The 72089-nt window shown below is 37.0% G+C and overlaps 1 protein-coding gene across 1 annotated transcript; it reads left to right on the top strand.

The window, feature by feature from the left end:
* Positions 1 to 15471: 15471 nt before the first annotated feature.
* On the top strand, positions 15472 to 58668 carry XIRP2 (xin actin binding repeat containing 2). Its single transcript, XM_056349100.1, has 10 exons — positions 15472 to 15609; positions 34627 to 34780; positions 40135 to 40295; positions 43116 to 43247; positions 44882 to 44983; positions 49461 to 49568; positions 49889 to 49961; positions 50632 to 50765; positions 56058 to 56191; positions 57150 to 58668. The coding sequence occupies exons 1-10, from the start codon at positions 15472 to 15474 to the stop codon at positions 58144 to 58146; spliced, it is 2133 nt and encodes a 710-aa protein (XP_056205075.1). The 3' UTR covers positions 58147 to 58668.
* Positions 58669 to 72089: the final 13421 nt, after the last annotated feature.

Below are 72089 nucleotides of genomic sequence, written 5' to 3'. Positions count from 1 at the left end.
TAGACAAATGCCAAATCAGTCTCCATCCCAGTCTGTCTGGATAACGTACACTAAAACCCAAACAATCCTCACAGAACAAGCCTTCTGCACAGCTGAGACCTATGTGAGGAATGATGTTGTCAAAGCGGCATCGTCCCTGTGTGCTGGGGCTCCCCTCCCGCCCGGGTGGGTAGGCACAGCGGGCCTTGCCAGCCAATCAGAAGAGACGTGGGTTGTAGCGGGGAACAAAATGGCCACCCACTGCCACAAAATGGCTGACCCATGTGTCAGCAAGGGAAGGGCCTTCCAGATCTAATAAACTCTGGGTAAGCTGGTAGGGATTTTTTCATTTAAAAATCTGCAGCTCATTGACTGCCACTTTGGACTATGCCCCTAATAGGGCAAAGATTGGCCACACAAATTCAGGACTAGGAGTACATAACAAAAATCACCACATTCACCTGAAAATACTGCATATTAACGCCTTAGCTCACTTTCTCTTTTAAAAGCTTTACTCCTGTTACATAAGCCAGACTTTTATTTAAAAGTTCTTCAGATAAATGCTCTGGTGTATTCTCCCTGCCATAAGGTAGCTATACATCTCAGCTTGTGAACAACTTGGGCAACATGATGCCTCAAGGAAAGACATACAAACAGAATTATAAATCTTTCCTTATTAGTATTTTTCCTATTAGACTCCTTGTTGGAAAAGTGTTATTAAATTAAACTTAGCAGAGAAACCAAGGAAATGATTTCTAAGTATTCTGTAGTAAGTTTGTGGGAATCCCAACATTATTTTATTTTTCCAACAAATAAAATAGGGCCTGTAGCAATAAATAAATAAAACAGGCACTGTGGTAGCATCTCCCTAGCACAACTGACAAGTTTTAGGAGACACGCTTCAAGTGCGGCTGCCCCAGAGCAATACTGCCGCTGCTCTGTATTGTTTGGGAAGGCAAGGAAAGGCCAGAAGAGAAGTTCCAAGATAAGTTTAGCATTACAAATCTCAATCCTGATATTAAATGCTTCTTGGATGATTTTTAAGGTTTGTTTTGAATACCAAAATTAATGCCAATGTCTGAAATTACATCCCCATGCACTCTAAACCACAGTCCTCTAATTTTGAAAGAATTCTGAATCCTGGCAGGAACACTGGGTCCACTGTGGTTGTTAACACACTGCAGAAAACTTATCAATTTAATGTAAAATATTTTTCCTCCATGAAAGCAAACACAGAGCAGGAGTTACAGGAAAAATACCATGGATTGGCAGGAAAAAATACCAAGAAGCAGACTGGGAACCTTTGCATGCAAAAATTAGTTCGCTCATCCAAGCTGTTTTAACTCAAACCTATACAGTCACTGCACTGAGTCATGCACCAGACAATTTTTCTGTTCAGAAGTGGAGACAAAGTATCAAGAGTAATGTAGGCTTTTTACTTCTCCCCCACCCCCTGCCCCCCCCCAAAAAGGGGACACACATACCAAAATATTGGAGAGATTTCAAAAAAGAACAGGAAAAAATCATTAAAGACTCAGAAAGGAACTAATTTCTACAAAATGTAAAATACCTAGCAGTTTGTAGTCTAGGTAATGGATGAGAAGATAAATAGCTGACAGTTGACATGTACTGGACAGATTTAAGCAACAATGATAATGTACTTAGAAGCTGCAGTATAAGAATTAAGAAAATATATTTGAAAATATAAGATTTAAATTGGATGCATAACTGTGAGGTGGGAAGTCATGGAAAATCTATGAGACTGTGGATATTATTTCATGATCAGAATAGGCCCACTATTCCCTCTACCCCCAATCCCCAAAGAAACATTCATTCTATGCAAGCAGACCAGAGAGCACTATTATGTCTACCACCTCCTGTTATCACTGTCCTGTTGTAGAGGCTGGGGAGGCTCCTCTGCCAGGGCTCACAGGCACATACTTTTTCTCCCTTCCCAGCACCTCACTTATCTTGTGGTGATACACAATTAATTTCTTGAGTGAGCTCACAAAAGTCAATTTGCCGTCACTTTGATTAGTAATCACAAAAAAATGTGTCATCTTAAACTCAGGAGGTAAGAAGTCTTTGTCCTGCTGTATTAAAAGACAGAATACAGAATTTATGATTGCCTTTCTTGACAAGAAGAACACATCAGGCTTAACTGAGGGAAGAGTATAAGCAGCTACTCAAGTTATAAATTAAACTAATTCAGAAACAATATCCTACATCACTGCATATACCGGAAAAGGTCCTCTGTTAAAGCAATGGCAGCATAACAACTACACTGGGACTAATGATGAAACTATTCAACGAGGAAGGTGAAAGGTGGGAAAATGCCTCACTGAGACAGGAAAGTGAAACTGCAGTGGCATTTCAGTTCTCAAATCTCTTCCCACAGCAATATTCATGGAAAAACATAGAAGAGAGAAAAAATAATAGTGTCCCCACCATCATCTAGAAGGTGCACACCAAAACCTTGTCTCTTCCAGTCAGGTAGCTTCAGTAATGAAGCAAATCAAACTAGATGCCTTTGTGACCAAGGAAACATTCCTCTGAAGGGGGAGGGTGGTGGGGTTTCTCTGTTTCTAAATAAAAGCCAGTTACCATTAAACATTGTTGGAAGCAGCACTACGGCATCACGTGGATAAGGTAAAATTTGTGATTGTTTGGCATAAAGAGTCAGGGATGGAGACAAAGCAAAGACAAGTTAGGTACCCACACATTTAGCCACAAGAATGTGGGTAAATCAGTTCAAGGCTCACAAGAGTAGTCTCTAGGCAAAACCCAAGAAACAAAAAACCCCAACCCCTTGTTAAAATTTCTTACTCATGTTAGTACTTCAAGTTGCACACGAAGAGTCAACCTGCTTGTAAATGACATTTTCAATAAAAACCATTGAAAGTCTCTATGAAAGATTATCCTAACAAGCATTCATACTGAATCAGCTTGAGATTTTAGATGTACATTCCCAAACTGCAGTTGCAGTGTGAGCAATATGACTCCCCAACATCTAAATGAAAAGAATTGTTTGTTTCAGATAGATATAAAAGAAAGGATTTAATTGATTTTACAGTTTTCATGGTCACATTTAACAACCAGAGCAAACCAATAAAGAGGACAATCTCGTCAACCATTCTGTCCTTATTATATGATCTAATCCCTCTTTCTGCTGAGACAAGAAATGAAAACAGTGCACTAGAAGGCCTCCACAAACTGTTCAAAGCAAGCTGAAAATATTTAATTTCTTCTTTTTTTTTTTTTTTTTTTTATTTGTAAGCTTATGTATCTGGGCGCAACACAGATTAAGAAAGAGGTATAAATAAAAATGCAAGTTACATTTTATTTCACAGTGCTACTCTTTACCACTTAACCTATATTTTATTCACAAAAGTGGAAGTTTATGGGAAGAGAGAAAGCTAAATAAAACTCACCAGCAACAACAACAGAACAAATTAATGATTTGTATGTGTTTTACTCAGCATTGCTTGATGTATGCTTTTCATTGACTCTAAATGTCAGGATTTTAACTCTGGTTCCAGCAGCTCACCACTGTAGGGCTGTAAAGTCCTACTGAACAAGGATTCTTCAGAGCTGATTTAGCTATGGCTTTTTCTGTTCAGTTATGGGATGTCATGTTCATGCTTTAGTAGAACTCCTCCAGGTTAAAAATTACTCATATTATTGTTATCTTCATTAATTATGCTATTTGAAATGCCTTTATTCCTTCAATTTTTCCTTCTAAAAGCCCCGTTACAAGTGCTTGTTACTCTGACCTGTAGCACTTGTCATAATCACTCCCTAAAAACTTCTTGCCAAGCTTCTTTCACAAGATTCATAAATTTCCTACAACCTACCGACTCTGTGCACATAATTGCAAACTAAGCAGTACAATACGGATGCATCTGAACACAAATATAACAATCTGAAAAAGAGTATTGTGTTTCACTTTGGCTTAGTTTTGACTTCATGCGCTTCATAAAAAACATCTGGAAAGACGATGCCTCCTTCCCCCCACCATGACCCAGCTGCTTACTCAGAAATAAATCTGAGAAAGTATCAAGAAATGCTCTGTTCTCACTTCAGAGTTTTAGACCGTATTCACACTCTCTCTTTCCAGGAAAAAAAGCAATTTATTTCTGTTACTGTTAGTAATGAAATCTCTTCCACAGTCAGGGTGAGAAGTGTAGTCCAAAGACAAGAAGATGAAGGAAGCAAGCAGTCAAGCTCAGTTCTTGATGCAGAGGAAAAGAGATTTGTTTATATGAGATACTAAATGCTGTCATCTCCTTCTGATAGTGCTCTTGCAAACCCAATGGAGACAAAGCACAGAAAGAGGTTCCTTGCAGAACACTCTGACAGCAGGTAAAGGCAGCCTGCAGTGCTGTTTCCAGTAGTAGACCATAGGAACTGCATTCACAAGACTGAAAAAGTAGTAAAGCAGTAGACCAAAGCTGTTTCAGACTACTTTAAAATGTAAAAGGTGTCAGCAATCCCGAATACTTAAATCTTTTAAATAACAGCTGTTTTTCTAAGTCTGTCTGTGCCAATCCTGAGGCTACAAACCTGTCCCTTGACTAAAGTATGTTAATTCTTGCCTCTAGTCTGTATGGTAAGGCTTATCTTTGTTAAGCTTATTACTTCGGAAAAGGGCTGTAGTTTTCTGACTTATCTAGTAGAAGAGGAAATAAGTTATCTGAACTTTCTCAGCAGCTTCTCTTTCCAAATGCCCTTTAATGTCTTACTCTTTAAAGTAAATTTTATTTAGAAGATCCACTGCTAAGTGCAAAGCAACTCTACTGGCTCTGCAGTTATGTGTTGACAATAATAATTTCAAAGATACATATAAGGAAAACCCCACAATTTACTGTATCTGAAAACTATGTATGTTCACGTGCATTTGAATGGAGTAATAAAAAGGAAAAGAAAAACATCTCAACAGTTGATATGTTTTCCTCAAGTCTCTGCACACCCAAAAGAATCTTTGCACTTGGGAAAATAGGTGGATGCAAGGAGTGTTTAGAGTTCAGAAGGTTTTAGAGAATGCAACTGTCCCTTTTAACTTCAGAGCACACTTTCATTCAATCTTGTTCTTAAATTTTACAGATTTTTTAAAAATCTAAACCTGAAACTTAACAACTCCATAACTGTTCCCAGAAGTCCCACTACCAAAGCTATTTTTCTTCTCTAAAAGAAGAAAGAAATATTTTGCTTAAGTCTTTCTGTGTGGAGGGTGAGTTTGAGGGTGGGGTTTTTTTGCCTTACTGCTCTTCACAGTAGGGAAATTACATCTTTCTGCAGTATCAGTTATAGACGAGTATACTGATGTCAGACTGTTCTCACATACAAGATATAGGATTTTTATTCATTCTACTTAATGTAGTATCAGCATTTTCAAAACTGTAACAACTTATTTATTATGCTTTCTTATTAACATACCTGCTCCCAATTAATCATCTAGCACCTGTAAATCAGGGTTGAACCAATCTGAATTTTGGATATGTACTGATTATAATGCACAGAAAGTGTAGGAATCTTATATAAATCCTCAAAAATAGATATTGAAGAAGTCTGGAAAATTACAGTGCAACCAGAAGAATCTCAACTTTGACAGAAGTATTTTTCAGTATAAATATATCATCTCAGGTCCATTTTTATATAGATTCATTATTTGTTAGATCCTCTAGTGTATGGACCAGTGAATCTTTGAGGTACATAAGCAAGAATATGTCAAACAGAGAAGAGAATTTCTGTCTTTCTTAACTCACTTCCATTTGTCTTTCTCCTTAACCTTTTGCAATCACTTGAAAACAGAGACGTGCAGACATTTACAGCAATATCCTGTTCTATGAGGTCCCATAGTAAGTATATCTAACAGCACAGGTTCAACCATACGTGTCTCACATTTTATTTACTTCCCTATTTTAGTGGTTTCTGTAAGGCCTGTTGCTTACACACTGAAATAATGTCACCTATTTGAGCCTCTTGGGCATAAGACTTCATTGAAAATAACATGTCTAACTCCAGTGCTCCTACTGATTTGTGGAAGAACAAAAACAGAAGAAAAAAGAAAAATAAAGTATCGCCTATGCCCATCTTTTTTTTTTTTTTTAATCCTTTCCTACACAGTAGTCCCAGTGGGAGATTCTTGTACTTAGGAGAGAGCAAAGGCAGACCCCAATCACTGCTATGAACACTCTCAAGCCTTCTCATTCTCTCCTTAAATCCCCAGCGAAGAGACAAAAAGACTATTTAGGTGTAAAACAGGAAAAATTAATAAATTTGTATATATTATTTCAGAATATACCATTCTGAAGATTTCCATACCAAGATTTTACCTTCTCACCATAGGTCAGAAGTTATGTCCTCATGTTTAACTGTAGTGGCAGCAAAAGTGGATCAGATTATGTACCTTTTACATAAATCAACACTAAGATATCTATATCTCACTCCTAATACAAGCGTGGTCATCAATGAATATGCCTTCTCTGTATCATTAATTTTTTGGTTAATGTGAGTCTTAGGTACATTTTGCTATGTGTATTCACTATCCTAGTCAGGTTATAAATCTTTTCTCTGTGCACCAAATATCTCAAAGTACTGTTTCAGCCTTTCAGCACTTGCCTTCTTCGTTGACTTTTGTCTTTAAGGTCTGTCTTCATACTAATGCTTCATTCAGTTCATTTTTCTACTGCTTAGATTTCATCCTATGCATCTTGGACTAGCCTGTCTTAGTCTTTGTACTCAGCTTTTGTGAATTGCTTAGGTCAGCTCAGGGTCTGTCCATGTGCTTGGGTTGATCTTTGCTTCCCTCAGCAAAGTGGGACCTATCTCACCTCTGCTTCATACACAGTATCAAATTTGAAATCACTCAATCATTTTCAAATTGTTTCATACTGTTAAAATGGACATCCAAGGCTACATACGCCAAGTGTCTGGACTGTTTCTAGCATGCAGGACTCTATAACACACTGAAGTTCCCACATGCTGTTGCCCTCTCAAATGCTTTTTCCTGCCTGTATGCACATAGGCCATAAGAAAATATTTACAATAGCACAAAAGAATGACCCTTTTGTACCACATCACAGTAAAAGAAAGACAAATTTGATATTGCCCAGAAAGCAAGTACTGAACTACAGGGAGAACAAATGCAAGATGCCTATACTTTCAGGAGGCATTCCTATGTTCATAATAATAATGTGATGTAATAATAATAAATATTCATATATTCCTAGTAATCATAACTGCTCCACTGAAACCTTTGTTTTCCTGTATGCATATGAAAAACACTACCTATTAGAAGAACAGAAATAATTTAAACAATATACTTCAATAATACTGTCTTTGATGTGGAAAACTTGACCAGAGGTCCATCTGATGATTGTCTCAGAAAGATGGTAGGCATAACTGAAATAGTCTTGTTTCATGATCCCTCAGTATGAAGCTCCTTGCTGGCTTAGATGCAGCAGGATAATGCAAAAATCCATCATGCTGAAAAAAAATGTGATATGGCATTTCACCAGTCATTCTTGAGGGAGGTAAAAAGTAAGATTAAGGGACCCTAAATATTTGTCTCTATAATGGAGGGTGAGTGAGTAAGCACGGTGATCTTTGCTCTCTAGGGTTAGAGGGGTGACCATCCGCTGTCATCAGCTGTTTTTTTAATAGATGCCACTGTCCCCTGAAATCACATAAGGGTTATTTTAGGTGAATTATACTAATGGAATTATTATTAACATAGTCATAACATTCTTACCAACAAGCTAGCCAGATGCAATTTTTCTATTTGAAAATAACTGACCAATTAAAGAGTTATCCAATTTGAGTGAATCACACCATGGTCCTGGGAATTTCACCCAGACTGCTGCTTTCTGTGCTGCTTCATATATTCCTGCCCGGATGAAGCCATAACAGTTAGGTATGGCTGCAATTCAGAGCTCCTAGAACACCGGCTAAAGCGACAAGGTTATAATAGCCTTAATACATTTCACTGGCTCTATGTAGAAAAGAAGCAGAATCCTATTCTGAAATACATCTAACTCACTGAAAAATATTTAAACTCAAGCAACAGGTCTCTGATTAAAACTCAACATTAAAACCTTTTTTTCCCCATGCCCTCCCCCTGCAATGTATTCCCAAGGACATTTAGTAGCTGTCAGCTATATACAAATACAGAACAGATGGTACCCTAATGTAGACAGATAATGTGCATCTCTGGATCACCTTTTAACACATCCATGAGCACTATGCTGCTTCATTAAATCCAGTTATGTCATTATAATTACAAACTTCTGACTTCTTTTCCCGATTCTCTCTCTCTAGGAGCAAAGAGGTCTATGTAGGATTTCTCTCTGAACTAGGGGGGGGGGGGGGGGGGCAGGGGGAACAGTATTTTGTAGGTATTTAAAATTACTTTGTTATTTTGCATGTTTCATTGCCTGCAGTTTTTAAAGTAAGACTTCATCTCATTTTTATGAGTTACAAAACATGTGGCACAAGCAGATACTAGAGCATACCCTTATTGTACCCTGTACATAGCCAGAGTCCTTTGAACTTTCTATTGGACAAGATTTAAAAGTCCAAAAATTTGATTCTGAAAGTCAGAAAAGCCTCCGTTATACTACAGAAAGAGGTTCTAAGAGGACTAGTTGGTTGTGCTGACTTGTATATGCTCGCCCATGGAGACGGGGGTCCAGAAACCCTGGAATTTGGCTGTATTTGCCCACAGTTGGTGATGGTCAGGTCAGAAGGCAGCACCTGTGGACTACAGTCTTCACCTGCTGACATACAATCATGGCAGATGTGGACTGAGGACTCTCTCAAAGTGAAATGAAAAATCAGCACATTAAGAATAGACACAGCTGTATATGGGGAGGGGAGCGAAGCAGGTAGGACTAGAGGACCTACAGAGGTCCCTGCCAAATTATTCTACAACTCTAAACCGGGGTACAAAAGGTTTGTAAACTTTCACTTTTGCTGTTCTTGTATCTGGTGCCAGAAACGCTGAGTCTTGCTTAAAGGAATTTTGAAGCAACAGTCAGAATTGAATAAAGGGCTAAATACTTGAAGTACAATTTAATATATTTATGGTTTGTAATACAAATGCTGGAGTGTCATAACCATCCAATTTTCCTAGCACTTAAGATTAGCTGAAAGAGGACCTTTTGAGTGAAGTATATATACCTGTAAGTATTTGCATCTGACTTTCCACAAACACATAATAGGGGATGGAAATGCACAGCTTGCCATCAGTAGGAATTGATGCTTCTCAGCATTTATCAAACAATTACCATTCTGTATTAAAAGGTAAAGAGATATCAGTGTTGCCTTTATAAGATGCTGGCTCATGCATCAGATTCTAAGTTTGAGGGGTTTTTAAACTGAGCGGGAGTATCTTCCCCAATTGACAAGTTACCTGCACTTAACAAGTTTTAAGACTTAAAATTATTCATTTTATATTTATTTCCTTCTTTGAATTAATTTGTTCTAGCCAATAAACAGTATAGATTGGAATGCTAGCACTCAACCCATGCTACGGTAATTCCCTTGATGGGAAAAACAGCTAGAAAGGTCAAAAGCTTCTAGAGATTAATCTAAACAATTTGATTACAGATTTGGGGCAGGGAGAGAGGGAAAAAAAACCCAAAAGTAATGGCCCCATAACATAGCACACGAAAACAGAATGAAGGGGAGAGGAAGCTCTTTGAAAATCCCTCTATCTTTTTTTCCCCTTTATGATTTATAATATGCACTTTTGGTCCACAGTGAAACCCTTGAAAAGCAATTATGTTTATTACTTAGAAAACCAGCTGCATTGGAATGTGGTATCATTACATGCTCTGAATGCTACTGAATGTACATAGTCCTTTCTTATCCATTTAACTTATGACTTATCAATTGTTCTTCTTCTCTAAACCTTTCTTAAATACTGAAGAAACAAACTATTGTTTACTGGAAGGTGCTTTGTTTCCTGCCAAAGAGCACTGAAACAAAAGCTGTTGCCTCCAGCCTTTGCCACTGCTAAGCAGTGTAAGGTGAGCACATGCAGCACAGCCAGAGGTATGGCAGAAAGCATACTTTACCTCCATGCCTCACTAAATAATACATTGGCAAGGCAACCACATAAGAGATTTGGTGTCTTGTAACTACTATCAGACGTGTGTCTATCAAGCTTCATGTTCGTTAGTCAAATGAGACCAATGAATTAGAGAATGTTTAAATTTGTCTTCCTTTAAACAGGCACACAATGAGTGCAGCAGAGTCACAACCGGAAAACTCAACTGAGAAGAACACAGTGGTAAGATAAGCTCAGTACAAATATGCAATTTAATGCTTGGTTGTTTTTTGGGGTGTTTTTTGTTTTGTTTTGGTTTTTTATTTTTTTAATAGGCTGTCTAGTGCGGGGCCTGATACTGCTCATGTAATAAATGAGAATGAGGGGATAAAAGGAAAGAAGAAAATAAGCATGTCTTTCCTCAAGTACCATGAATATGAATAATGCGCTTTCTAGTTCTCTCTTATTAGATGAGAAAATGTGTTGATTTTGCTGGTAAGATACAAGAATTAGTGTTCCTGTGTGTTTTACCTCAAAATACTGGAGCCTCTTTACATTTACTAGAGTAGGGGTCTGCCATAATTTAGAGTTGAAACAATATTTCTTAAACTCTTATTATTCAGCTATGAATAATTGTGTTAGGATAAAGGTTGGCATGTTAAATGACAGTCCAAGTTAATTATTTCTCAAAATATGACTAGGAATTTGGAAGTGTTTTACATTTTGTAGTAATCAAGAATATTCTAGCTCTTTTCATAAACTTGTCTGAGCTGCTTTTGTTAAGAAGCATCTGAAATGTAAACGAAGAAATGTTACAGATACTTGAGGCTCTGCTTACCTGCAGGAGAAACTGCAAGCTTTTCAAGCAACAGCGTCAGAAGTGTGCACCTAGCATCATGTGCACATTTAAAGAGTCCTTAGAGAAAAAGATTATTTAGTAAAGTGGCCAGTGTATATAACAGTTGGACTAGATGATATTTGTAGATCCCTTCCAACTGAACTATTTTATTCTATTATTCACTTCATTTAGAGGAGAACTTAGGCAGTTACTGGTCCTCTCTTTCATCTCCCTGCCTCCCTTCCCAGCATTGCCATAAACAAAGGGGTCACCTTCTTTTTCTTCTGTAGCCGCCTCTGGATCCTGGGGGTTGTTCTTCAGTGGTTTGGAAAACACATTAGGTTGAATGATATACAGTCTTCATTTGCAACATGTTGGTCCTTCTCTCATATTTTATCCCATGATAGCATATAGATCCTCATGCCAGGTATTCCTGAAGGTGCAGATTAACTGGAACCAGTCAACCAGGGTGGGACAGAAATTCAGCTATCAGAAGCAAGAGCTAGATGAAGTAGCATGGGACATCATGGAAAGGACTTCTCAAATCCTGTCCTCAAAAGATTTTTGTTTTGGGTTCTGGTTTTGGGCTTGGCTGTTGGGTGGGTTTTTTTGGGGTTGTTGGGGTTGGTTTTTTTTTTTTTTTTTTTTTTTTTTTTTTTTTTTGGGGGGGGGAGCTTTTTAAATTTTATTCAGAAGGAAATCTAGCTCAATATGCAATGGCAAATGGCAGCTATCTGACAACAGCCTTTCCATTGTCAGGAGAAGACCCAGTACAATATGCATGATTATACCATCCCATGGGGATACAGCTAAATGAAGACAGCAACACTATTCACAAATAGTTCTACAAATGAACTGTATCTTTTTTCTATTTCTATTTACTGGTTTGTTAGTGAACAAATGAAAGAGTTTACATGTAAGAAACATTTAAGATAGCAAAAACATGATGAAAATGCAGGTAGCCATTTTGGCAAAGGAATACACAGCAGAACTGATACAGTTTTTCTCAACTGCTTTTTTAATTACTTGCTTGAATATATTCACCTAACAATTGAATAAACAGTCTGCAAACAGTAGAAAAGGGCTTATCTCATTTACAATGGAAGAAGAAAAATCCCATTTAAATGATCCTACTGTGAAGACAGATTTATCAACAACTTCAGATTTAAAAAGCAAACCAGCCAACCAACTTAAAATTTACAGGGTATCTGCAATTCGTGAGTTTACAAAATCTACAGGTCTTCCTATAGCTTTTTGCTCAGGAAAAGTATACATTTATCAGATTTATTACATGCAATGAAGAATTACTGCAGGCCTCTCACAAAATCAGTAGGACAGAGATCCAAAAGATCCCAGAGAAGAAACATGAAAAAAGTAAAACCTACAGTCTGATTGCAATGCTTGAATGCTTTACTATCACTGACCTCATAAAACATATACATTTATGCAAAAGATTTATAGGTAGCATTAACACAGACCTACTTCTGAAGGATATATAGCATTTTAGGTAATTCCTTCACAAAAATTCCACCATCAGTTTCTGCCAGAATGATCGCTCACTAGCTATCAGTTTGATACTACAATCTTCCTCTCTCCAACACATCACTTTTGGCCACAGAAGCACACTTGACCCTCCGAAACCAAGGAAAATGAGAGGGCAATGCTCCCTGCAGTTTTAACCCAGTTGAAACCTTTATCCTATCCCACTGATATTTTTCTTTTAAATATGTTACGTTATATTTTTAATGTGCTGTTATTTGACTGTTACAAGCAGGGGGGTAGTACAATGGGACTGAAAACATGAGTGTAACAGATTAAGCTCTGTCTTGCTACAAGTCACATACATGGGCAGGCTCTATTCTGCAGCTTTTGGGAAGAGGATAGTCACAGACCCACAGAGGTGAATTTGCTGGCAATTTCAGCAAATTGAATAGCGTAATAACTGTTTATTGTCTCTACGAGAGAATAAATCAAGATAAGATTGGGAGAGAAATTAATAGGCCAGAGGACAAATACAACCAGAGAGCTGAAAGCTAAAAATGGCAAACACAAAAGAAAAAAACCCAAAGATACTTGATAAATACAACAATATCTGTTCTCTCCTTCACTTATAGATGATAATTTACAGATGGCCTGTAAAAGCTAAAAACTACAGTCAGCAGAGCTAGTATGAAATGGTAATAGAGATTTTGGTCAAAGTACAAATCTGTGCTTATTTTATTTATTTTCTTCCTACATTTTCATAAATGCAAAGGCTCTACAAAGCTCAGCAAACAATTAAAGTAACTGAAAATTTTAGCTATTCAGCATTCATCAATTATTTTACCTGAAATAAATTCCCATTAATATTCTACAGTGATTTAAACTACCATAAACAGGTAGGGAAGGAAATTAGAAAACCAGAGATCAGTTTCAGAGGGAGTAATAAAATGTGAAAACCTCAAACGATCTCTAGGACACACCAGATTCTGGTTTGGGGTTTTTGTCCCACCCACCCCACCCCAGAGTTTCAGAGAGAGACTTTCATTAAAATATACCTTTAGGAAGCTGCTTAAAGTCAGGTTTAGAGTACGTTCAAATTTGTTCCTGACATAAATGCAGATGTTACAATGAAATCTCTCTTTCAGGGCAGGAGGGAAGTGCAGCAAATCACCAGCTTTAGAAACCATTGAATCTCTGCACAATTTCACCTATACAGGCCAATTCATGCATGAGAACAAGGCAAATGTGTTTTTCTGTTGTCTAGCACCCATAGGTCCCACACTAGGCAAGAGAAGCTACTCTACCATTCTTAGTTAAATCTATTTTGAGAGCTGTGAAGAAGAAGGAGGTGAACTCCAGACTATTCTTGAATGACAGCATAACACCTACTCTGAAAACCACTGGAACCAGCAAAAGGACCAAAAGCAACGAAGCAAAATTTATGAGAACTGCATAAGCACACTCACCTGAACTAGGAAAAGCCTGCTTCTCAATGCAAAGTCAATCCTTATATGCAGCATAAATCAGGAGTATTTCTAACACACAGCTATGAGTGAGGTTGAACATTCTTGCAGCTGGTGAATTTAACAGCTCTTCTTCATTGTGAGTTAAAAGTCAGACCCATTTAGGATCTTGGATGGAACCAGATAGCTTAAAACAACAGGTACATATGACAGGGGAAGGAACGGTGTTACTCTTTTGCTTGCATCAGTCAAGGGGAACTAACAGGACGTTAGCCATAGCACCGAGTACTGCCAAAAAGCTAAAGGACAGACAAGATGGGGCAATTTCTTGTTGGAAAAAAAGGTAAAAGCTGTGGGCCAAGAAACCCCTGTTTTGTTCCAGGAAGGCAGACCTGGAGTTTCCCTTTAAAAATGTTATTGGGGTGCATCAAACACCCAGTACTTTTCCCATGAGTTTTCCTCTGAAGCAAAACATTGCAGACTATTCTAATTCTGCTTAAAAATTGACACTAAAAATAATGCAAGCCCAACTCCCAACAATACAGATTTAAGATCAATAAAATGTAAGCATGCTAAAGGACAGTTAAACACATAATAAACTCTTGGCAAGAATGGAGGGGCTAATTAATTGAGTTTTAAGCTAGTAGCTAGCTCTCAGTTCCTGTTAACATTTCCTTACTAGCTTAAATGCACTTTCTTTCTACTCAAACTTATTTTGAATGAGAGATGAAAACTTACATATGAGTATTTACTACAGGGCAAAAACTCTCAAAAACAAACCTCTTGGGAGCTGATTGCAGCAACCGGTGCAAAATGATAGAATAGCAAGTTTCCTTCCCAAGCGTACTGTAAGAAAGATGGAATAAGCCTTTGTGAGAACACAGTCAACTGATCAGAAAGACTTGATATCAACACTTAGTAATTTACCTGCCAGAAGAGTTACAGTGCAATTAGGAGCACTGTACTGGGATACATTTCCAGACTATCCAAGTACTCTCACAGCTAATGCAGTAGCCCTCCTGTCTCCTGGCTGCATTAAAATGCTGTATCTCACTCTAGAATACTGACAGCTGTATCAAATCTAAAAGAAACCAGCAGTCACCTGTCATAACACCTTTCAGTGCAGCACACACTGATTACGAGGCAGTCATTCATTAGCCCCACTTTGTTTGAAATTCTCCCTAATTGTGTGCTTGCTGCTTTTTCATTCCTTATAGCAATTCTGCTGGCAAGCTTAAAAATGAAATATCTGAACACCACCCTTAATTCAATCTTCATTAACATCCTGCTGTATGAACACACTAAACCCTTTCACTGACTCTTACTGGCTCTGGTCTTACTGAATCTCACTTTCCATTAGGAAGTGGCTTCTGTACCAGCTGCCAGCCCATGCCCTGGCCTGTCCCACAATCTGTGAGGGTCCCCCTAGCCACCATGTGGTGACCTCTGCCAGCAAGGTGCCACCTGGCCCTAACCCCAAGTATATGTTACATTGGCAGGGCACACTGGAGCTGGCATACTTGCCCCTGCAGAAGGGCTCTGTGGAGCTCCTCAAGCAAAGATGGGAGTCCACCAATGCTACAAGAGCTGGCCTGACACTCCAATACTCGCCAGCCCCACAGTCCCTGGTGCTGGAAAAGGTCAGCTGGAGCAGCACCATGGAGAAAGTGCCAGCCGACAGCAGGAGGGCAGGTGTGTTCAAAGAGGAGACCCTAGGTGGTCCTCAGCAGATCGAGCACTTCCCCAGCACTGTGGAGGAGCTGCGGAGCCACTTTGAGGCCCTGGGTGGCAAGAAGGTAAGTGCCTGGGCTGGGTGGACACCTGGAAGGAATGGAGACAGGCTGCAGGGTGGTTTCCCCAGCCTCATACCTCACTGTGGATGGGCAGTGTTGGCCACAGGTCCTGCAGAGGTCCTGTGGACAGTTTGGATCAGTATATTGATACTAAATGTTGTATAGCTTTCCTTATTCCATAATGTTATCGGTCTGGATCATTTTAATGGTTGCTGACTGCCACTATCTGTCAGTAAATTGGTGCGTGATTGTGCTTGGCCAGTGCTTTTGGGGTGGGGTGTGGAGGTTGCGAAAAAAACAAGATATTATGGCCTGAGAGAAGAAATCCCAAATGAAACTATTTAAAAACACTCTAAAACTTTCTGAAGCAATTGCTTCTTATTTGTAGAACAGTTTTGACATGCCTTCAACTGAGAAACCTGCTGTCACTTCACCCATTGGCTTTCACTGGCATAACATGACAGGCCTGGACAAATTCCAACCTTTATTTGTCACCAGATTTTTGTCTGAGAAATATCTGTGATTTCTTGTAATTATCTGGGCAGAAGCTAGACTTCTTTTTAAAAGTGCTTCAGAGACATATAGGGTACTGGAAAGTTTATTAGTAATCTTAATTAGGGCAATTTCATTTGGCTTTGTGGCTAAAAAGTCTGCTGCATGAAAACGAAAATGTCCATGCATGTTTTTGTTTCTGATGGGAAAATTTTATACCTTTCACATTGTAATTCCTCACATCTTGTTCAATTATCAGCTTAAAAAAAAACCAAACCCATAAATAAATAAATAAAAAATCCTCTTTGAGTAATTTTTGCCCCATCTCAATCAAAGATATACTAAAACTCAATGTCACAACTCTGTGTTCTACCACCTTCTACCTGCTGCAGGATAATCCTGCCAATCCATGTAGTCAGTCATTTACCCATTTAACTTTAATGCCCAGAGTGATTTAAACATGGTTTTCTGGTCCAGAAACTACAGTTCAGAATAATGTATGCTGACCATCATATAATTCATACACAAAAATCCTACTGTTAAAAGATATTAGAAAGCTTTTTTATGTGAAGAGTAAAATAAAAATTCATGTGATTCATGAAAAAATCTTTTCATTGGCTTTAGACACATAACACAAAATGTGCAGGTACCAATAAAATAAAGGTTAAAACTTTATGGGATTATTGAGCACTTTATAAGACCATATAAAGGAGTCATAGAGTGCTGCTAAGTGGCATACTTAAATGATTTTGAGGTAGAGACCTTTTTGGTTGGTCTAACTTGGTCATTTTTTAATAATAGCAAAATAAATGTTTTTTCCTATGAAGCAGTACCTTCATTGTTGCAGACATCATTCTTGTAGGAGCAAATTGGTTCTTTTTTAATCTTATTGATACGAAGAGCTCCTTATGGAGTGAGAAAGAATATTTTTTTGGACTTAAACAGCATTCTTCACTTGACAGGATTGGAGACCTTTATTTAAACAATAACTACCAACAATGTAAAATAGCTCCTTACTCCCAGCCTCAGAACTGTTACACCTTTTAAATATTACTCTGTTAGGGTTTCTTTGCAAAACTTGCTACTGCCTCACCTGCAAATGCTTTGAATTCACATGCAGGTTATAATCTGATTGTTAGTATTATTATTTCACTGATATACCTCATAAAAATTATTTCCAACTGTATCTCTTTTTGCTAGGTGTTCCTTCAAGTGAAAATGTATCATTTCTGATACAAAAGGGAAGCAAAGGCTCAGTAAAAGGGGCCAGAGGGAAGAATCAAGGACATGTTACTTACCTCTTCCTTAGCATTTATTTGCCAAGAGCGCTACATATGAGATGTGTTTGATTATAGCTCTAGTTAAAATCATTTTTTTTCCTCTGCCCAGCCAGAAGTGAAAAAAAGAGGTATACTCTCTATAGAGCCCGCCTTCTTATTAAGTCACTGAAACTCATGCAGAAATTGCAACCATTAAGATCAGTATCTTGCAAAGAATGTAGAAAAGCAGATGGTGCAGATAAACTGGGAAGTGACAAGGGGTGGAAAAGCTTGAGGAACAGGACCTTTTTTCAGAATTCAAGTGGAAAAGCTTGAATTCTGTTATCCTGTTCAGGTAACTGTCTTAGGAAATAAGATTTATATTGCCTTTGAGGATTTATTTCCCCAGCATTGTAAAACATCTTGAGGTTTCCAAGATACAATCAATATGAAATATAGAAAAATGGAATCTGCATCATAGAAGACTTTCATAATGTAGGCATTATTCAACACTTTTACTTAAAAAGAAAAATCTGAAAGTGGACCTATACAAAATGGAGACATTCAAACCACAAGTTTCTGATGCTGAACAGGTATGGATACTTAAACTCAGATCATTCACTTAGAAATCTTGGCAACACAAACCAAAAGCAGAACTGACAAGGTTTAAAAAAAATTTGCGAGCTCCATAGGCATAGGGGTTGTGTGAAAGGACAGATTATTTCAATAACATGAAAAGCTGGAGCCAAACCCATGCTGGTACTAACAACGGCATCAACATCTATGTCCAAGACCTAATGAGACAAAAAATATGTAGGAATTACTGATTCCCTCACTGGTAACAATGACTAAGCATGAGAAAAAAAATAAAATAAAATCAGATGAGATAAAGCAATCTCAGGCTTTCCATGTATAAAGCTTGGACTCTGTATCATACTATAAATTAAAGTACTGAAGGTATTTAAATGTGCAAAGCATTTCATGTGTATCTGGTTAATGATAAAGACCCTAGATATTAGAGGTGACAAAGGCATTTATTAAGATTAATGAATGTTAAGTATTTTAGTAGCTCTATATTACACCATGAGATAGGATACTTGTCATGAAAAACAACAGCAATTTAGTATGCTTTCAGAAGATACATTTTGACTATAGTTCTATCAAGTAATGAATGATACAAGAAAATACTTATATCACAATATAATGCAAAGCTATGCAAAAGTTTTAGCAAACTGATTGCTTAATATTCATTCTCTCTCAGCCATAGTGCATTTCCATGGGCAGGAGTAGTGAAGAATGCAGAATGAGCTGATGCATTTCCTTCACAGTTTTACAGTGGTTTCACCCAGAAGTGGTAGAGGAGGTTAGAACAAAGTTAGAAATGGCTATATGTAAAACTAATTCAAAGACATAGAAATCACAGTGGAATTTTTAAAATTTAAACAAAATGCCTTTTAAGGCTCAGTGCCAGCTAATTATATTACAGTTACCTTATGCATAAATGAACGTGCTCATTAGCCTTATGTTCAGAAAAGGGTTGCCAACTGTTGTAACCCTGCTTAAATGGACTATCTCTTGACTAATCAGACTTTCAAGACCAGAGCCCATCTTATCACATTATTCCATAGGAAAAAGAGATTTTATTCTAAGGCGGCAAAATACCACTGCTTAAAAATTCTAAAGCCTCTAATTTAGGTTGCATTTCCATTGCAGTGCTCTTATTTCTATATGTATAAAATCAATAGAGGAAAATCAGGGCAAACAAATAATGTTAAACCATGAAGTGACTTCTAAACAATTAAATCAATCATATATAGAATATTCTGCTAGTTCAAAAGTGAAAGACATTGTTACAGGCAGCTGCAAATATATTTAGACCTTCGGTATATTTTTCTTCCTGGTGGCTACATGGTGAACTATGACCAAACCCATTTATTTGAATGGAATCAACACTTCATATTGCAATAAGAGACTACAAAAAAAAGTAGAGTCAGGTACCAAGTTTAATAATTTTGAAGCTAAATCACTTGGTAAAGTCAAATTACTTTCATCTCAGTTTATCCAAGTGAAACTTGGATGTGTTTCCTTCTTAGAAGTATTAATAAGTTAATAATTAAGCCTGTTGCTGGAGCCATTTAATGGAAGTCTATAGTATCAGACCTGCCCGTATCTTTCCATTATTTAAAAATAAACTGATGTTCCATTCTGCTAAAAGGAAAAGTATTTTCCCCTTTCCTATAGGAAAAAACTGTTTCTTAGGAAGTCATAATACAGTGAAATATCAATTTATTGTACTGACATCGCTCCCATGAAACAAATACTTCAGTTTATTAGCACTCAAAGGCATTGGAATGTTAAAGCAAGTAAGGCCTGTGTTTGCTGGAAAGTGATTATTATGTATGTTTTTCTTAAAATCTGTTAAAGCATCCCAACTGAAAAAGTAATTTCATGCTTACTTTCAGAGAAACATATTCAAAGCACTCATTAAAACCATTTCATTTAAATAATCTAGTATATGTTCATTAAACTGTGTCCTTTGCAGAAAACATATGAACTGCTGCCAGAAAGAAAATGAAGGGAACAGATGTTTAATGTAAAAAGGTTAGACCTTCATTAAAATTATTTAAACAAGCAGCATCTCTTTTCCCTTAACACTCTCAGAAATGTTTATATTAATTTAGCAAAGCTACGTAATATAGAAAAGAACAGAAACCCCATCACAACTGTAGGTCAGTTTTGTACCCTGTTATCACTTGCATCATTTGTATTTTTGTTATGGATGAATGAAAGCAAATAGTGAGGAGTGCATGTGATGGCCAAACGATTACCCTTGCTGAAAAACTTGATATTGAAGGGAGTGCTGTATGGTCAGCCTTCTGGATTTTGGCTTCATCTCTTACTTAGCTCATTTTCTTTTTATGAAAAAATGCATTCCTCCCCTTTGTTTTCATGAACTTTTTTCTAACAGCAAAAGATTCCACAACTAGGAAAGGCCACATCATCGATGGGACTTGAATTGTAGATCATAAAGAACAGGTTTTGGTAAAAAATAATGTTATTTTTTTCCCCTTAAAGGAAAACTTTTCTTCTGTGCTTTTACTTTCTCAGTAAATATATCAGATCTCTTCAAATACCTTACAAATCACAATCCTCCTCCGACTTTGGTTATTCCTGTGTAACTCACCTCTGAACTGGATTGGCTTTTCACAGTATGGAAGATGTATTAAATTTTTGCCTTTCTAGAAACTGGACATGTCGACAGAGTTCTCACCAATCTCCACATTTTATGCCAGGGAAAGCAGCTGTTCCAACGGTGGGAACGGAGCATTGTAAAGCTCCTTTGTTCACAAACGGTCCCATGAACTAGTGCAGTGCAGTGTGCATACACACACACACGCATATATATAAAAGTCTTCTATAAAGTACTGCTGTTCCTTCCTGTTTAATCAGTGAGTTGGCAGTGATTCACATTCCATCCCAGCCTATCAACTGCAGTTCTTCAGTTCCTCTGAGATGTTTTCTCTGTGTTAATAACATATTTATACTTTCATTGTATATAAACTCAGAAGTAACTATGTTGTGGAGAGCACACCTGCCTTCCTCAAGGTGTTATGTAAAACTGGATTTGAAACCAGCACAAATGATTCACATTTGTGACAATTCAACATTTCAGAGGTTCTTCTCCACTACGCCACTGTTAACTAGTTTCTCTAGCGGCCCACACCACTAATTTAGCTAGTTGCTTAATTATTAAGCAACTATGCTTAGACCAAATAGTTGAATGCTTTCCAAACAACAAGTTATAATATTTCCCTTTAACAGACCCTTGTGAAGGGTTTCCTTTGTGTGGAAAGCGAAGGAAACAATCTGTAAAAGAACCTCACCCTAAAAGGGTAGAATCATCCACTTCTCACAGGGAGATGTTCATGTTTGAGCTACAGCAACTAGGAAGCTTGCTAGAAAAAAAGTAGGACGGATCAGTTGGAAAATTGAAACTTCTGTGTCACTAGTCCCTTATGAGAGATTAAATTTGTGTTTAATCTTATTTACATGTAAAGTACTGTTGAGCAGGCTACATTTTTATAAGGAACAGGATGGGATGGACTATGCCCTCCACTAAACTTTCCAAATGAAGTCTTCTTTGCACTGAGATTCCATAGATACACTTTTTGCTTCACAGTGTTCTTGTTACTTACTGCTTAATCAGAATCCATGAAGATTCATCATGTATCATGTACTGCGCATGAGGGTAGCTTATTTTTAGGATCACTTGTCCTCAACAAATCGCAACAATTTCAGGTTTGGGTCTCATTTTTGTCTATTTTCTGGCTCTATTCCCTATGTTCTTTCTGCCCCACTCTTAAAAAGACTTCTTTCCTGTTTTGTTGGCTGTTTAATTTTTAATTTCAAGAGGCACTTTTCATCTATTATGATGAGTCTTTTGTGGAGTAGAGTTAGCTAATAGAAAAAAATATTTTGACAGTGCATCAAACACTACTTCTTAGGATGACTGAGTTTCATAGAAAGGCAGTCTAAAAATCTGAACATTCTTTCTGGAACAGGGAAGCATTTAAATAGAAGCATTAAAAAAACCCAAAGCACATTTGCTCTACAAGATTACATCCAAAATATTAAATATCTTTCTATACTGTTGAACGCAACCATGCTTCCATCATTATATGGTAACGTATCCCCAAAACGTTGCATACACATACAGCAGTTTAACAGGTGTTGTAAAAGTCTAGCAAGTGAGAAAACTGCATAGCCAAAAAGACTTTTTTAGTGATACAGGGCTTCTGGCAGTTTGTGAGATATTTTCAGGACATCTACCTGTATCACTGCAGATAGGACATTGTTTTGCCTTTAGTTCTTTCAGTAAAGACCAGTGAAGCTAAAGAGAAATATTATTTTATGCTGTGCTGACTAAAATTCAAACAACTGAGCCTGTAATTTGGAAATGGAGTAAATGGAGGAGAATCTCATTCACTTCAGGAAAACTGAAAGAACTAAAAGCATCACATAGGATTTTGCCTTCAATATGCTAATACTGTAATATAAGGTTACTTGGGGTATAATAGAAGTGTCTATGTATGAATCTATATGCAACGTTGAAAATGGCACCAATGAAAGAACACTAGGGTGTATGGAAAGAAATACAATGTTGTCTTATTTTGCTCTCACTCCTTGTTTTTTGGGGAGGATTTAGGGGAGTGTAGGTTGGTTGATTTGTGGTTTATTTTTTACTTTTCACAGTGCACAGTAAGCGGTAGTGATTACAAGAAGAAAGTAGATTTTGAAAGAACCTGACTAATTTCATTTTTTGGAACTGTTAATTTTATTCTGAACAGTTAGGAGATTTGATATTTTTAATATTTCTTTAGGGTCTGATTTAGCAGAAATTACCTTCTTGCAAGTTCAGGATTATAGCAGATTGACTAGTCTTTGGTTTAAGACCCCAGCAGGCAGAGAAAAGGAGAGGAGCTCTGCCTTCCATATGCAGATGCTATCTCTAATCCGACTGTGTGCTGTTAAGCAACCACACCAAGAGAATGGAGAAATGGGGAAAACAACCCTTGGGCCTTTCTTAGGAAAGGGACACACACACAAAAGAAATCATGAAAGGTTTCTTCTTTAAAGATAACACTTAGAAATCACCCAGAAATTGGGCATTGTAGAAATAATCTTTAACATTTTAAAATCTGCAGAGGTCAATCAACTAAAACCTTTTAATTTGGAGAGAAGTTGAAGGTGATGTCCATTGAGTTTTGTACAGTTGGATCTTGAGGGTAAAGAACTTTGTTTTCTGGGTCATCAAAAAAATTACCTTTTCTCTTTCCAGACACATAAGCCAGTAAATACCTCACTTTAACAAAGCCTATTTTTGTTGTATGGTTTCCAACCTATTAGCCAGCGGCATCAGAGCTTGATAACCTCTGTGGTAAACTGACCATAAAGCACTTGGAAAGGCACAGCTCCTTTCCATGGTCAGTGGCCAGAAAACAAGGTTTGGAAAAGTATTTTATTTATAGTGTGTTATTTAACTTCATCTCCACATTTAATTTAACTTTAGTTTGCAATAGTTTATAGACAATACTTCTTATCCTAAGTAACTTACATATTTGTCACTTGTGGCAGAAAGCAACAACTCTTAAAATATTTTCACTGCCATTCTGTCTGCTGGTATTTGGAACAGTTTACCTGGCTACGGTACCTTAATCAATTCTTGAAGCATGAAAGTGATGTGGAAAGGTGGGAAGTAAGTACTTCCATTACTAGCATGTCTTGGGAAACAGCACTTGGAGGGAAACATAACATCTGGGTTAAGTTGATTAGGAAGGAAATAAGCTTGTGACATAAAGTCCAAGAAATCCACAGGTGGTGGTGTGCAGGGGAGAACAGATCCATAAATTAAATAGCAGTGAACTTACTGTTGTACAGTAAATGTGCAATATGTCAAATGAACAATTTCATGTTTACCACCAAATAAGCACCTGCACCGAAGCAGACTCACAATTACTATTTCAATAAGCTATTAAATATGTAGAATAAAATCCCCAGTATGTCTATTCCTGTTATCTTTTCTCCAACCTGTACAACGTTTGTGAGAACAAGCTGGTAACATTGCTGTTATTCTGACAGTATCTAGTGGAAAAAGAAATGGACTTAACATGTTCTCTGAAGTTGTTGTCACAAGGTTGAGGTGAGTGGGTCAAAAATAACCATACTCAAGAGTTTCATGCTACTGTTCTGAATCTTCATGAAAGCAGGACAATCTCTGGGTTTTCAGAAAGAATTACAGCACTGAATATTTTCCACCTTTGTATGTCCAAGGCACAAGTAGTTCCAGTGTATGTGTAAATGGCAATGTGAGCTGTTATAGTACGGAAGGTATAAATGACCTGCCAAACACAACTTACTACATCAGCTGTCTTACTAGAAGAGAGTTTTTCGGCAACCTTTTCACAAACAAGCTGTCTCATTTGTGCTTCCCTTCATGCTTCTTTAGCTCTGTGTCTTCCCGCTTTTGTCAACTCTTCTTTTTCCTCTGCTGTCTCTTTCAAAAAAATAATCTGTAAAGATGGGATCTTTTTTTTCGATGTTTGCAGACTAGATTTGAGGTACCATGATATGTTAACAAAGCTGAGCAATCTCTAGGCATTTAGCAAATGAGAAAGAAAAACAAAAATATCATCGCCCTAGTTTAACCCTGTTTCTTTTTTCTCTCTTCTGTGTCATGGTGTGATGGTATGTTTGTTTGAACCATAAGACTTGATTAATAAGATTGGAATAGTAGATGTTGCTCAGGATTAGTCAGTTCATGAACCTTGAATAGCCAGGAACGTTCAAGTTATGCATTGTCTTTCTCTGAAGCTGTTTACTTGAAGTTCTGTCACAGATAATAAATATCACTGCTGGACCATGGGTATGAAAATGGTCTAGTAATGCTAATTTTGAGAATCTCCCTAGTTATGACCACTCTCAGTCCCCATCATTTACCATAATTTACAGCTTATCTTGAATTCTCAATACCCTCTTTATCCACTCGTTAATCTTCCATTGCAGAGCTTGTTTCATTTTCTCTTATTACTAATTTTCAAACATCAGCCTAGTATCTGAACAAAGAAAATTCTGTTTCTTAAAAATATGGAATGCTGATAATACATAATTTTACTAGCTTTTATAGATAGCAATATTGTACAGAAAAAAACTAATTTAAAAACACGCAATGTTAGATAAAAAAGCCTTTGCTTAAGATAATTTTTTGACACCATATAAGCATTGCGTTAAAAAAAACCAACCACACACAAAAAAAATCAGTGAGGTAAATCTTAATTTAGCTCACTGAGAACAAGTTTACAAGGAATTTTAAATTCAGGAGTATTGTAGACTTCACCAAATGTTCCCAGCATGTATGTCTCCGGTGATGTGCAGAGGAAATTATGTAGGATATGCCCTTTATTATCACAGAATAAATGAGAAATTATGGGCACTTGAACGCATATGCTTACTGTCGTTTTAGAAGCATTATCAGATTGCTAATTCTAAAAAAACCCACCACCATTTGTTAAAGTTTTTTTAATTAATATGTTTAATGGAAAGAAACACATTCAAGACTTTAAAATGTGTCAACTAGTCGGAGCTCTCACTAAGGGAAAGATTGTCTTTAGTTAGACTAAGCCTGTGCATTTTCCTTTTTGCTCTTGACTACAACAGAGGGATCTGCCTCAGTTTCTTGAAGAACTGAAGGAAAATGCTTCTGTCCTTTATCAGTGGACTCTGGGAACTAGCATGCTCAGTATTACTGGAAAATTATCAAGTCTTAGAAGCCAGGCGGTGTTCTGGAAGGAAGCGAAGTGGAGGATCAAGGGAGAAGATTGGTGTACATGAGAATATGCAGCTAAAATAGAGTGTCTACTAAGAACTAGAAATATTAGTCATTTTGTGAGTCATTTGCTTCCCCACTCTGCTAGTACTTTTGTTTCTGCTTTGTTATTTTTGTTTTGTTTCACACCACAACATACTTCTAATAATTTCCAGCTATTTAAAATAATTACAAAAATCATGAAATAGAAAGTGACAACAGAATGCAAATGTCTGCAGCAATACGAGACAAAATGATTATATTAGGAAAAACCACTTCCAAAATCATTGTTTTGTTTTGCTTAAAGGCAGACACATACACTGAGATATTTTAAGAACATTAAGAGGTCTAAACTGATATGCCTCTGAATCTAAGCAAATTTCAGCACCAAAGTATGCAAAAAAAAGCATATATTGTCAGTGAAATTTCAAGAAAGAAAAACCCAAACCCACACACGCTCTCATGAACCCCCAAATAACTAACTTTTTTTCCAGTCCTATACCTGCTATTAAAAGCAGCACTGATGGTAATAATGGTTCTTAAACTTCCCCTGTAAGGGTGAAAACACTGTGAGTTATAAAATTACATCCCTAAATACGCAATGTAAGAGGAAAAAAAAAGATAATAAAGAACAAGAGCTGATATGGGAATTTAGTATACAGGAGTATACAATTACAGTGCAAAGAGGGTACTAGCTTTATTGTGGAAGCTTTAAATAAAAATATATTGCACTAAAAAAAGAGTAGGATTATTTACAAAGTTGGTGTTTTTTTAAAAAATATATGTTGTGGTAAAAAAATAGAAAGGACAAGTCATCATATTGGATTGAAATGTTTGATATATGTAAATAAAAAAGTAAAAAAAGCAAGAGGAGATAGAAGAAGAAAGCTACTGTGTTTAATTTTTGCTATGTTTCAAATCTTAATTTGTGCCTTCTATGTGGTGAAATCGCATTTTATGCTGCCACAGGTCATGATTTTGGAATAAGATCTCTAACATTATTCTTGGTTACTAATCACACTGGTTTAGAAACAGTTTCCGGGACTTGACCAAAGCCTGAAAATTGTGGCCTGTTAATGCTGGCTACAAACCTATGCTGCCTGTACCCTCTCTAGTCTTTTGTTGCTCCTCTTTCTAATATATTTTACATTAAACACAGCTGTCTCAGATCTGGACTTCTTATTCTGCACGTCTTGCTGGTAATGTGTTGCCAGTGATTATGTCTAGACTTCTAGTACCAACTTAGTGTAAATTATTTGATTTATATGTGATTTTTTCCAATTTGCTTTAAAAAGCTGTAGTAAGATTTACTTCTACCAAGTTTTTTATTTTGTAGTTTTCATAAATTTTAACTTGATTTAGCTTTTTCCAGATTTTGTAGCTGGCCTACTTTAAATTATGTTGCTCCATCACTGTAGTATCGCACACTTGAAAAAAAGCTCATTAAAACATGTTTGCTCACTGTCAAATTATTTAACTGTGGCCTCAGTTTCCTTATGTGTTTCTAAAACACAAATATTTTGTCCTCCAAAAATGCCAGTACAGATGAACAGATTGCACCGTATTGGTTTAGGAAGAGAAGATTCTGCAGCTACCCTATGTCCTGTAGTTGTCTATTTAATCTATTGTCCAGTTGCCAGTTTAGCACAAATATTCATTATCACGCTGTGAAAACTGCTATTACATTTCAAATCAACATAATACAATGAGCTGCATACAAGTGGTATTCCTTCCACGAAACAGACTCTGAACAGCTCAATAATATAATGCACTCCAAACACTGTTAAACAATTAAAAGAATTTCCCTTACTAGCTGAAAGAATTAGGCTGCTCCTTTTAAAGTAGCCAGACCAGGGACCCTGTCTCAATTTTGCTATGGTGATAAATGGCAAATCAGTGGGAGTTTTGGTAACTCCCAAAATAAAAAAAAAAAAGTGTGAAATTTATAGGCATTTCAAGGCAGAATTCAGCTCCTCAGTGTTTTTTCTTCATGTAGAGCCTCATTCTGAAATATTGTCATGGTCTAATCCCAGCCAGCGACTAAGCAGTACATGCTCACTCTTCCCCTGGTGGGATGGGGAGAAAATCAGAGAGGAAAAGAGAGAAAACTTGTGGGTCAACACAAAGACGGTTTAATAGGTAAAGCAAAAGCTGCGCACGCAAGCAAAGCAGAAGGAGGAATTAATTCACCACTTCCCGTGGGCAGGCAGGTGTTCAGCCATGTCCGGGAACGCTGGGCTCCATCACGCGTAATGGTTACTTCGGGAGAGAAATGCCATTGCTCCAAACATCCCCCCCTTCCTCCTTCTTCCCTCAGCTTTACATGTCAAGCATGACATCACATGGTATGGAATATCCCTTTGGTCAGTTGGGGTCAGCTGTCCCGGCTGTGTCCCCTCCCAACCTTTTGTGCACCCCCAGCCTATTTGCTGGTGGGGTGAGGAGCAGAAAAGACCTTGACAGTAAGTGCTGCTCAGCGATGGTGAAAACATCCCTGTATTATCAACACTGTTTCCAGTACAAGTCCAAAACGTAGCCCCATGCTAGCTAATAGGAAGAAAATTAATTCTACCCCAGCCAAAACCAGCACAGATGGCAATTCTGTAAATAGATCGTTTCCACAGGTTAACAACCAACCTCTTTTCAGGGCCTCTGTTCCACGTATAATGCAGTTATTGTATACCCTTCCTCCAAATGAAAATACCGTCTTATTTTAAAACTGTCTGTTACAGCTGAAAAGGATAAGCATCTCTGGAGCTGGTCTGGGGATAAAATGAATGAGCAGGTTCCAGGCAGCCATAGCAGTTTTTTTAACGCCTCTTGAGAAATTCTGTCTTAGTGAAGTGGCGCATTGCAGAGAATCAACTGAGAATCGTGGCTCTGTCTCAACAGTTTACTTGGTGGCTTCATAGAGTTTATGCAGCAGGTGTTATTAACACTGCTCTGTAATAGTCACTTTAGGGGGTTTGTCATCAATCTTAATAATGTCATCAACATTCCAGCAGATGGTAGACACGATTCCATGCACTCTCTGCTTCGAAACTGCACCAGAAAGGATTTCCATCATATTTTTAATTACAAATGAGAAATATATCAGAAACAGTCTTGTCTCATGCTGGCATTTCCAAAGGCTTTTCCAGGTGGGCCAGGACTGTGTTGCTTTATCTTTTATTTTTTCATATTTCACTCAGATTGAGTGATTCACAGCAGATACTATCAGCTTGTTCTGCACTAGCATTAACATCAAATCATTCCTGTGTACTCTCCAGCAAAGCAGTCTCTTGTTTTGAATTGGAATTTGAGATGCCAGCTCTTTGTATGCAATAGTAAAAATTAGAAGCCAGTCCAGCAAAGTGCTTAGACAGTAAGTATAACTTGAATTGCTATTGACAACAATTATTTGAATAGCAACCCTCAAGCATTTAAAATTACAATCACAATAAAATGCATTGTTGGATCAAGATTTTTCATGTAACTTTTTTTAAAGTAACAGATTTGATTTCTAAATGCTTCTTTTACTGCTCTACTCATTTACTACCTTGTCATCTATTTATGGATTTATTATTTTCCTTTCAACTTACGCTTCTACCCTTTCTCTTTAGGCCTATTCCTTCTACCCCTCTTAGTCATTCCTTACACATGCATTCTTTTAGTGGAGACCATATATAAGATGAAAGTTAGGTGGTAGCTAGCTTTTCTTTTGGTACCACACGTAACAAAGGTAGTTAACACATGATGGGATGGGGATGAGTGCATTTTCTGAATACACATAAAGATGTCCTTTAAAAATTAATTATTTTGAACATTAATAGTAGCTTTTGGCAATCTATTCAATATACCGACTGCAAACTCCTCTTCCAATCCAAAGTAATTCAATATACACAGAAAAGGTAGTAGTAATTGGTAAATAGTTTTCCTCTATTTAAAACTTTATATGTTCTGGCTTACTGACTTTTAGATTAGAGCAGGAGTGGATAATAAGTGGAAAATCCACTATCTAAATGAAGCATAGTCACTTAGTAGACCACTGAAATTGGAATCTTTATCATTGGCATTTCTAAATGTAATGACTGCATATTCCTTGAAATTTGGCACTCCAGTGCTTTATTCTTTTCATCATGTCTGAAGTATGAGATCAGAACATAAAAATAGCTTCCTGTGTCACCTTTTCCTGAGAAGCACATTCAAAAATAGAATACCAGAACTAGTACGTAAAACATAACTACATGATAGAAAGTTAAATATAGAGATATTTCAACAAATTTTGTCCAATGAGAAGTGTAATAAATACTGTTTAAACAGGGTGCTCCACACAACAGTATGTCCCAGCTGAATACCTGCTCCCACCAAGAACACATATAGTTACTAAAGCTTGATGTGAATTGAACCCTGCATTCATCAGGCAGAAAAAAAAATATTTTTCTTTTAGTCTTCATTTGGCACCTTTTGTAAGAGTTGCATATATTAGCTTCTAATTAAGCACCTCTTGGCACTAACTCAGTGCTTTTTCGATAAGTGGCATTTATGTTAATTCTATCCTTATTAAGCAGATGTCTTTGCCATTCACTGTCATTAGGTTATCTGGGTAGATACCCCAAAAAAACAGTATGCAAATTAAATTTATCCTGCTTAAAATGAGTTTATGATAATTGCAACACTTTCCAATAACTTTTTCACAGTAAGAATTATCATTTTCTAAGAATAAATCTGAGCTCTAGCACTTCGGCTGGAGCAATAGTGCAAGAAAATCATCCGTCAGAAGCCCCACTAAGGCAGGGATGCTGTTTGCAAAAAGGGGCTAGGACAGCTGGAGACTCACGTTGGAGGCACTACGACAGTGAAAGGGAGGAACAGAAGAGAATGCACATGGTCATAGAATTGGTTTGTTTAGAGCATAAAATTCTGCACAGTGCTAAGCATGCAGTTCCTCTGCCCAAGACCATCATCACTGTATATGGGAACAGCACATCCTCACAGAGACCATCAAACAGACCATCCACCTATATAGGGATTCACCATATCAGGGATTTAAAGAACACTGATTACTGTGGAACATTGTGATAAAAGCTAAAACCAGCCACAAAAATAAGGAGACCCAAATTAGAAACAACTAAAAGAATTAATATGTTTAAAACTAGATCTACTACAGCGTAAGTATATTTTGTGGACAAACATATTAGCAGTCCCCCAAAATACCTGTGTAATTATAGTGGAAAATCTAGTTATTCTTTTTTGGGTATATTATTACAGGCAGCAGTACATAGAAATCAAAAGGCAAATTAACAAAGAGATTTGGAACAATGAAACACCAGTCTCAAAGTACTTACTATGAAGCAACAGTAAACTGCATTCAGTCACCTATAACAAAATGCTTCACACGACAAGGGTGACAAAATAATATCATGGTGTAAAACTGAAAAGAGTATTCCTAGTATGGGTAATTGACATTGTTTACTGAAATCTCCAAGTTACAAAAGTACAAAATAAAAATCCCATTGCAGTCTTGAAAAATGGGAATAATGCTTACCATAAGACAACACCTGAGATTTAGACAAACGTTCAGGTGGAAAAATCAAACACTAAAGACAAGTGGTAATATGTTTAAGCAATTTTTAAGTATTATCCCAGTTTTCTAGTTTTACTTGACACACGCTTTTTCTGATCATGGGAAGATAAGTTGACTGAAAATACCTTCTGCCAAAGCTGCCACCATCTCAGAAATCTGTACATAAAAGAAAAAAAAAAAATCTCCTAAGTAGGGCCAATATTCCTGTAATTGATATTAAAAATGGTCCAGACAGATAATAGGATTTTTTAAAAAATCCTATTAAAATAAACATCCAAAATACTAACTTACATAAATTTTATAGGTAAAGGACTTGTTATGGCAGAGATAAAAATCTGAAAACATGTTACAGAAATATGCTACAAGTTAACAAAATTAAGAGCGTTAAGAAAAATGCAAATCAAGTTTATATTGGTCCCTAGCTTGCAAGAATAAGAAACAATTAATTCAAGGGGATTAGCTTTTATTGGTAACTACAGAAAACCGTAGTCAGAATAAAAAACGAAACAGCTAGATGAGTTTGTCCTCAAAGATGCCAACAATAGTTGAAGACACAGTATATTTTGAATTTTCTATCTTATTCTAATACTGTATAATTTGTAACATCATTTAAAGTGATTCTATGGTGTTGACTGCTGAAAGCGCACACAGTGCTGCAGCAATATGATCCCGAGGCTGTTCTCGTGTATGCCAGGTACTGGCTGGCTGCAGAACTGGAGAAGTAGGAGAAAGACGTTCAGGCTGATCTAACAACATGCAGAGCTGCATTTTTTTAAATTTCTCTTCTCCCTCCCGCATCCTTCATTTCTCCTCTGCATTGCCATTTCTGCATCACATTGTCTGTACCAGATTTCAGACATAATGGTCAGCTCTTCAGCTGTTTTAAACCAAAATATCAGAATTAATCCTGGGTTGTAATTGTAACTGGTAACAAACTCTGAAAAATGGTACAAAATGAATACCAGCTTGAAGCCATAGCCCTTCCCACACAAAATACCCTATTCATTTCAGCCACCTGCTGTCTCCCGATACCCTTGGCACAGAAGTATCTCATCCCTCTCAGCACACCTCCACTCTGGCCAAGCTCTCTACCCTACCTGCGCTGCAGCTGTGCCCAGCTGCACTGTCATGCCTGCATTGAAACCCAGCCTGGCCACAGAACTTATCTTATTAGAACTGTAGCACCATGTACTTTCTGAATGGGATGTACAACCTGAAAGTATCCAACAGACCAGTGAGGAGGAGTACAAGGAAGTGTCATGGAGCAGAAAGACAGCTGCTTTCTTGACTCCAGAAATCTTTCTCTTGATATGACCCTGCAAAAATACTTTTCGTGATAGCCAAGGAAAACAGGCAATCAGAGAATAATTCAAATTAGTTTTAAACCAAGTATCCCCTGTAAACCTGACAAATAAAAGGCAACAAACCCTACAGTATTGGTTAAGATCCCCTATACCACCTTTAAATGTAGCCACATTTAGGTTTTCCAGTGTGTTGACTGTACCTCCTGGCCTATCTGCTAAAATCCACTATATTCAAGATTACCTTTCAAGTTCAATTCCATATAAGCAGTAGCAGCAGTGCTCTTTTGGAAGAGGGGCCGGGGGGAGACTGACTGTTGTGACAAGCTAACTGATGATTGGTGATACCATAGGAATTTTTTCTCAACAAAAAGGGGTTTACAATACTCATGGTAATAAAACATCTTTAGCTTCTATGGTCTAATCACTTACTTGTTTCAATGCTGATACATCATGTAAAAAAAATCTTTCAGCTAATCTCAAGCGAAAGCTACCATAACTCATAGAAGTAGACAGATTGTTACAAAATAATGAGTTTCCACAAGAGATAACCTATTGTATATGTACTGGAAGGAATATTCTTGCAAAGAATCACTACAGGTCAAGAAATGAAGTACAACACATATTTAAGATAAAAGCTAACAGCAGCTATGAGAAAAGCGTAAATTTATTAAAGATGGGTGAAGCACGATTGTGCTTGATTACTAATGATGCACTCAGAAGTGTATTTTCAATGCTTGTTCACCATTAGTTTCATAAAATTCAAGATGAATGTATTAATTGATTATATGTTACTTTGAAAGTGACTTTTACAATTATTTTTTTTTGCTAAGAGTTCTATTTGAGGATTCATTAAGTTTCATTGCATTAAAAAATAATATTTTAAAAAAAAAATAGTTACTGGAAAATACTCTCCAATCTAGGATAATCAATTCAGAGGTCAAATTTTGCTGCTTCTTACTCACCATGCATAATATCTGAATTTAAAAGCAGTTAGGAGTTACTTCAGCAGGATCATACAAGGTTATCATTATAGTGGTATACAGTAATAATGCTGTCTGCAAACAATGAAAAGGAAGTAGTCTAATGAAGGCAGTACACTTTGAAAGTGTATATCATTTAAGCAATTAAGGGCTCTGGCAAATAAGTTCTGCAAAATCTTGCTGGAGAGATTTATGCAGTCACCAGACAAACCACCTACCCACACTCTTTTTTACAAGGACAGTGAAGTGGACATGCAGTGGACCTTTCATGTTATTGTCTTGCAAAAAAAAGCATATTTTTGCTACTTCAGCTGTTTTAGTTATTTACTTAATATAAGACCTGTAGTTGAGATTTTACAGCCGTTGTGTCCAACTCCATACTGAGTAGCATATTGCATGGAAGGAAGGAGAAGCACCCCAAAATACCAGCTTTGACACATTAAAGTCTTGCTTAGCAATAATTTACTCATTTTTTTATTCAAAGGGCTGAGGCCACAGTGTGAGGAATTGATACTAATGATATTATGTAAACTATCTGTATGGAACATTGACCCGCTGTTGTGATAAGTTAAATTCAGTTGATAGGTCATGGAAGATTTGAAAATTGAATCTCTGAAATACAAATGTCCATGTGCATCTGGTCTCCAAACCATCATTTGTTGGTTTTACATACCATATTACATACCATGTACATATTCTTACATACCAATAAATGAAATTAATAGAATTCCCTCTATCCACTTTTCTATGTACAGTGTTTAAGTGAGCAACTGGTGTCTTTTATTGCCACCACCCTTCTCTTGTGGAAGAAACCATGTGCAAGAAATGGCAAGACAAACCTTCCAAGGATCACTGTCTGCTGAATGATAAACTGGACGGCACACGTGAATCTGCAGCCTCCTACAGAAATTCCCCCTATGGCACTCTGGAGATCACCTCCTGCAAAAAAGCACCCCACTTCAATTTGCTTCCTCTTCATACCCTCTCCTCCCCCCAAAACCCACATCTGAATTCTGCCAATAGTTTTTAACACACATCACTTGATGTCTTCTAACAGGAAACAGAAAGTGAGAGAAGTTCTATTTCATCAACATCGAAGAGTCACCCTGGGAGCCATTCTGCCATTTCTCTGAAGGAGTCTAGTGTAAAAAGAGGGAGAGCAATCTTTGAAAAAATGTCATCAGAAAATGGCTACAGCAGCAGCTCTGAAGGTTAGCATTTCCATGTGGATATGATGTCCCACTTTAAGGCAGCGGCCTCCAAAACTTTTTGATCATGCACCCCTATCATTAAAACTTTTTGAGCATGCACTCGGAATGTTTCTATATGTATTTATTTACAAATGGTATACACGTATTACTCTACTAATACATTATGTACATTAAGCAACAGACCCACAAAAAGATATTAAAGAAGGATGGCTGCAATAAATTTTTAAAAATCCTTTAAAAAGTGTTTATTTACAAAAAATATTTCCTTCCTATATCCCATAGGACTGTCTTGCACAGCCCCTAGGGTGAACATATCCCACTTTGGAGACCACTGCTTGACAGTGTCAGAGAGTGTTTTGGGTTTTTTTAACAAAGAACGAACATGCATGACAAAATTTTCTAATAGAAAAATCCTTACTGACTTCTGAATGTCTAGGACTTTACTGTATGTAAAACAACAGATTACCCAAATAAATAAAATAAATAGCCTAGAAAGACTTGTCCCCTCTGCCAATAAAATTAATAAGCCATCTACGTAGTATCAACCAATTACTGACCACTCTTTTTCTGATCAGAAAATGTTTAGCCTTCGTGTTTAACAATTCCAGACTCTAGCAGATTAAAGGGAAAAGGAAATTTCAGTGCACAAGACCTCTTCTGGCTAATGCTGCTAAGTTTATTATGCTCATTGTTCAAACTAAATACCTGATCTTTTATCCAGTTTAACTTTCAGCCATTGGTTATCTTTTTTTCCCCTTTTTCCCTACCAAATTAAAGAAATCTTTAACACCTGCTCATTTCTTCTTGGAAGGATGATTATACGGTATGACCATATCATCCCATAACTTTCTCTTCCATCAACTAAATACAGCTGCAGTTCTCCCTGTGGGAGTATTTTTATTTTTTGTGGCTCTTCTGTACATCTCAACGTTTTCATGTATCTTTTCTATAATATGGTTGTAAGGATCTTTTTTCTTCCCTTCTCCTTTTAGACTCTCCTAGTTACAAAGCCTTTCTTTTTCCTAACAAGAGAATGGAATTGTCCATTCCGTACCAGCTTTGCCTCTGAGTCTAAATTGGGCACAGTATGTTTCAGATTCATTTTTTAGTCCACCAGGAATAACAAAGAATATGAACTGTGTAAAAATGCACAGTCAACAATTCATGCCTCTTACAAATGAAGCTTTTTCTAAAAATGTGACAGACCCATAGGGGATTATGTTTTTCTAGGCTCCTGTGAGAGCCATAATACCCCATTTTGCATTCTGACAGTCTTATGAGAAGTAAATTCCCTATAGAGTCATTTGAGTATTTGAAAGCACTGGTGAAAACTCTTAAACTTCTAATACCTGAAGTTAGGCATGGAAATCTGCAACTCTGCACCTGAATAAATATTCCTGTCCTGAAGAATAGGAGATAATGCTGATCCATAGATTATTTCTCCCATCACCTTGAGATTTCAGTTTTCTATAACCAATGACAATATATGTCAAATTGCTTCAATTTTTCAGCAATAACAATACCCTCAAACCACTAAAGTGCTATGGAACTTTTTGCTAAATGTTTCAGTTATGCCAAAATCTTATTTTCCTAGAAGAAGTATCAAGCAAAATTTACAGCCAGCTCTATGACTGAGTACCAACAGCTTCTATTGCCTCCACTGAAAAACAGTGAAAGCAATGCTCATACTGTTCAATGCTGTTCAACCTATTGTGAAAACTGGAGAAGCCCATAAGGGATAGCTAATTTAGTCATATAATTGGAAAAAATGGCAGAAAGCCAGAATTTTCCAGTCCTGTTAAGCACAGATTTGTCAAGCTCTGTATACATTACAGAATTAACGTAACTTATCATTAAAAAAGAAATAAATTATCTGAAATATATACTATTTTATGAGTCACATATGACAAACAGGTTTTTGTTGGCATACCTTACTTTGATAAACATAAGGCTCTTCTTACAAAATATTTCTTCACAAGCACACATTTACTCCTGAAAGAATCAGAAGGTATTACACCTTTAAGTTCGCTTGAATAAGAAGCTTAGAAAAACTGAATAAGCAAAAGTTTAGAGTATATAATCTCTCATACTACCACAAAAAGTTTCATATTATGTCATAAAACTAGTTTCTAAAGAGAGGACATTTCCTGCTTTAGAGCTAACAAGAGAATACTTTCTATTACCTTTGCTCCCCAGGTGGCTAATAATATGTATCTATTAAAATGTTTTTTAAAACAGTCCATTAAATTCATTGGCCCCAAATCAGCAAGGAATTAAAATCACATCTAACTTCAGGCACATGAGTAGACCCACTGCACTTACTGAAACTATTCACATGCTTATGACTAGATAGAATCCAAGAATTCCTTGTTAAAGCAGAACGATACCAAGAAGGTTTTTAAAGGCCTAAGCTTTCTTTAGAAGTAAAGCAATGGCCTATAAACATCATGCTGGTAGCGATCTGTTATATAATTCAATAGCCGGTTATAAAATTCTGCCTTTAAAAATAAACTGATGTTGTTTGGCTATGGTAGACTATCCCTCTGTGTTGCCAAAGCGTACTTGCAACCTCTCCATTGTTTCGGCTAGATTTGGTTTAATGTACAGACTTCTTACTTGAACATCAATTTTTTCTCTCTTCTGAATTCTGCCTTCTCTGAAAACTCTTTTCCTCTTCTAGATGACTTTCACTGACTCTTACTGCTGCTCTTCTTTCTTGAACCATACAATTTTTTTGCCTATTGTGATTACATGCAATATGCAAATTCCTGCATGGGATAAACATAATAAAAATGAAAAATATCCTCATTTAAGTTATGAGTAAGGTCAGGTAAAAATACTAAGAAACTGAGACCATGCTTCCATGCCTGTCTGCATCTACACCTGATTTTTACCGAAGAGTAGTTGCTTGTTATGTCTGGACCTTGAACATCTGTGCAGGCCAAACAGTTTTACGGTGAACAGGCAGAAAGGCCAGATGTGCCTGGGAATTCTTCCCTGCTGGTGGAATACCCCTTCCCTGGCACTCTATTCTGTTCCAGGTAAACAGACAGCTTTTTGGAAAATCTCTTGTGTTGCTACATTTTATAATGATAAAGGGAAAAAATGGGTACTGTAAAAACAAATGTGCATTTTTTTTTTATCTGTATCTTTTGTGTTCTCAGCCACTGGCTTAGTAAAACAATACAATAATCACAAGTGAACCAACTTAGGTAAGAAGAAATGTGATTGACTGGGCACATGATTTTGTAATGCATATATGTATAACTATGTATTACAGCTAGACTTCTGGAACAAGAAGTTGACTCTGGCAAATGCTATACAGGTCCCAGGTCCTACAAGAGCCCCAAAGTTCCACCCTATACAAGTGGAAATAATCAAAAACAGTTGTGCCCATCTGCTTGCTCCAGGAAACGATTCGGTGGAGCTGGTCTCCATGGGGTGGTGTATTTAAGGAAACTGGGAAATTTGTCTTAAAAATCAGCAAAAAAAAAAAAAATCCTATGAGAGGATTTTGAAGACTTTTTTTCTTTCTAAAAAGATGACCAATTCTGTAAACGGTGTTGGTTTGCACTGAATGACAGAAAAGGTAGGTGCACTCTAGTATATCCTTGGTGTTTTAAATGTACATTATGAGATGGCTGACACTGCACAAAGAGAAGTTACTAATTTCTTAGCAAAATTATGGCAAACGAGTTCATATGCTTAATTTAATAAGTCTGCAAATTATCAGCAAGATGAAAAAGCATAAATTAATTGAAATAGCATATTTATGTTTACTGTGTACACAAAACTCCACCCCAGCCCTGTGCTGCAACAAAGTGACAAAGCATGCTCAAAACAAGGAAGACAGGGCATCAGCAGTGCCAGAATATAGAAGAATACAAATAAAACACTAATGGCTAGCAAAAAGCACACATCTGAAGGTTCCTCTTTGACTTTCCTTTCATGTTTGGAAAGGGATTTTAAGATTTTTAGTTTGGGTACCTACTGGCTTGAATTAAATACATAGAGCAGGAGGATGTATCTACACAGTTTCTTCCTGCCCTCTTCTTTCCCTTTTTAAGTCAGTAGTTCCTCAATTTCAAGAAATTCCAAGATATATCATGCTTGGGGTGGGGGATAGCATCGTTTTTGGTGGGACTTCTTTGAGGTAATTTGATTCAGCTACAGACTGTGTCTGTAATTTCAGAAAATACAATTGTTAAAGTAACAAAAAAAAAAGCAATGCAGGACAGAATAAATCTGTTGAAACTTATTATACAAGGACAAGGAGAAATATAGATGGATTTAGGGAAGAGCAGGGTGCTCTGATATCTGCAGTACAAGCACAAGGATTGAAAAATTAGGTTCTGGTGGCTTTACTGAAAAAATACCTTCTTGAAGTCTTCAAATTCCCTCCCCTGCCAAAAAGGAAGTAATTGTCCTGGTTACAGAAATCCAGTGTCATTCAACCCAATTTTCCATACACTGTAGAGAAACCTTGGCAGGACAAGAGGAACTTCCAGCCTGTGGGATTATATGAAATCCCTTCTGCCTCTGATCACAGACAAGAGAGATCCTCACAACATAGGTTTTTTCCCCTTGTCTGAAAGAAGAAGGAAAAATAACGTTATGCTAGATTTAAGGCACTTTTCTGGGTATATGGAATGCTTCTAATACAGTCATATGAATGTAGAAAGCAGCAACAAAAAACCTTCTTCATGCTAGTAACTCAGTGCTGCTCTTTCACGAGTACTCTGAACTGTTGTCTCCACATTCACTGTGGCTGAATTGCAGATCCTTATAGATAAGTCTATAACCTTCACACCCTGAAATAAGGTTAAAATGTAGTTAGTAATTTGGATAATTTTCAATAAGCTTTTAGTAGTACTAACCTGACTAAAAACATATTCTAATGCATTATCAGTAAACAACTTAAATCTACAATCAATTCAGAATGGACTCTGCTAGGCAAATTAATACTGTAATGTATAAAGTTAATTAGAACATAATATATCTATTTATAATGTTATTTGTAGTACTTAAAATTACTTTTTTACAGTATAAAATAATGCAAATGTAACACTATTGAGAAAAATAGATTATGCTTGCTGTTAAAATTGTGTGGGTTTTTGTTTTGGTTTGGTTTTGTGGGTTTTTTTAAAGCTGTTTTATTATTTCCCCAAGGAATTTCCCCCAGTTTCAAAAACTTCACCGTAATTTTTCTGTACTCAAGAAGCTCTAAGTTAAAAATAAGATACAGTTGCTAAAAAGTTGATAATGCTGCTCCTTTCTAGTACTGCTTTTCTTTCAAGGTTTGGAAAAAAGGTACCTGTTTCCTTCTTAGAAAATATGTCTGTTTGTAATTGCAGTGGGTTCCCGTAACAGAGTACGAGGACGACCTAAAGAGAGCACTCCCAGGGCTGATAACACACCTCTGGATTGCCAGGAGACTGTCTCCTTGAAAGAAAGAATGGCTATGTACAAGGCTGCTGTGTCTGAGAAGGGAGGGACAACTAACTCCTTTGCTCGTGTAAGATATCAATGGCTCCTTATCTTTTTAGCTCTGTGTGTTTGCTTTGCACAGTGACATATTCTGCATTCTTTGTTTACACAAGCTGACTGATGGACCACTATGGGGATCAAAATTTGAAACGTAAATTACTAAATCTACTTAGCAAGCATATTGATGCATCGGTCTCCGTCTCTACTGAAAGAGGTTTTTGATGCTATATACTTTTGGTCATTTAAACAATTCCCTTTAATTCACTGGAAGGACTGTTCTTTTTATTCCACTGTTGCATGAATTGCATTTATTAGGGCCATAGGCTTGAGACAGATTAGGAACAGTTATTCTTTCAGCTCATAATGACAAAACTCAGCGGTTTCTACATTACTAAAAATATTACCAAATAATAAAATCATATTCAAAAGCACATTAAGTTTAGACCTCTTGCTGTTCAAACTAAAGAATTCAAAATTGTTGCATTTTAAAAGAGCAGCTCTATGAGACAAGGTGTATGAAAAAAGCATGGTTTTATAATAAAATTATTTTAAAATGGGCATTATATGAAAAAATATCCAGAAAAAAACTTTTTCATTTTGTTTTACTCATCTCTCTACACTTCCATCAATAGGGATTAGGTATTTTACAGCAAAATTTAATATTAATACAGAGTAGTACATAAAGTATTTGGCTAACAGAATTCATAATCTAGTGAAATAGAGCAAGACATCTTCACCACACATTTAATTATCAGTCAGGAATAACTGAAAATCAGGTCTTCAGATCTCAGCCAGGAAAACCTGCCTCAGTTCTGCAGAAATACTACGGGGTAAAAAGTGTATTTTTACCATACCTTAAAATCCTACTTAGAAGTTTTAGCTCAACCCCCTTGTATCAGGAAACAGAGGCACTATACCGGCTTGCTACAATGTTAGAATGACAATGGTCTTTGTTTATACTAAATTTTCAGCACGTGGGAAGAACACCTTTTCCTTACTGTAAACCAGGCCAGAGTAGTTTCTGTCAATCAGAGAGCATATCTGGCTAAAGAAGGGCTACACTTCAGCACCCACCAGCCAGCATCTTTGTCCATAGCCAAGAAGAGCTGCAGAAGGATTCCCAGTCTTACCTACACGTTGGTCTTGGGAGCAGTGGTCTGTAGCAGCTGAAAGGACCTTCTGGGTGCTTGGATAGCCCAGAAGCCACATAGTGAAAACAGCCACCACCCACTCCCACCAGAGTCCAGGTGTTTCCCAACCACCAAATTCCTGTCTGCTGACTTCCTTATTTCCTAATTTCTTGTGTGTATTTGTAGCACGTTCCTGCAGTTCACCTGGCTAAGAAGGTTCCAATTCCCTACTCTTGCAATTGAAAACATTGCTGAAGTTAGCCCTCTCTTTAAAAAATAGTGCCTGAAGCCTGACCCAACCTGTGTTAAGCACATAGGAACTACTTTACTTACACTGTAACTCATCACAGTTCCTTGCTGAAATAGAAGGTTGCCTGAAAAAGGAACCGTATTATGTGTTCCATTAAAGGGAATTAATAAGTTTACTTAAATTACCCATAACTGCATTTACCCCCTCTAAATATCTCCAAATGGCTGGCAAGGTGTGCCTGAAATGTGAATTCACCGAAATAATTACTTTTCACATTCACACAATCATGTACATATAGAAGCATGCCGCCTTCATCACAAGGGGAAAAAAAAATATCTGGTTTTATGATCTCCTTACTTACGCATCAGGTGTAAGCACTAAACCTAAATGTACTTAGTAACCTTCATTACAAAGCTATTGTTAATTACTGGGTGGTTTATTTTCTGCATATTGATTAGTAAGTTCAAATGCTGAAAGCTTCATTCTAGTACCATCTAAGAGGTAACACATAAAGGATGGAACTAGGACAGGGAGCCTGAGGGTAGAGGCACTTTTGTGACTTTTGGCATCATCGTTAGTGAAGAAAGATCACCAGACAAAGGCCTGCTTGAAGCTCTCTGCGTGTTTATCAACAATACCTATTGAAAAAATACAAAGAGGGCCAGGTGGCAACTCTGAATGCAACCAAACTCCGAATAGACAAGGCAACAGCAGAGAAGAAAAGTGGCTGCTACTAACAAGCAAGCAGATGGGACCTACTCCTTTTGGTGCTAAAGATTCAGGCCAAACATGCACGCTTTTCAAATACACACCACGTTTAGTTCTTCAAATCACAATGTACGGCTCCTCTGCAGTGCTCTATGAACTTGTCAGAAACAGTATTTATGATTGTCTGAGTCATTCCTGCAAAGACAGAGTATTACATAGCTGAAAATACATGCATGATCCCTAAAACTACAGAAGAAACCATTGAGTCTTCAGACAACTAGTTTAGGCAGAGATGAATATGTAGCTACACCAGCAGGTTCTATTTCACACAGGAGCATTTAGCAGCTGGTGTTAAATAAATTATAGACTGCAAAATTCCAAAAGAACTTCATCATTTGCAGGTCCTAATTTTTGGTTGACAAGTCCTAAAATGGGCCAATGAGATTCAATAGTTAATGTCATCAGTATATGTATGTTTTGTACTTGGATGACAACACCTGAAAAATAATTGCCTTATTACTGCATCTGTTCTGAATGCTAATGTAAATTCGTGTGTACAGTTAAAATAAGTAGGGTTTACAGATTACATCAGTGGAAGTTGCCTTTAAGAGGCTACAGACATAATGAAGTATTTCCAGATTTTCCATTTCAAATATGTAAGCATTGTAGTATACCGTTATTAACACTTTTTAAAAATCAGCTCATGGAAGTATGTTCTTGGTGCAAGTGGAAAACAACTGGCCTTATTTTATCACTCTAGATTTCAGAGAAAACCAAGTTCTGTACTGTGCCTGGTGGCCTGGCAGCAGTGAGGAAACAATTTGAGAAAGTGAGGAAGACCTCTTCACAAAAGATCTTTGCTCAGTACCAACACCAGCACAAATCCATACAGGTAACAACAGCATTTTTAATACTAACAAACAAGGTATGCCCTGCAAGATAGCTTGAGGAAAAAATACAATTTTTTGCTTTACTGAAGAGTTTTCATTATGACTACGACATTTCCCTGGTGTTCATACTCATAGAATTTTCTGTTTGAGATATACTACAGAAATCATATATATTTCTTTTGCAAACACTCAATATAGGCAATACTAGACTTGCAGCAAATGGATAAGTAAAGCAGATTACTATCGTAGTGGTATTTTATACTGAACCTTGTCTATAAGACTGTAATTCATTATCAAGCATCATGGTCATATTTTGCATTTATTGCACTTGATGTGATGTTGTGCCACTCTCTTTCAAAAGGAGTTTCCTGCTTTCCATTGACTTAAATCTAATAACTTCCCCTAAACAGATCAAAAATTGCACAGAACCACCCAGATGCTACATAAAAGTAGAACAAAGCAGCAGCTAAGTGTTATTTTAGATAAAAGGTCTTTACATTTTATTACTTCATTAGCATATACCATGAAAAATTGTTGTAGGAGATAATGATTTTGGACTATGTGAAATCCCCTATAATAAAACACATTGCACAATCTGTCCTATGCACTCTGAGAAACAGTAATGGCACAGTAAATTGCTTTACCATGCTGCACTTCTTGAAGCGATTTGTAAGCAATATTGCTCTCCACCTTTGTAGAACAAAACACATCAACATTCTGCCATAGGTTCATTTCCATGTTAAATAAGCATCATATCTACCGGTCATCTCTCATTTCTTACACATTAATACCAATATCAATAATCTGCACAGACAACAAGCAAAACTCCAGTTTTGGAGAAGGGGAGAAGACACAGTTTGCTGCAGATGTATTAAAGTGTTTTTAGCTAAGCAGAGAAGTCCCATTGCTGATGTTCAACTATCATACTGGAGCATAATCCTTGGTAATAGGAAGCGTTTTGCACATGCTTGTCTGATGACGTTTATCTGGATGAAGAAATGCAGACCCATGTACAGAAATTATGTGACTTTTTCTCTTACTCAGAACAAAATTTCATTTCTGTTATGTGAAGATTCATTTTCCTTGGCCTAACAGTGACAACTCATTCTCCACAAAGCCAATATGATGGTTCCATTTCTTCAAAAACAATGTGACCTCTAAGCATACTTATTCATGTATTTGTCCTCTGTGGCTAGTTGAGGAGGCTCTCTCAAATCATCAGTAGAAATAGTCACGTTCATAGGAAATAAAATCACTCAGAACTATATGGAATCTTTAAATCTAGGTTAAATAACTTACTGCCAGACCATAAAATCCCCTTTCTACCTAACGTAACTGCACTCTCATGGAAAATGGGATTATACACTTAGGTAGCTGAAAGATTATTCACGATCACTGAATCAATCCTGAGGCAAAACAGAGAAAGCATGTAGTTTGAAGACAGATCTCCAGATCTGGATAAATTCAAACTATTAGTCCAAGCTAAAATAAGGAAGCAATTAACTTTTTAAACAATAATCTAAATAACTGAACATGTTACTTTATATTCAATTATTGTATAAGGAGTAGATGGCTTTTCATTCAAAACATTTACACCAAATATGGAAATAATAATTTATCTTTCTATTTTTCTCAGGCAGCAGCCATCACTCAGAGTTGTCTCCATGGTAAGGGAGATTGGTTCCTTGTGAAAGGTGACATATTACCAGTAGGATGCACAAAACTCTTGTCTGGAACGGTGAGCAGCAATGAAAACTGATCACAGAATTGTCATGTGCTCCGAGTTTGTTTTGAGATCTGGTCTTTAATTAGACCACTGGCATCATGAGCACCTTCTATTGTCAGCCACCAAGCTGAGAAAAGGTCGTGATCTTCAGTGTTATTATTCTGCAAATGCCAGCCTAGAGTGGTCTGCTACACCAGCTCAGCTAGCTAGCTGCTCAGACAAAGTCTCACTCTCCAGTATCAGAAATGAGCCATATCGAGTGAGTGAGCTGAACCTCCTGCACAGGAAGGATGAGTGGAATATATTGAAAGTATCTGATATTCACTCAACCATACAGTACCCTCTGTCAGGAATGACACCAGTATAACTACACCTCCTCCATTGAGGGTCATTCCAGACAAATTTTCTAAGATAGCTAGTGTAGCAATTGCCAGTTTTCCAGCAATTGCAGAGGATAAGATTGAATAATAGGACAATGTTAGTGAATGGTGAAACCTTACCTTTTTATGAAAATCTTCCACGTTGTGCCCAAAACACCCTAAGTATATACATACAACCAAGCAAGACTGACAAACCATAAAGTGCAGATAAGTGAAGTTCTTGTAAAAAATTTCCGCAAGACCTCACAGTACTGATGTGCAGATGACAAGAACATAAATAGGTTTAAAAAGCATAGCTTTGACGAGGAAATGAAGATTCACACCAAGTAAATCGTCAGTCATTCCATTGTTACCAACTTTGTAACTGAAGCTTTAGGATCACAATTTACTTCCACTTCTGCCTAAAGGGAACTGTAAGTTTGTACATACTGATCATTTAGAAGTGTGTTCTAAATCTGCCAGTACACAAACGATATTATATTAGCCAACTTCCCACAAAGCTTATATGATGACCATAACGTACAGCTCAAATATAAGCAATATGCTTCAAATGTGAGTGAATAAAAGGCTTTCCTGTCTTGGACAAGCTTTTGGGCCATTTGGTCCCCTTGAACAATACATACATACATATACAGAATTGTACACGTTTTATGTACGTATGCATATAATATAGCACACATATTCTGAGCCTCAAAGCAACTTTATTTTTGAAAGGGAAAGTATGTTTTGTCTGTTGTCAGAACAGAAGGAAACTGCAAAAATGTCAACACAAAAAAGCAAACCTTGTTCTAAAATACACAGAACGGTTACTGAAAATTCAAATCTTGGCACATTTTGCAATAAGAATTCTATCTAAATTATTGCAGCGCAGAGGCACTAAAATTGATGTGTGGGCCGCTAACATATAAAGTGCGTGTAGCAATTACAGTTCTCTTCAGTAACAGAATCTGAATGCCTACATAAAAATGCACTCCTCTAACAAAATGTGTACATACTTACTCTCAGATTTACATCTCTATTTTTAAAATAATGTTGGGTTTGGTTAGAATGACTTACTACCCAGTGACACAAGAGAACACTATAGTCCTCTGTATTAAGTACCATACAGATATGCATGGGAAGGCCAGCAGCCCCTATAAACGGTGACTTGAAACAAATGGAAGAGAATGGAGGACGAGGTAAATCTGGAGGGGAAAAAAGTATGAAATTACCATAAGAAACCATTTGTGAGCTAGCAGCATGCCAACAATCATCCAGCTGACAGTGTTTTCTGAAGCTCACTTATGATACAGCACAGGATAAACAAAAAGTAATCGAAAGGTGATTCTTGGGCTACAGGAAACACAACAGTATTAGTTGTCTTTTCAGTCTCGACATCAAAAATCACTCTGAGCATTCTGTCTGTCCTCCTTTGCTGTACAGCTGGAGGGGAGCTGTTTCCTCCTGACACCACAATGCAGGATGTGGTTGATTAAACAACCTTGCTTGATTCAATAATGCACAGTAGGGTAGGCATCGTGTATTCCACAGAAACAAATAAAGGGATCAAGTTCCCACAAACATAACTCTTAACAAGTATTAAATCTAGATCATAATCTCCAGCCACAGTCCTGCATTGGAGGCATGACTTACCCTGCTTAATAAAATAAAAACCATCTTAATCCATGCAGACCATCAAATCATTCTACAGAATATTCTCCAGAATCTATGGGGTGTACAAAACATGCCACAGACTCTAATGGGGTAATCCTACCTACAGGATATCCTATCCTACATCCAGCAGTTAGCCATTGCAAAGGATGGAAGAATCCACAGGTCTTCCTGCTCTCCACTTGTTTGGAATAATAAACAAGTAGTATTTTACCCTCTGTCGCTGGAATTTCAATTAGCCATCTTGACAGACACACAAAAATATAAGAACCTCCAAGTCCCTCTTCCTCCCTGCATGCCCAGAGCAAGGCCATGTAATTATATTGTCAAAATCTGGCCCATAATGTTTAGGGTGCATTTTAGACAGCCATAGCTGTCACATTAAACGATTATAATCTTCTGCAATATGGCAACTACTTCATAAGCAGTACCAAAGTTACAGCAATAAAGCAGTAGTGACATTCAGATTAGATTTGCTTCCTGACTACATTAAGCCTAATTATATTCCTTTTTAATACCCCACACCATTCAAAGGACACATAATGACTATCATGAACATATTTCGTGTCTCTTGAATGAGCTTTTCCAGTAATGAGAGCTTGACTTACATATCTAAAACATGCACATTAGAACAGAAAAGCATATCTTAGATGAAAAAAGCATATATATGCATAAATATATTGAAAAGTATATCCATATAAAATGAGAAGGCATATTATACATACACCTACACATAGTCATTAAACAGAGAATAGATGGGAAAATTTGCACTTCATTTTCTTTGAACTGCCTCTCTTCAGCTTGGTGTGGGGTTAGCTCTACATCTTTTCACGTTGTGCGGCTCCCTTACAACTGTCACATGCACAGGACCCGAGAGCGTAATCCATACTCTGACTTGCTCTCCTCAAGCCTCGCCTCACTTTGACAATTCAAACTTTGCAGTAGGTGTGATTAATTTTGATACTGGTAACACACTAAAACCGTTTACTAGGCCAGTAATCAGAAAAGTTACTCTACTTTTTGTTCCTGTGTTTTTAAAACATCTTATAGTTGAAACAGTTGATTTGGCAGCACAAAGGTGGAAGAGAATTCCTACAGCCCATGAAGGGGATGCATACTGTCTCTCTGCCATAGAACCTAAGAGTCCTTGCTGCCTACTGTATGGCAGAAATCATGGCCAGGCAGTGGGCGCTCCCCTAAATTGATTCAGTAGAAATGTTGGTGGAGATGCAAGTAGTGTAAGCATTCCTTAGTTCGAGGGTAGAATAAATCCCATAAATATATGCTATGTCATGGGATGACGGAGGGAGAGAGCTAATTTCTTGCCCTACAATTAGCTGGATTTCAAGGAGGTGACAGCATTTGATATGAAGGAAGCTTACAGCTCTACAGCACTAGATGTATAGCAGCAACCTCAGAAACACAGTGTTGCCTCCACTCACATTCACATTACGTTGAACACTTGGAAAGCTCTTGCTGGAGGGATCAGAAGCTATTTTCATTTGAAAGCTTATTATCAGTGGAAAGTAATAGGCAAGCTTTCTTCTCACAAAGGAAAAGAAAACTTAATTTGATATGAGTGAAATTATTTATTAGATGTCTCTGTGTACATGCTAGTGTGCAAGAGAGAGGAAGCACAGAACTGCTCTCAATGATATCAATCCTTAGGATTTTTTTCTTCTAATCACTAAATCTCAAAGTACTCCACGGACACAGGTATTGTCATGTAACACATCATGTTACACGTGGTTCTGTGACAGGCTTTAAATAAGAAAACAAATTACTGTCAGAATCTGGAGTAGAACTAAACATAGGTAGCCTCAGAAACTACGTGGGCACCTTGGACAGTGCTTTAAACTCTCAACATTACGCTCTGTTTATTACGCTGCAGTTGTCAGACTTGCAGATACAATGCTAGTCTGTGTGGTTTATAGTATCTTGTGGTTAGCCTATGGTCCATCTTTTTCACAACTGCAATTCAGCACGATTTTTGCATTGGAAAAGCTATACAAAGCATATGCAGAAAGTCAGCATCTCTTACATAGACATATTATACTTCCTTTTACAAAATTACATTAACTTCATGCCTACTAATAGGTAACAAGTTGATGGCACAGCACATCCAGCCTTCCCAGTCACCTTTGTCCCCCTTCAATCTATTTATACATTGTACATATTCATGCAGCTTTCTGTATCTGCTGGTCAAAGCCTAGCTGCAGTAACATAAGTGACTTGACATCCTCTGTGCTATAAAAATCCCTGTTCCAGTTTTTATGGCAACAAATATCAATCATAATAAAAATAACGGTACTTTGCTGTAAAATGACTATTTGAGTTACACCATTTACATTAGAATTTATTTGTGAAAGCCCTTCATAGGCCAAAAAAATAATAATAAAAAAAGAAAAATCCAATTTACTATTAGCTGTTAATATGATATTATTTTTATTTGTCTTCAGGAAACGTCAAGTAGCAGTCAGCGCAGAGTATCAAGCAGCACCAGGGAAGCTGAGTGCAATGAAATGACCTCCAAAGAAAGTCAAATGGAAGCCTCTCAAACACAAGAGGTAACTATATCAATTAAAAATCATGTCATTGGACAATTATACTGATGCTGATATATATCTGCTTTGCTTCTTCCTCCTTTACCACTTGGTACAGCAAGATCTGGATGTTCTGCTGATAGCCTTCCTTATTAGGTAGTACATAATTTTTTAAAAGGTGTTTTATTAAATGTTTTAAATTTATTATTGTTTTGACATGGTAATTAATTAGGTTTACATTCATATTTTTCTTTGATGTAACATTTTAAATACAGTTGCAGAAGTATGGAAAATACTTACATATTACAATAAATCCTGTAGTAAAGTGAAGGTTTTGTGCACAGGTTTCTCATCGTGAGCAAGTTACTCATAAGATAAAAATGACTTCTACACTCACTCAGCATACTGATGAAACAGGTAAGAAGTAGCATAAGAATACAGGCTCACAAATGAGCAATGGCAAATGTCTTTACTCACGCAAATGTACCACTCTTAGCATGCAAACATGAAAATGCACATTGCTCTGAATTCTCAGCAATGCTCATTCCTTGACTTCAATGGGACATAAAGAAATGAGTTTAGAATTTAGTATGGAGAGCTGGCTTTTGAATAAGGAGGTGGTTTTAAATATTTACTCAGTTGCTTGAAAGAACTGGGGACTTGAATTGTTGAAAACACAGGTAAACACTAGCCCACATATATACAAAATTGTGGATGATAAATTCATAGCTGAAGTGAATAGCCCTGCAAAATATGACCACAGTGTTAAGACACTGCTGCTGCAGTTTAGTCCTAGTATTAGAATTCACGCATTATATTCTCCCACAGACCCCAGTCAAACTTTAGCCCTGCCACACCACTCAGATATGGCAAAACAGTAGGTTTTTAAATCACGTTAAACATGTCCCTCAACAACCATCCTGTCATTCTCTCTATGGATTTCTGTTCACAATCAAGTGACTCTCCAGACTCCTGCAAGACTAAGTACAATTTTTCAAATGTAATGTTTTATAATTCACTGATAGTCAATTTCATAAAATGCAGGGTGGAGGAAAAACAATCTTTTTTATTCTTCTTCCCATTGCAGTAACCAATGCAGCTCAGAATGAAGAGCTCCCAAAGACTGTAACACAGATTTTAGTACAGCAGATTGAAAGGACAGCTGAGGAAAAGGCTGTTCACTCTGACAGAGAGACTACAGCACCTGCAAAAGAAGTAAAGGTTTGTGCTTTTAATAAGAGGGATCTTCCTTTATGCAAATTAGAAGTGGTGAAGTTAGGACACTGGTATGCCATGCAGTCTGCATTCATGTTTTGATGAATTATGACTAAAAATCTAACCTGTGAAAGTTGTGGGAGTATATGGACTTTAGGAATTAAGTGCACATAACGCAATATGGAGTACTGTTGTGGCTTAACCCTGGCCAGTGACTAAGCACCCTGCAGCCCTTCACTCACACCCCCCCCAGCGGGATGGGTGAAAGAATCAGAAAAGTAGAAGCGAGAAAACTCGTGGGTTGAGATAAAGACACTTTAATAGGTAAAGCAAAAGCCACACACATAAGCAAAGCAAACCAAGGAATACATTCACCGCTGCCCATGGGCAGGCAGGTGTTCAGCCTTCCCCAGGGAAGCCGGGCTCCATCACGCCTAATGGTTACTGGGAAGACAAAGGCCATCATATCAAGTGTCCCCCCCATTTTGTTCTTCTTCCCCCATTTATATACTGAGCATGACGTCCCATGGTATGGAATATCCCTTTGGCTAGTTGGGGTCAGCCGTCCTGGCTGTGCCCCCTCCCAATTTCCCATGTCCCTCCAGCCCTCTCGCTGGCAGGGCCTGAGAAACCAAAAAGTCCCTGACTTGGTACAAACATGACTTAGCAACAGCCAAACCCATCAGTGCGTTATCAACATTGTTCGCACACCAAGTCCAACACACAGCTACTATGAAGAAAATTAACTCTACCGCAGCTGAAAACAGGACAAGTACATCAGAAGGCTCAACAAGTACTTGCAGTATGCGACAAACAATTAAAACTAGACCTTTATAAAAGCTTTTATATCCCTGTCCTCTGCTGAATAGTCTCCTCTTTCCTTGTTTTGAATCTGTAAATATGTGTAATTTCTGTCATCACAGATTCTCACAAGCATAGAACATGTCACTTTCAGAAGAAATTAAAATGAGCATAAGCCACAGCATAACTTTACATTATGCTTATAATGCAAAGCCTGCATTTTTTGCGGCAAAAACTCCAAGACTGCTCAATCATCATTTTGCATTTTATATGAATTCTGTATTTTTTTCCACATATATTCTATCATGCAAATAGCACAACTCTTAGTTCAAAAGGTTGGCTTTATGCATTCTGAGCAATAGCTAATGGATTTTAACTTTCCAGATCTTATTATAATCCTATTGCTTGGCTCCTTGCAGAACTAGCTTTTGTGAAGAATAGAAAAATTGTTTTACATGTTACTATACTTTAAAAAAATAAAAACAACCACAAAACAAACCACTTTTGCTCCCTAAAGATGGAAAATATCTATCAGGAAATTACATTGTCTTCAACAGGAAGCTCATTTTCTGCTGCTACTGCTTCAGCAAGCAGACCACAGGAAAATTCTACACCAAGGAAAAAAAACCAGGATGGAACTGCTACTTCTGCAATGGTTTGCTCCAGATCCCGTGAATATGAAAGCACAGAAAAGTTTGCTTATGTGAAAGCTCCATTGGAAATGACAGTAACTTCCCGATCCACTGAATTGTCCAGCTTTTCAACAAAGCTCACTCTCTCCACAGGCCCATACCCAAAGCAAAGCAATTTCTGTGAACTAAGATGTTTATACAAATTTTTTCACCCACAATTAAGAAAACACTTAGAGAAACATTACCTGAATGAGTGTTCTAATATTTTATCTGATAAATCTGAAACATGGAATATGATGTCAGATGTGCAACAGGCTGGACACAGCTTTGCCTTCATCATTCAGATGTTCACTAGATGAGAAAAACAATGCTTAAAGTGGTGTAAAATCCAGGGAGATCCTCTCTATAAGATGGGTCTTTCAGAACCAGGCTTTCATTCCAATTGAAGTTGACCTTCCAGACCCAGACAAAGCTAGAGACATTGCAGACCACAAAACTGTTGCAGGTGGAAATGTTAAATACATAGCCTAGATGTTTCAGGCCCAGCCTCTTGATGCATTGCATGCAGATGCTCCAGGCTCTGCAGGAACTATGGACAAGCCCCTTGCATTAGTTAGAGGAGGTGTTCATGCAGTCACATAGATGTTTGAAACACAGCCACTGGCCTCTAAGAATAAGTATTACCATGATGAGGAACAAACATCAGACGAAGCTTGCTTCCAAGAAGTCTCTAGTGGTGCTGTAAAAGACCCTGAGGCACATGCTGGAAGCACAGAACCGGAGTAAACTTGGGCAGCTCAACCCAGCAGATGTCCTTAACTTGCTACAGCTGAGGTCTAAGCTGAAAGAGCTTAAAGGAAGTGTGCAAAGCATAAAATATTTTGAACCACAGCCACTGTCTGTTACCAGAGACAACTTTGGTCAAGGACTGAAGGATTAAGCTGTCCATAGAAAAGCTACTGAAAAGAGGCATATCAGAATAGCACATTTGAATGTTTGAAACACAACCTTTACCTGTGACCAACAAAGACCTAGTGGAAATTAAAGTGGTACATGGAATCTCAGTGGAGGAAAACATCCCAACACTCTCCAAACTATCAAGCTGCAACAAGGCCTTTTAGCATCTTATACCAGCACACTCTTCATACAGTCCCTCTGCTGCCTTCTCCTCACCTCATCCAGGGCCTGCTCGCTCTTCTTTTGCTCCTTCCTCTCTCCACTTCTTCCTCAGCTGCTCTTTCTTGATTGGCTCTCAACCCCTTGACAGAGCCAGCCACAGCTGCACCTTATCTACATCGGCCAACCCGCCACCCCTGAAGCCAACCCACAGCTGTATATTATCAATGTTAATTACCCAGCTTCATTCTTCTACAGGAAAACATGAGTGGTGCTGTGTGCAAGGCAAAACAGATGAAAACAGCCTTGGCACACAGAGGATTCAGAGGAATTAAGTCCAGCTGAAACATTGCCACAAAAATTAGGATCAAGGTCCCACACAAGATGTAGCAGCCCCTGTAACACCACAGCAAAGCACACTTTCTGATTCCAAATTTGATGGCAACAATATGCAAGGAGTAAAAAAATACAATGCAGGAATTGAAATAGATCTTCATGAAAACCAGAAAGCTGAGAAGCTGAAGACGCAAGAACTGTTGTGAAAGCCTCTAGCTACTACCTCTTCCACCATTATGAGGATTAATGCTACAAGAGCTATCCTGAAGAATTATATAGAGCAAAATAAAAAGATACTAAAAATAGACATTAAGATTAAAATATAATTACTGTTGTATTTGAGAAATATTAACATGCTAGAAAATGTGTAGAGAATGCACCTCAATTCTCATGCTTAAAATTAATGCAACATCCTCTAACTGAGGTAAAATGTTGCCTGTATAAAATAGTTCTAGAGACAAAATAATGGTCGTTTTGTGCACATCTGTTTTAGTTTATTACAGCACAAGTTGTGACTTAAAACAAAAAGAACCACATTTTGGTGGGTTTCCTGTATAAGCAAAATTACTGAAACAGTTTATAAAATAATGTGCATTTAAAACAAAATTCTGCTGTTTCCTGCTGGGTGATTTTACCTGTTGATACAGCCGTAGTCTGAATTAAGACAGCAAACCCTTTTGCCTGATGTCATATTGCAGGTTTCACATCGCTAAGGAGTTGAGCCACTCAGTGTCCCTCAAAAAGCTGAGCCTGTTTTTTGTTTCATATTGAAGCAAACTTTTGAAATATATAAAGTATGTGGATTTTTATATGAATATTTATATATGAATATGAAGTAAACATTGACAATGAAACATGCCTCGTTTCTCATGGTGCATATGTTACTTAAAAATTAGAATAGTATTTAGATTGCAAAGTTACGCATTTGAAACTTGGAAAATATTGCATATGCTATTGCATGATGTACACCAATGTTCTCCTTTTGTGCATCTATTTTGGGCATTGAGTATGGACGGGATCCTGCAGGAAAACCAGATGTTACCATAGCTTTAGCTGTTTGAAGTACGTGAACAGAAGGCTGATGCTTGAACAGCAATGCAAATGGCAGAACAAAGCTAAATGCTCCTGTACCTGCATAACTCCTAAGCAGAAAGCTCTGCTTTGTGTTTCCCAGCTCCACGCACCGTGAAGGGTGCTACCACTGTCGATGCTAGGAGCAGAATTAAACATGAGTAGCCTGTGGTCCTGTAAACTGAGGCACAGTCTGGCAGTGGACCAACAAGATACTTAATGTGGTGGGTTAGCCAGGGCTAGCGGCTGAATCCACATGCAGTCACTCGCTCGCTTGCTCGCTCCCCCACAGTGGGATGGGAGGAAACATTGGAAGAGCAAAAAAGCCAGAAAATCTGTGGGCAGAGGTAGGGACAGTTTAATAGGTGAAGCAAAGCTGGGGCACAAGCAAAGCAAAATAAGGAATTGATTCACTACTTCCCATCAGCAGGCAGATGTTTAGCTGCTTCCTGGAAGGCAAAGCCTCAACTTGCACAACAGTTACTTGGAAAGAGAAGTGTCATAGCTCTGAGTGTCCCCTCTTGCTCCTCCTTTCCCTCAGTTTCTTGGTTCTTATAGCAATTCAGAAATCAAGACAGAAGAGCAGCATGCGCTTTTCCAAGCCAAACAGATTGTCCATCACTGCCTTCTGGCCCTTAATGGTATGAAATCAATCTTCTATTCATGCTTTGTGCTTTACAGAGAACAAGTTTCCTTTACAATTAATTATACTTCACAAAAGAAAAGATTTGATGTAGTCTGCTAATGTAATTGTAGCTAACGCAATCTTAAAAACTAACTGAAGAAAGCATCGGGTCTGAAAATGAAAATTGTAAAAATCACAAATAATGATGTCCATAGCATATCTGGGTCATGTAAGTTTATAGTCTGCAGGTTACCACAGAAGTGGAACTCCCTGATGTGCTTTTGGCATGATTAAGCAGAAGTTCCTCACCAGAATTTTAAACATCTGCCTCTGTTTGTTGATCTCTAAATCATATCGTAGATTCAAAGATTATACATACATTATACTCAATTCCACTTATACTAGTAAACTTTTTATTTTCCTATCTCATTTCACAAAATAAATAGTTATTACAAATAAATGGGAATATTGTACCTGGTGAAGTGAATAGTCCTTTCAAATTTATGGATTTTGGAAAAGGGAAAGGTAAGTAGTTTTTCACTTTTGAAGTACTACTCTTAGTTGAATAAAAATGAAGTCCTAAAATTGAGAGCTGAGATACCAGTTGATGGATAAAGAAAACTACAGTTTTAACAAAACATATGGACCAACACAGTTAAAAAAAAATCATAAAACGTGGCTTAAACTAATGCATAACTTTTTAATATGTGGTTCTAGAAACTGCAGATTCAGGAAAATGAAATGTGCAAACTCTGCCAACAGAGAGTTTACCCAATGGAATGCCTAGTTGCTGACAAGAAGAATTTTCATAAATCATGTTTCCGATGTCACCACTGTGGCAGTCAATTAAGGTAAGAAGTAACTGCATGTTCACTCATAGAACTCTGCATTTGAATATGAACACAGCCGGGGAAATTGTTTTTGATGGGGCTATGCAACCTGTAGGATGCTGAGTTGACAGGGGAGTAACCAGGGTTCCCCGGTTCTCTACTACTGACATCCACACTGTGATGTGGAACAAGCCCTTGAAATTCTCTAAAGAACTCTTTTACCCTGGTACCTTCCAAATTCTTCTGCATATTACCTCCTACTTACTGTTCCAGGCCTTCAGGAGAGCTCATGAACCAGAAGCAGTAGACACAGAAACTTGGGTGGAATTTAAGACATCTGAACGCAGACCAAATTTTCTCTCACTTTTCCTCATCCATATGATCCAATGAATTATAATGGCATTTAGCAAACTACTCTTGTAACCTTTATATGAAATGCAGTGTTTATTGCTCTATCAGACAGCAAATGCTAACACATCTGATGTTAACAATTTTGAGGTTAGTTACAGACATTTAGGAGCAGAATCCAAATATAATTAAACTCAAATCTCTATCATTTGCACAAAGGCTAAAGAAAATTGGCACTGTATTTACTCCACCCATTTTGTAGAAAAATAGAGGATTCAGTCTTCAATCTGATGATGAAAAAGGTCCCAGCAACCCCAAAGTGCTGTGGAGCATTCCTATTTAAAACTTGTGCAGTGCAACAAAGCAAATTCTTTCTTAAATTACAAAGCATGACTCTTCCTCACTTTGACCTTGAAATCGTATGGGAATTTGCAATTAAAAGTTTTAGATACCCTTGGGGGTTGGTGGGTGTTGTCAGATTGGCCAATACATTGAACTTCCTCTCTTTTTGCTCTTCCTTTCTTTATATATACTGTCATTTAGGGGTACTTGAAATATCAAGTAAAATGTAAAATTCACAGTAGATGTATGATATGTAAAAGTATAAAACAAATTTTCTTCCATTTGGCAGCTTGGGAAATTATGCATCTCTCCATGGAAAAATATATTGTAAGCCCCATTTTAAGCAACTTTTCAAATCAAAAGGAAATTATGATGAAGGTTTCGGACACAAGCAGCATAAAGAATTATGGAATTCTAAAGATCGGTATAGCTCAGCTGGCAATATTCATGCTGAAGAAACAAATCCCATTAATAGTATACCTGTTGATTCTAAACCAATTACAGAAATTGATCAAGATTTGCATTCAGGTACTGAAGGTACTCATCCTGATATTTTGGATAATAATTTGAAAACAACCACAGAAAGAGGTAAATTAAGGATGACATGGCCTCCTTCAACAGATGATGCAACACCTAAGAAAATATTTTCTCTTGAAAAAGTGGCTAAAGTAAATAAGCCAAAGTGGCCACCAGGAGATTTTGCTCAAGAAGGCTCTGGTTTACATACCAATAAACTTCTGGGCAATAAAAAGGATCCTCAGAAGAAAAATGCTGTGACAGAGCAAAATAAAAATAACACTGCAAATGCACAACAAGATCAACACTCATCCTTTAGGTCTCTGTCTGAAAAAGAAGCTACAAATATCTGTAAAGCAAAGAAAAATGAAGCAGGCAATAACGGAAAAGATCAGGAAGACGGGAACATGCAAGATAACCTGAATAAAACCAGAGGATCACAGAATAGGGAGGAAAGTGGAAAGGATATTAATGAAGGTGATAATGTGATTATGCCTAGTGCTGGGAAGGAGCAAGAGAAAAAAATTAATGAAAATGGTGAATCAGAAGTTGTACAGGTTACTAACATTGATGATGTAACAGTACAAAAGAATCACAAAGAATTCAGCTTGAATAACAATAACAATAACAATTATGCCACTTTCTCACATCTAAACGTTTGTAGGCACGAAACAACTCTCTCAGCCACATCTAACCCAACGACAGCATTAAGCAACTTGCACTCTATCGCAGCATGCCTTTGCAAGGCTGGAAAATCGGTCTGGAAATGAAGAACTATTTGAGATGTATGAATCTCGTGAGAGCTATTCTAGTGATACTGTAACTGTTTCACAGAATGAGCAAAACTCAAAGGATGAAGATGCTGTTACCTCTAACAGTCTTGCTCAATTTAATAAAGATGCCACTTGTCAGAAGTCTCATACTAATAGTTCATGAGTTTTAAAGGAGGCAAATAATACAACGTTCCCTGTTGATACTGAGTTGGTATGCATTGGAGAAGAATCAAATTATGACAAAATCTTAAATACTATTTTATCCGACACTCAGAAAACATCTTTTTTCTTAAAAAAGACAACCTGTTTTTAGACTAATAGGCTCTGTAGACATAACTAAGAATTCCTGCAGCTCATATTCAAAAGAACATGGGAATTATGATACAGAACTGAATGATATTAATGCCTGTCAAGAAAGTGAAATAATCAGTGTCAAAGAATGACATAAACACAAGCTTAGACTTACTGAGCTCAAGACATACAGCTGCTCCATCTTTCTAAGGCAAGAAAGTCAAGCCCAAACAGTTCACTGTAGAAGAATAAATTAAAAGAAATAGATTCTATGACAAAAATGAATAAAACAGCTAAATGATCAGCTATGTCTTTCACCCATTATAAAATATGTAATAAATATGTATTTCTTCAGTACAATTATTTTAGTCTTTCTTGAAGAATATAAAATCCAGAGATTACATATGAAAAATTGTATTGTATACTGTCAGTTGCTCAGACTTTATTTACTTAATTTATATTTAAGGCAATGAAGATGCATAAAATAGAACGTTTTCAGTATGTAATTAAAACAACTTGTCTATGTTCCTGAACATTGCAAGAAATACTTTACTACATGACTGTCCTTCAGAAACTTAATAATTCAATTTTACTGTCTATCATTTGTAACAAATTAAGATGTGAAGCACCTGGTGTGCACAAAACAATAAAAATTATTTCCACAGTTTTTTTCTTATGTATTGTTATTATTGTAAATGAGCTGTTGCTCCATGACATATTATGTACATTTGTTGCGTTAGCTCATATGAGAAGATTTGGGGTTTGGCTGGGTTTTTTGGGGGTTGTTTTTTTGGCTTTTTTTCATGAAGTATACAGTACTCAGTTTGAAATGGACTCATTATTGAATATTAACCAAAACTGGTTGGTGAATAGTACTGTATTGCTGTATTCCTAGAGCTGCTACTATGGCATTATATTGTATGACAGTTAAAAAAAAAAAAAAAAAAAAGAAAGTGCAAATTTTAACACAGGATAAAACCAAACATCCTACACAGAACTGGATCAAGATTTGGGAATAATGGGCAATTAAGAATAGTGGTTGTTTCAGTAACTAATTCCAAGTCATTTTAACTGAAGCAGCTGTCCAGTTTCATATTTAAGCCTGTACAAACTTATGCAGATTTAGCACTTTTTTTCCTTAACATGTTTATGGATTAACATTTGCTCTTTTAACACCATTCCAGCTTGCATGAAATGGCAACGTATCATTTAACTGTTGACAACGCATAATAAAAAAGCACTTTACCAAAAAGTATTTTGTGAAGGTTTTTTTAATATGAATTTATACATATGATTTTCCTTAAACAGTTTGTGACATTCTTCATGTGTTAATTACTTTAAAGTGAAGTTTTTGTCAGAGTGAAAGGGAAAGATAATCAAAATACAGTTTTGAAAATAATGTCTGAAGTATCTGACCAAGACAGGTGTTTGGAGTAATTTACAAGAAAGACAGGTTGATGTTAAAACATTTAAGAAATCATTGTGAAGAATTCTAGAACAAAATATCTGCTGCACTACAACTCATTGCCCAAAGAAATGGGATTGTGGGTGGAGTGGGATATCCACATGTGACTCTTCTTCTGTACCTACACAGAAACAATTATATACACACACGAGAAAAGCTATACATAGTATTTCCTCCACAAGAGTACTTCAAGAAAGTGAAGCCTCCTCTTTATGCATCATGTTTGACTCCTCTGAACTATTTTCACAAAATGCAGGCATATAGAAAAGACCCCTTAAAATAAATGTTCTCAGGAGAATAATTAGCCTTCAAGCAAAGCACTCAGATACCACTGTATTTGACAACTTTGTTGAAAAGCATTAGCCTATAAGCCATAGTGAATATTTAAAAATTATTTTGGCAAGATCTCTCTCTCTTATTCCTTCCCTTCACCCTATTTGGTTATAACCATAATACATTATTTTTAAAAACCCAAGAGATTAGTAAATAGATCTAAATTACTTTGCTTTTTTGAGTAGATAACACAACAAAAATTAACATCAACAAAATTCCTTATAATACAACAAAAAAAAATCTCAGAAAATGCAAGCCTGAAGAAAATCAATGGATTTGTCTAAAATATTAAAAGCTCTACATGGACTAAACTTTCAAATCTCCCCATTCTCCAAAATTTCTTATTAGGTATAAGATCAGATTTGACTGTATTAGTTAGGAAAGAGGAATGACATTGAGGGTGAAATGGTGGTTGGTTGTTTATGTACATAGGTGTGATCATATGCAAGTCAATAATTCAAGTGAAAAGCTAATGTGATTGTAACATTTATACCTGAAGTACAGTCCTTTGCCACTTTTCATTTTCCTGCATATTCTGAAGAATTTAAAGGTGTATCCTACAATTTAGAGGAGTGACGGATATGAGTTATGATAATAAAAAAACTCATTTAGACCAAGAAATTAATACCTCTGAAAATATCCTTACAAAATATAGACATTCTTGCTTCCCTTAAACAAAATAAAAACACAAAAAATGAGTCACAGAAAAAGCATGTTCCCTTTGGCCAGCTAGAGATGACTGAAATAAAGGCTTTGATGAAATAGTAGAAACAGGCAGGACTACAGGAAAATGTTTATTCCCAGAGGGAATAATGTGTCAAATCAACGTATATAAATGACATACTGTATAGGACAAATCTCCTTGGATATTCCATGACTGGGATTCTGCTGAGCATGGGGCAGATACAGAAGTACAGAGCCTTCCTCTAGTGGATTCATTATCATTCACTCTTCTCTCAGCGGGTGGCCTTTTTTCTTTCTCCAGCAGTGAGGATGAATGTTAAGAAAAAAATGAAATTATATTGCATAATTGTTTCTTTGAAGCACAAGCCAGGTGTCCCATCATACTGTCTTGGAGTTCTTCTACAAATTATAAGGATGACACCCTGTAAACCTGTTCTAGAAAACTAATAGCCACAGGTAATAAAAAATTGTAAAAGAATGTAAATTATCTGGAAAAAAATACTGAAGCAGACAAGTTCTTCAGAGCTTCAGCCAAAACCTTAGAGCAGGAGTAATCAAGACAAGATAAGGCTGGAACTCACTGAGACATATGTTTGTTTTACTCTCTTTCCCATAGATGGCAAAAGAGATGGAAGATAATGTATGCCTGAATCACCCTAATGTATACATACATTAGCACTCAGAAGTCACACTCTGGAGAGAATGCATATAACAGCTGAAAGTGAGACTGGGGTAAAAGCTGTAGCTAGAAAGTAGCAACCTTACAGATTTTCTTGAAATGAAATGCTAAGTCAGTAGTAACTCCTTAGCTGCCAAAAAGCCTCATGCAATATTGGCGAAACAGTATGGATTTCCTGCAGCCAAGGAGCTAGTCGTTATGGTTTTAAAAGAACTAGCATCCATTTGAGCTGTACTTTTGTGAAACAAAGTTGTTATTCTAAGTTTAAATATCTTTAAGTTAACATCTAGGCTTTCTAAGTTTTAGTACCTGAGTTCAAATAACCGGTCATCGGTTTGTAGAAGTCCCATTCCGTGAAGAGAGGCACGAAGGCTCTCGAGAGCAATCACGGTACTGAAACTCCCGTTCTCTCTGCAGGATAACTTCTTCTGGCTGCTCCTGGGTTTCACCCCTTGGCTCATGGGCAGGCTCTTTAGCAGTGCTGAGGAATGGTACCTGACAGTCACGCAGGGCAGAGCTGACCCACTTCCAGCACAGCTGCAGCCAAGCACTGTTCAACAGCAAAACTGCACTGACAAGTAGCAGGGATACGAAATTTCTCCACATCGTTTTTTAGTACAGGAGACTTGCAGTCCGACAAGTCTGTTTTCACTAGGTATTATTTACTAGTGAAGATGTTCCACTGCTTTTAGAACACCGCAGGGTTCATCTATTTTTCTACACTCAAAAAAGCACCAATTAGAGAGATTAAAGAGCATGATTTAATGTCTCATTAAGAAGCTTCTGAATTGCTGGGCCAGCACTGGACTTCAGAGGGCTTCTAAATTTGCAGTCCCTTTGCAGCTTTATTAACACAATTGGCACGAAGACTTACTTAGAGCTACTTAAATTGTTTTTATAGATGCAGCATATCAACTGATCCCTTTGGAGTTTTTGTAGAGTCAGAGGCATCCTCAAAACTATAGCGGGACCTAAACAACACTTTTACTGTACTGCTTCTCCTCGGTGAAGGACTTGCTGAAAGCAAATGCTTGATTACTGCAGAAAGTGTACTTACCTTGTCTGTCTTCTGTTAAGCTTTTATCTCCTCCATACATATTAATAGGCATACCTACAGTGGTATCTTAAAACACATAGTGCTCAGCGTGGACATTAAAATCAAGCTAAGGATCTGCATTGTTCTAACACTGAACATTTCTTGCAGTCTCTCTCCCATAAATAATTATAGTTCAGGCCTTATTTTCAATGTGCAGGATAATTATCAGAATCACTTACATAAGATTTGGGTCACTTCAGTCAAGTACGCCTCCAGCTGTTAGGTATAATTGCAAAAATATTAACAACCCTGAGTACATTCACAAAAACAGGAAAACATGAAGTCAAAAAGAGACAGATTAAAACCTTTGTCTCTTTTTGTGCTTTCATCCATTAAGAAGCACCTAAGTTAAGTCCTTTGGGTGAACTTTACTGACTTTCACAAGCAGCATTTCACTTTGTATGTGGGTTACATTTGATGGCTTTGACATGAAAAGCATTTTTAAATGTTTTAAATAGAGGAATTGTGTTAAAATGGGCTTAGGAACATAATCAGACTGACCTTACTTTTGGGCTTTCTGAAACATTAAATTACAACTTCACCATGAAAGATATGAATTTTCAGTATAGTCCTTAAACAAAAAATAAGGCAGCTGTTTACTGCTTCAGGAAAAGAGATGAAAAATTCAAAGTCTTACATCTCCACGGACCTATTTCCTATACCTTCCTCACCTTATCTAACCTCTCTTAGGGTAGGATGTGGGAGAGAGGAAAAAGTCTTCATATGCATTATGAATGTGTGTACTCATTAACCGAGTACATTACAATTTTATTAAAAACAGACATGAAAAATCTACTACACATTTGCAGCAGGTGATTTTCAAAATCTCATAATCTAGTTAAATAATAATAAAAAACCTCCTAGAAAAACCTCAAAGGGATATCTACATGATGACAGCTAATTTCAAACCCATTTTACCTTTTGGCTCTCGACACTGTAACTATCAATAGTAGTATCCATTTAAAATTACTTTTAGACTGATGTAATGATACGTGTGACAGATGCTGACAAGGAATAATGTTCTATCATAACAGGTAACTATGAAAGAGACATTCCTTCCCCACAGAAACTGCATGTTCCAAACTGAAAAGAAGGCAGTTTTTCCAGTCACCCTTAGTGCAGAAAAGATTGACCAAATACTTCATTTAATGATAAAGAAAGTCACCTCTGAACAAAAAGGGAAGATGAGTTTTCAGTACAAAAGGTGAAATAGTTAAAAATTTATGGATGAATGGAGGTATAGCTGTACCATGAGGGGTATATATACTGCAATATACTGTTTGGTAAATTAGATTATGTCATCTTATTTGTAATACTGGTGCACATATTATAACAAAAAGAATTAACAATCTATAAGAACTAGTCTCTTACCACTTAGAATATGCTTCCAGTTTCTCTCTGTGATCGCACTTAAGAGCTCTAGCAGGGTATCACATTAAAAGGAAGAAATAGCTATGGGTTCAGTATGTATAATGGACACAAAAAGTAATTTCACAGTTCCAACCTTAAGAGATTTTCTACAGCTTTCCATAAAGCAATATTAGAGTGGAAGTAGCATGTACACAGTATCATACACTGTTTAGAATATCTTTTTCTTTATTGTCTCCTGTAAGCTGCTGTTCTAATTCATTGGGACAGTACTCTTGCATTGAAGGCTACAGATTGAGTCTTGGTGGCTTTAACTGAGGAAACTATTTTGCCAAAGTGGGCAGTGTTTTTTATGTGCCTGGAGAGAAGGTGATGAGAAGTTGCCTTTAACAGTCCTTGGCAGCTGTCCGTGCCAACAGCATTCCATAAAACAGAAACTGCACGGACTCTTCTTGGGCCAGAATGTGAAGCCTAAATCATTTTCTTCGAAACAAAGTAGTATAAACACAACCAAAAGTACCTTTATATGTTCCTGCAGGCATCATGATATGAACATTTTGTTAATAATATATGGTAAGCTATATTTGAAAATACTAATGTATATGCTATATATATATAATATATATACTGCAGACTTCTCCAGTATCATTATTTTTGGTTAAAGAAAGTATATGTGCACTATAGACACCAAGACAGGAAAATGAGGAAAAGAATGATAGGGATAATTTACCTTAATTGTGAAAGCCTGGATAAGAAAACTGAACTTTATACTTTATACAATTCTTCCAAATAGGTTCCAACAAATTCAGTGAAGCTGGGATTAGGTCTCCAGATATTTATGTTCTTTGATGACACTTCAACACTAACTGCAGCACTCCAGAAAACAAATAATTTTCTTGAACCAGCTACAAATTGCATCATCGCCTCTGAGAAACAGAGAAGACATAGCAATAAAATGCATTACGTTTCTGGGCTCTGGCTATTTCCATTTGATAAAGGAGATTATTGTGGTCAAATATCGTGGAGTGAAGGTGAAAGAAGCCATGAAAACAATTTGTGTTTGCCAGTCCTCTGCCAGCTCCAGAATGGAGGAGAAACATACATTTCTTTATATGGGGACTCTTAAGTTCTGCACCAAGTTTATCCAAAGTGAAGGACTTAATCAACACCATCTCCCAAATACCTAAGACAAATAGTATACAAATCAAAACAAATTCCTTAAGTGCATATGGGCACGCTGATCAAAACATATTTTTACAGTAACCACTGTAAAGGCTAACCTCTTTAGCTTTTTTCTTCTTGGGGAAAATTTCCTGTGAAAACTTCATGCCTGTCTGCTAAACTTCTTGTATCACCCTAAGGAACTGCGGCTTCACTGGGGATGTTCAATGTCATCAAACTACTACTGTATCTTGACAAAGGGACATTCAGTAACATGGATCCTTGCATGCATTTGTTTGCAGCTAAAGTTTAGGTGCTCACCTTGCCCCTGTTAAGGCACTGATCAGTGTCAGTCTGGAACTTGTTCCATCCAGAAACTCAGAAGCCGGAAGGCAGAAAATAGAATTAACTGTGGGAAATTTATTTGTTGACAGCAAGAGTATTGTGCTTCTGCAGTGTCCTGCCTAGAAAAAGCCTTCTGAACTGATAAACAACCTGCATGTGAATGGAATAAACCTGCACTCGGTGCCCTAATGGAACTACCATGATCCTCTTTAGTAGTTTCACATCAACATTCTTTGAGAACTTCCTAGAAATGTTTTGGGTTTTTTCAAATGAAGACTTGGATACACAGAAAAAATGGATAATGGATGAAACTGCACCTCCTGTACCTTTACTGAGTTTGTTCCACTTGTATGTATATGTATTACTATACTTACTAATATCTATTATATTACTGAGTCTTTACTAAGTGACCATAATTTTAAAAAATTAATCATAAGTCACAGAGTCATGAAATAAGGTCAAATTAACAACCTTAATTTTACCATTTGCTAACATCTGAGTGCTTGATTTTGAAACTTGAATGTTCCTTTAATATATTTGCTCAAGACATACAAACATATGTGCCAAATACAATGATTGAATTCTGGAAATTAAAAATCTGGATCCACCTGTAAGTTCTGAAAACTGTTAAAACCCAGCACCAAAATGTCATGCTTTATGGACTGCTGGAATTTTAAGTTTTATAATACTAGGAGTAATTCCTCCCTTGATTCGAGTCTTGGAATGATAAAAATTTTAGAATTTTCTAGAATGATTGTTGTATAATGCACATTAAATGTTTTGGTGGAGCAGAAAAAATACACCAAAACCTGTCTGGGGTGACTTCTGTACACGACATGCTCCTACTTGAGCAATATTATCCTGCTAAACTGTAATGCTAAAATCTATGTTTTATTCCATCCCACATAGTTATGTATGTGTCTTAATTGTAGGAAAAGGTAATACCATTCTAGTATTAGTTTTGCATACTTCCCATTTTAAAAAAAATGCTCTTTTCAATTGCTTATGGTTTTGTCTAGTGTTATCTATTTGGATTGCAGCTTTCTGCACATAGGGAATGACAGACGGGCTGATTTCTTTTTAAAGCTTTACCAAAAAGGCTTCCTCCATTTCCAGGAACAACATCTGGTAACAGTACAGAATTTTGCCCATGCTAAAAAATATCTTTCAGCTGAATGATCTTAAATCAGTCTAGTGCCTCGACTTTGATAGAGTTCTATTTTGGCTATATTTGCAATATAGTTTTCAATTTCAACATCTCTCACATTATTTTATGGTACAGATCATGTCCTTGTGATATATAGCCAGGAGAATGTTTTTATTAAGACTTCTTTCTGAATTGCTGCAGCAGCTAAAAGATACATAGGAGATTATAATCAATAAGGCCTGAGGTCATATTTTTAATAATTCAGTAAATGAAAATATTAAATAGTTCTGCAAATAGCAGGATTCATCCCTTCAGTGCTCCAAATCAGGTAAGAGCCCCAAGAAAAACATCATGCAATCACAAAACTAAAGACTGTATCAGACAGAACTTTTAAGTTCAAGCATTCCCACTTTCAAACTTAATGTTCTTTTAATGTAATATATGAATATCCTATGTCTGTATGTATATAAATAGATAGACACTCATGTATACGTAAGTAGAACTACAAGCAATCAGCAAATTACTGTAAGACCAGCCGTGTATATATAGAACTGGCAAGTTCAGTACCGCTAAATTGCTTCATAATATGGTGCCTTCACTTCCTCCCCACCCCGTTTCTTTCTATCCATGTACTCCATTTTTTCTTTTATCATTCCTCTACTTGCATTATAAGCTGTTTTGGGCTGAGATTATGGACAATTCTTTCTTCCAGATGAAAAGCAAAAGCACACAGCCTAATGTATTTCTAATTCCTAATGTAGTTCTTCTATCTTTGAATAAATTTTGGCAGCAAAGTCCTCAGCCCCTTCCCAGGCAGACATCCTTACCTACGTGGATGCCACTACAGAAACAGAAACATGTAATTCTTCTTAAGATGGTCATAAATGAAAATACGGGTGACAGAACCAGGTCAGTGTGTCAATTACAAAATAGCACCAGTGGTGACAATTCCAACCTTTTCAGTACTAGTACAAGGGGACATGAATCCTGAATTCTGGTAGATGTGTCCTTTGAGAAAATGGAATTTAATGTCAAGTCACATCCTTCTACTGGTCACATCCCCTTGCTGGCAAGCAAATCAGATGACATCTTTATCAGATAACACAGAACCAAGCTCTCTGGTTTATGAATAGCAATTGCCAAATCATCCTGCAAGAGCCCTAAAAAGAAAATTGCATGCAAAATTATAAAATAAATGAAAACATTAATCATGATTAAACAGAACTACATTGATTTTTGCCAGCTGGATTCAGCCACTGACTGTGATATGAAGGTTATTCTCTCTTGGTTAGCCCAGTTGAGAGCTGGATTAATGGGGTTTTTTTATGATTAATTCCTTAGGTAACAGTGCAAATGTTTGCCAAAAGAGATGATCCACCACAAAATTAAGTATTGGGTGGGGGACAATAAAATCTCTAACATATTAAAAACAAAGGTAAAAATACCTAAATTGACTGGACCAATGGAGAAAAAAATATGTTTTTTCAATGTCCTGGTCACTCATGCAAAGCAGAATTGCTTGGATCTGAAAAAAATGCTCCACTATCCATCCCTTTCTCAACAGAAAAGGCCTATCTTACATCGCTCTTCAAGGTAGTTGCAAAGAAATATATATTTAGAGTCTTTAAATACTTTAAAGTATATTCTGTTCACAGTCACATTGCTATGAAGGACGCTATATAAATGGAAGCTGTTCTTGCAACTGATCACTTCAGATAAACAAACATCTTGAAGGACTCACACAGCACACAAAGGAACTCGCCTGGCTTTGTTTATGGGGAGGTTAGTTCTCTTCAGCCGGCCTAAAGCACAGTAAATAAAATAACAAAAGGAAATAGTTCCTCATGCAGTGTGAAATCACATCACAATGCGCTTCTAGAAGAGTTCATGTGGGCAAAGTCTTTGGGGCAAGAACTTTGTTTCCGTATTTGTCTGTATAGCATCTAGCACATAACTGTGATTTGCATCTCACAACATACATCTACATAATATTAAAACACAGGTTACCAAATGAGGCTGAATCACACCAGCAAATTGTAACGCATTTAAAAATAAATAATTGAATATTCCTCCCACAGATCTGTAAAAGTAGTGCTGCATCTATGCATCACTTAAATATTCAAACCCTACCAAAAAGGAGGACCTAAATAATGTTTATCTCTAAAAGGTTATTTTTACAGTTTGATGTAAAAGACCTGCTGCGGCACTGTGCCTCACAGAAGGGCTCCATTAATACACTGTTCACCTCCTAACACCAACTGCCAATATGGAGCTGGGTGGGACAGCTGACCTCAACTGACCAAAGGGATGTTCCATGACACATGACATTGTGCTTAGTAATAAAAGCTGGGAAAAAGGAGGGGCAGGGGATGATGACAATCATGGTTACAAAGTTTGTCTTCCAAAGCAATCACTGTGTGTACTGAGGTCCTCCTCCTCAGGATTCTCAGTGGCTGGACATCACCTGCTGATGGGAAGCAGTGAAACAACTCCCTCTTATACTTTGCTTACAAAGCTTACACGGCTTTGTTTTTCTTATTAAATTGCCTTTATCTAAACCCTCACACTTGTCCACCTTACTTTCTCTCCCTGTCCTGTTAAAGAGGGAGCGACTGGGTAGGCAGCTGGCCAAGGTCAACACACCACTGCAGGGAATATCCACAGTATTTTATAACTCAGAGGTTCTGTCAGCTTATTACCATCCTGCAAATGGTTTTGTGTTTTCTGGTACTCCTCCTGGATATCAGACCCACACTGCAGTTATTCCTCTTTGAAAGTTGGTCCGGGATAGACTCACCTAATTAGGGCCCATAAAGTTATTTCCTAGTAATCAGAAATATGACTCACATCAAAAAACAGTAGCAGGTAACGATGCATTTTATGTATGTCTATAGGTAGAGCTTTCAAAGAAAAAAAAAAGGGGGGGGGGCAGGACACTAAGAGGCAAAGACAACAGATGAATCAATGGAAAAAAGACTAGATGAAGCATGGAAAATCTGAAGATTTGATGTTTAGTATAATCAGGCTCCAGCTGGATGCACAGTTAATATCAAAACATAATACCAAGTCTCCACTGCTACCTATATAAACTCCTTGTGAGGTGGGTCTCTCCAAAACCAATACATTTCTTATTTGTAAAAAGATAGCAGAGACATGAAAAAGTAAAATGTCTGCATGAAGTCATGAACAGAACAAGTAGAAAAATAACTGGGAGTCTAAACCTCTTTCTGTAATTGGGGAGCCACCTGGGGCCACAAAGACCTTCTGGGCAGAGAAGGGGTTAATTTTTCAAAGCACAAACCTTGGTAGCAAAATGCAGCAGCGCTCCTCAAACCTGAGGCTAAAGACCAAAGGATATACAGCCACTGTGTTTCTTTTTTTGGAGATGGATTTTAGCATAGTTCTTAACTCTCTGCCAAGGTCCCCAATAGCAGCACATAGACCACAGTTCACACCTTGTTGGCAGTCTTTAACAGCTAAAACAATCATTTCATAGATTTGATTCATGACTTCTTCTGTCACCCGGTTGATCTGTTGATCCAGGACAGAATGGACTCCTGCTGACAGGGCTGGATGGGGGTTATATATCTTACGGTTTCTTCTGTGAATAAGAGTAATTCAGCTCCTGTATGCCCTGTGAGTACTTTTCAAGAGTACTACACTGGTTTTCAGAAAGAACTTTTTGAACTTTTCTGCCTTATGGGTTGGAAGGCTAAATTACAGTTTTGTGGGCTAAACAATCTATGCAATTTTAATGGGATATATTGAAACCAAAAAGTTTACCCAGGTACTAAGACCTCTGCTAAATTTTTAGCAAATGTTATGTGTACTGTAAAGCACTTTAATGAACAGGCTCATATTTCAGGTGTGCTGCCTTCTCTTTCTTGCATGTTTTCCACTTTTAATTAATTGGTGCTTCTATGCCTGTAACAGTTTCCCTTTGAGAAGTTTTGTCTTACCAACAGGCTATGTAGCTGTTATGTGGTACATTGACTTTTTATTTGGAACAAATTCTCTTTAGCAATCTTCAGCAGTTTTGAAAAACAGTGTTAAAGATACCTTACTTTTTTTTTTTTTGGTAGCTAAACTGCAGGTTTATTCTGGCAAGTAATGATTTACCTTAGAGACTGAGATGTGTATATGCTTGCAAGAAGCTGTTGTTGAATCTTAAAGGGTACTTTTTTAACATGAAAATAATTTTCAGACAGGATATCTGAATTTATGTTTATATTTTTAGATAAAGTTTAAAAGATTAAAAACAACATTTCTGTTCTAGTTACTATGAAAGAGCTTCACTTAAACGGATTATTTTTTCCATTTCCTCCTTCTTTGCAGGAGTCATAAAGTTATAACTGTGCAATGCTTTAGTTAGTCCTGCAACATTTGTAAAACTCAACAGTAAATAAAGTATGTTGGTTGGTGGGGTTTTTTTTCCAAGATAAAGATATGGTTGACAACAAATGTTAAAAAAACCCCACCTCCTGCTTTAACAAAAAGTAAAAAAATCTCCTAATTTTTGGTATGTATAAAATACTAATATTTACACTGTATTTTCTCAAGGCTTGAGGTTGCTCCTGAAGTAATAAAAACAATTTTCTAGAAGAAAGACAGCCCTGACTGAGGTATCGCACAGGATATCTAAACCTATAAGCATCTAAAATATTTGCCATTATTTCCTTCCAAAAAATGAGTGTATTCAGTGTTCACACTGGACACAGTAAACTCAAATGTATCATTGCCACCAAAGAAAAAGCTAAACAGTTGAAAGGTGGGAGGAAAAGAAACCTACACTGTAGTAGATCAGTCTCACCAGAATAAAATTTGCATTAAAAGGTTGCTAGGAAAGGAAAGGGCATGAATTTCAGGTCATTTAACATTGAACATTTCTAAACTCATCACAGATGAGGGTACCCGCATCTGGTACAACTGAAGGAATTCTTCCCGTAAACAGTATCCAATATTAACAAAAAAATTCCTTCATTAAGACCTAACAAATATTTGCGTATGACCAGATTAACTCAAGAGGTTATTTCATTTTAGAAACTATTCTAAAAAGGCATGAAATATGATGGTAAGCCATTAGGAATTAAGAAAACTCCACACCCTTTTGAATCAGCAGATAAAGTACGAAACTGGGTTAGGGGATTTTCTTGACAAGCAAATGCCAAACCAGTGGATAACCAACAGCACTGACAATACCCAGCAGTGAAACATCTTTCTGAAATGCTTTCACCTGAATTTTTAGAGAGAGACTGGAAAAGAGGGAAAAGACATTTATTGTTTGTATAATTGAAAACTTAAGAGTCTAATAGTCATTAGCTACGGGAAAAGAACGATAATGATGCAGTTCAGGTTGCTGTTGTACTCCTCT

This window comes from Falco biarmicus, chromosome 8, assembly GCF_023638135.1.
Source record: "Falco biarmicus isolate bFalBia1 chromosome 8, bFalBia1.pri, whole genome shotgun sequence".
Classification (NCBI taxonomy): Eukaryota; Metazoa; Chordata; class Aves; order Falconiformes; family Falconidae; genus Falco; species Falco biarmicus.
The sequence above is the reverse complement of the archived record's forward strand: the minus strand, read 5'-3'. Positions and strand labels throughout refer to the sequence as shown.

Excerpts from the sequence above, each read along its gene's own strand:
- XIRP2 (XM_056349100.1), top strand. The coding sequence starts at position 15,472 with ATGGAGAAAGTGCCAGCCGACAGCAGGAGGGCAGGTGTGTTCAAAGAG. Across the intron at positions 44,984-49,460 it reads CAAAACTCTTGTCTGGAACG|GAAACGTCAAGTAGCAGTCA; the intron begins GTGAGCAGCAAT and ends ATTTGTCTTCAG. Across the intron at positions 49,569-49,888 it reads AAGCCTCTCAAACACAAGAG|GTTTCTCATCGTGAGCAAGT; the intron begins GTAACTATATCA and ends TTTTGTGCACAG.